The sequence below is a fragment of the Cajanus cajan genome, chromosome 6 (genome assembly GCF_000230855.2).
Source record: "Cajanus cajan strain Asha chromosome 6, NIPB_CcT2T_4, whole genome shotgun sequence".
In the NCBI taxonomy this organism is placed as follows: Eukaryota; Viridiplantae; Streptophyta; class Magnoliopsida; order Fabales; family Fabaceae; genus Cajanus; species Cajanus cajan.
The window spans coordinates 49,549,486-49,602,926 of NC_138522.1; the positions used below are offsets into that span (position 1 = coordinate 49,549,486).

General features: G+C 31.1%; 5 protein-coding genes across 6 annotated transcripts; 3 read left to right on the top strand and 2 right to left on the bottom strand.

Moving 5' to 3' along the window:
• Positions 1-8,865: 8,865 nt before the first annotated feature.
• Positions 8,866-14,845, top strand: LOC109816112 (F-box/LRR-repeat protein 15). The gene is made up of 17 exons (XM_020380983.3): positions 8,866-9,334; positions 9,514-9,745; positions 9,847-9,979; positions 10,117-10,213; positions 10,291-10,488; positions 10,571-10,841; positions 10,927-11,019; positions 11,106-11,194; positions 11,301-11,400; positions 11,488-11,655; positions 11,829-11,981; positions 12,286-12,446; positions 12,609-12,807; positions 13,069-13,535; positions 13,620-13,683; positions 14,296-14,382; positions 14,552-14,845. The coding sequence occupies exons 1-17, from the start codon at positions 9,219-9,221 to the stop codon at positions 14,636-14,638; spliced, it is 2,715 nt and encodes a 904-aa protein (XP_020236572.1). The 5' UTR covers positions 8,866-9,218; the 3' UTR covers positions 14,639-14,845.
• A 2,211-nt stretch (positions 14,846-17,056) lies between these two features.
• LOC109816113 (uncharacterized) lies at positions 17,057-20,168 on the bottom strand. 2 transcript variants are annotated; one of them, XM_029274929.2, is made up of 7 exons: positions 19,945-20,168; positions 19,833-19,863; positions 19,050-19,120; positions 18,799-18,893; positions 17,703-17,770; positions 17,454-17,564; positions 17,057-17,336 (listed from the first exon to the last, which is right to left on the bottom strand). In XM_029274929.2, the coding sequence occupies exons 1-7, from the start codon at positions 20,120-20,122 to the stop codon at positions 17,207-17,209; spliced, it is 684 nt and encodes a 227-aa protein (XP_029130762.1). In that variant the 5' UTR covers positions 20,123-20,168; the 3' UTR covers positions 17,057-17,206. The 2 variants fall into 2 exon arrangements, with proteins under 2 accessions (XP_029130762.1, XP_020236574.1); XM_020380985.3 differs by having other exon boundaries at positions 19,821-19,863; positions 19,945-20,166.
• A 2,531-nt stretch (positions 20,169-22,699) lies between these two features.
• Positions 22,700-25,484, top strand: LOC109816134 (uncharacterized). Its single transcript, XM_020381015.3, has 2 exons — positions 22,700-23,091; positions 24,684-25,484. Exons 1-2 carry the CDS (start codon positions 22,998-23,000, stop codon positions 25,286-25,288), a joined length of 699 nt encoding a protein of 232 aa, XP_020236604.2. The 5' UTR covers positions 22,700-22,997; the 3' UTR covers positions 25,289-25,484.
• A 4,578-nt stretch (positions 25,485-30,062) lies between these two features.
• On the bottom strand, positions 30,063-31,437 carry YLMG2 (YGGT family protein). The gene is made up of 3 exons (XM_020380986.3): positions 31,097-31,437; positions 30,820-31,013; positions 30,063-30,523 (listed from the first exon to the last, which is right to left on the bottom strand). The coding sequence occupies exons 1-3, from the start codon at positions 31,337-31,339 to the stop codon at positions 30,265-30,267; spliced, it is 696 nt and encodes a 231-aa protein (XP_020236575.1). The 5' UTR covers positions 31,340-31,437; the 3' UTR covers positions 30,063-30,264.
• A 2,269-nt stretch (positions 31,438-33,706) lies between these two features.
• On the top strand, positions 33,707-43,203 carry LOC109816108 (copper-transporting ATPase PAA2, chloroplastic). The gene is made up of 17 exons (XM_020380980.3): positions 33,707-34,523; positions 34,662-34,739; positions 34,886-34,983; positions 35,080-35,133; positions 35,987-36,073; positions 36,562-36,726; positions 37,083-37,193; positions 37,331-37,399; positions 37,717-37,826; positions 38,148-38,253; positions 38,940-39,006; positions 39,657-39,736; positions 40,273-40,724; positions 41,074-41,248; positions 41,651-41,782; positions 42,474-42,624; positions 42,824-43,203. Exons 1-17 carry the CDS (start codon positions 33,893-33,895, stop codon positions 42,910-42,912), a joined length of 2,655 nt encoding a protein of 884 aa, XP_020236569.2. The 5' UTR covers positions 33,707-33,892; the 3' UTR covers positions 42,913-43,203.
• Positions 43,204-53,441: the final 10,238 nt, after the last annotated feature.

Here is a 53,441-nt window from a genome sequence, read left to right on the forward strand (position 1 = left end):
TAAATATTTTAATTTTTTTAAAAAAAATATGTTGACCTGATTGAACCAACCCAATCTAACTCGTTCGTGATTGGTTTGGGTTGAGTTGGATTTAAACAAAAAATACACAAACTCAATCTAACATGTTAAATTTTAATCAAGTCGAGTAATAGATTCATCTAAATTCGATCAAACTCAACTTAGTTATATCTCCTTAACATCTTCTAGTAGCTTCTTACCCAACACTTCATTAGAAATAGGGGAGGTGGAAGACTCATCAGTTCCCAGGGCAACCCCCTTTCTTTTTCTTAGTTTAATTTTGATATAGTAATTAGTGAAAATAAAAATTAACCAATTGTGTAAAGTATAATCTATTTACTTTTACAATAATTGTTCACTCTTAAAATATTTAGAAAATTGTATAATATATAATTATTAAGGAGATGAGCGTGAACATGTAGAAAAGACTTGTATTTGAGGAAGAGTGTTGGAGTTTGTTGTGAAATGAGTTCCACATCGGTTAAATATAGACATGTTGAGTAGTATATAACAAGCGATCAAGATCCACTTACTTAACACCTTAATTTTTTTGGTTGATATATGTAATATCAAGTTTACTTATGTTGTTTACTCATTATCCATTGTATGGAGGCTTCCCAGTGTAAACTATTTGACCCAATAGTGGTATCAAAGTTGATGGTTTCAACCAGGTGACTAACTTAGAGTCTCGGATAAATATTTGACAATGGGAGATGATGGATTCAAGTGCAGAATCCTTTGTGTCAAAATTCTTCCTGACAGTGTGGAAGTCAGATAGCATGTCCCTCGATGTCAGCTAACAACGATGTAAGTATCCAAAGTTTGAAAGGTGTGACTAAAGCTCTAAGAACTCCCATTGAATACTCGTAGATGAAAAAAAAAGGTTTTTGTTGAAGGAAAATTAAACCATGACCCTTTGTTTGAAAGGATTTGTTGGGATACAAACAAAATCCTACATTATTGGATCATGGGGAAAAATAAAGGTTTATAAAACACATTGGTATGAAGCCTTTTAGGAGTTGACCAAAAGCAAAATAATGAGAGTTTAAGCCAAAAATTTACAATATCATACCAATGTATTTTCTAATATATACCAATATTATATATGTATATGTATATATATATATATATAATTAAGTATTTTCTCCTTTTCACTATAATGGGTGACAATGAATTGAACCAACTTAAAAATAGTTTGAAACTTGATTAGACAAGTAGTTCATTGAATTTGTTTCATAAATTAAATGAGTTGAACTTGAGTAAAAAATTGTGCTCGATAAATAAATAAGTCAAACTTGAATTGCATATAATTCAAATTGTTTGGTTCATAAATTAACTAAACATATGAATATATAATTTATATAATTAACTTTCTATTGATTAAATTTTGAAAGAACTTCCAAAACTTAGTTATAAGTTAATAATAATAATAGAAGTGAACAATTTAAAATTTCATGATTATAAATTAGTTTTTTATTTATTATTTTATGCAAGATAAAATAGCTTTTATTTATACAGAATTTGGTTGCAATTATATTTCTTTGGACCTTATAACCTTGCAAAGGTAATAAAATAAGTTATATTTTGTTTAAAAAATATTAAACAAATATTTTACTTAAAATCTATTATTAAATTAAAATTTTAAAATATATAAAATTAAAAAAAATGACTCTTCATTTATATTAAACTCAAATAGAACTTTGAATTAAATCATTATTGAACCATATCAAATTGAATCGAACTCGACTTAGTTTGACTTATTTTTAACCCTAATTACATCATATCAATATTAAAATAATTAATGCAGCATTCCTAAAATAATTATTAACAAATACAATAGTTCAAAACTACCTGTCCTTGAGAGAGAGGGAAAAAAATATTCTAGCTTGTTACAAATCAAATTATCACATATAAAAGATAAATTTTGCTTATCTCCTATTCGTTGTCATTTTCGGTGGCAATTGTATAGTGAAAGAATGATGTTGAAAAAAGAGGAAAAAAAAAAGCAAATTTACCCCATAATCAATTCACAAAATTTGGTCGTCAAACTTGAACCTTGATATTTCCAAAAGCAATAATACTAATTAAAGGGCATGCTATATATTGCAATAACATCAGAGGTAGAATTTCGATTTGATTGGCTTAAAATTGCTTTGATAACCACTCTGCATATGCTTCAGGAGACATATTGCTTTGTTAGTTCCAAACTAGTTATGAAAGAACTCAGTAACAGATAAATAGACGTGACTCACGGGATTAATATCTCAAGATTTTTGGCGGAGATTATTTGATTCTATTGGTAGTTTTGATCATACTTTGGGAGACATAATTGGAATTCACTATATATATAACAGTTCAAAATTTTCTGTCTCCAATTTCTGTCCCTCCAATCATAAATTACCACGTCATTATATTTAATTTTTATTTTTATTTTTAAAAAATATAACAAATTTGTTACAGCAACTGCTCTCACCAGCAACACCTTCCTCGCTAAAAACAACCCAAACGTCACCGCGGGGTTTATGTGACCTCTTGCGTCGTCACAGCCACATCCATTATGAATTAAGTGAGAGAGTTTCTTCCTCCTCCACCGCTGCCACCGCGCTCCCTCCGCCGCCGCCCATGACAAGGCCTCCGGATTGGACAGCCTCCGCCTCTTCCCGCCCTCCGGAGCGGGGGTTTCCTTTCGACGGCGTCGGAGGGCGGGAAGAGGCGGAGGCTGTCCGATCCGGAGGCCTTGTCGTGGGCGGCGGCGGAGGGAGCGCGGTGGAGGAGGAAGAAGGCTACATATGCTTTTTTCTTCTCTTTGGTAAAGAAAAAACTGTAACAAATTAGTTACATTTTTTAAAAATAAAAATAAAAATAAATATAATGACGTGGCAATTTATGATTGGGGAGACAGGATTTGGAGACAGAAGATTTTGATCCATATATAACTCCCCGGCTCAACCAATCTTGTAATTTAGAAAAGAAATTAAAATAGAAGTGAGAAAAATGTTAAATAAGTTATAAATCAGAGGAGTCCTCATCTGCTATGCAATTAAGTCCTCAACTAACATGCAATTCCATTGTATCGAAAGAATATAAAGGAATGACTTGTTTTGTACCTTACTAGACTACTACACGAGCATTTTCTGATGTTCAAGACAACCAGCTAAGGAAAGAAACACCATTTCCCTTCTCAGATTTTTGCATTCAAATGTTAATGACACAAATTACGTACAATAACTATTTCTTTAAGAACAGTGTGTGAAGCAGTACATGGCCTTATAATTGACATGAATATATAGTCAACTGAAATTAAGACAAATTAATATCTATTAAAACGGGAAAATATAAGCAGTGCATGATCATCAATTTGCATTTTCAAGATAGCGTTGCTTTAGGTTGGAAAATAATTAAGCAACTATTTTTATACATACTATATATGATTGGATGCCAACATCAAAATTAATGCACATGACAAAAAGAGAGACACATACTATGAGATCGACAATACAATGCATACCACCCTGTTTTGAATTCATTTCTTGAACCACTTTTGGTATTCCATATTTCCATTTCAGCTTATGCAACTTCAGGGAGAAAAGGACTTGTTGACGAGATTGCTACAAGAAATCCATCTTTAACACATTAAATAAAAGTTTGACGATAATAGATACAGCAACAAACCAAACAGTACCTATTTCTTACAGTTAATTTGATTGCTATGTTGTTCATCAACTGAGGCAAATTGAATTTTTTATCGGCTGCAACTCTGCATAATTAGATTCGTTACTGAAATTATCTGTTTTAACTGTCTCATGATTAAGTTACGATTTTTTTGCAGAATTCCAAGTTCCAGTTGTTTGAGAATTGTAGCTTGAATCTCATACAATCTGTCGTTTAAGACATTCAACTAGAGATCATTTTTTTTCATAATTAAGAGTCAGTTATTTTGAAAAGGCAACATTCATCAATAGCTGCTCCAGTGATTCAGTAATCCAAGTTTCAAAACAATATGCCCAATGTTTCCTAAAAGGAAATTAAGTGAATATTTTGAAAACTATTATATTTTCCTACTCATCTCATATGCATACTAATCGAAGAAAATATTAAATTAAATATTGAATAACACTAGTGTAAAATCGATATTGAAAGACTTCTGCACAATAGTGTATACTTAGTATTTAGAAAACATAAAAAAAAATTAATATTTACTCTGTTTATTATTTGATATTCAATTGGATTTATAAGAGCAACAAGTAGAAAGATATATAATTATTCTTCCACATTTAGTTAATGAGACATGCTTTATGCCACTCTTCCAATCACTTCTCAATGTTCTCACAATAATTTAATGGGCCTGGGCCGGTTGCTAGTAATTGGACATTCACCGCATATTTAATGAGCAGGATATATGGGATTTCCCTTTGTTAGTGGAATCAGAAAATAGTTTTTATAATAAAATATTTTAAATGAAGTTTATATGTAAAAGTAAATGTAAATAAAATAATTAAATACATTGATATTATAATTAATTTTATATTATATATGATCAATTTGTTTTCTTTAATAATTTTAAGGCAGACATATATTCAGAGTAACTTTAATTGGTTGAAAATATAAAAAATCTTTATACTAACAATATCAAAGTTAAACTCAATATAAATTTCATGTGATTTTTTTAATATCAAATTATTTTTAATTAAAAATATCATATGAAACTTATACTTAAATACAAAATATAATTCATTAATTTTTATATAATGATTTTTTAATGTTATAATTAAATAACAGTTCATTAAATGTGATCAATAATATTTTTTAGTATAGATGATCAATAAAAAATAAAGATACTAAACTGTATATAAATTTAAAATGTAATTAAATATAAAATATACAGGCACACAAATAATAAAATATGTGCTTAAAAACAAAAAAAAAATGCATAAAATATTTTCTATAAACATATCTTAATTCCTAACAATGATTTTATGGACAAATGCGTCTATCTGTAAATTCTTCCATTGATCGGTTTGGTGGAGCCTATCTGTCATCATCTGAGGAATCCTCTGGTCATTTCTTAATTTGAGTGGTTTTCTTGCATGCAAATTATCATGCATCATTCTTTTCATTGTTTTCATTGTTGGGGATTAATTGGCAAGTATTTCATGAAGCACCACTTTTCATTATTGTTTTATTTATTTATTAAAAGACAAGTATTTTCTTATAATCCTATATTAATGTACACCTTTTTTTTGAAATTTATTAATGTACACCTCAAAATATATTATTATGTATATATAATAGATTGTTTGGATACAAATTTAAAAGTATTTTTAATTTTTAAAATTTTTTTATTTTGAATAAAAAATTTAAAATACTTCTAATTTATATTCAAACAACCTTATGTTATTAAAACAAGCTATAAATTATTTATATACAATTTTGATTCAACAATCCAACATTGAAATATAAATATTGATATCAATTTTGGTAACATTGAAATAATGTAATCATTTATTAATTAATGTAATTAAAACACATTTAATTAATTATATTGCTTAAGAATAATTTTAAAAGCTTTTATTTGATTAGAGGATTTTTATCGGTTTTTGAATTATATATTTAATTTAGTTTTTATTTATTATAATTATTTATAAAATAATTTTAATATTTAAAAAATCAATTATCTTGTATCATAATATGAAATTATTTATCATAAATCTTTAATATATTTTAAAAAATTAATTCAAAATTTAAATATATATATATATATATATATATATATATTCTAACATAATGTTTTTTATATACATTATTTATTTACATTTTAGATATATATGATAAATATTTAATATAAATACTATATAGATTAAAATACTAATATAATACAAATTAATATTAATAATACAAGATAAGTAAAGTCCTACATCAATTTAAACATCGTTAAGTTCCGATTAATCACAAAGTAAATAATGATATTTGATATGAAAATCTTATTTATATTATCAGATAATAGGAGAAATACTCATATAAAATCTTGAAACATTAAATATATAGCTTTTCATTTTTTAAAATATGAGATTTCATATTATAAAATATTAAATGTTTTTTTATTTATTTTCTTAACACTTTCAAAAATATTATTTTTTATATAAATAATTAAACAATCATTTATATATTTTTTATTTTTATTTTTACTTTTTAAAAAAATAGTATAATATAAGTTTGAGTCAATGATTACCCTTTTTAACACAACTCCACAATGATAGAAATCTAAAACAAAATTTGTGAGAGATTTTTATACTTGAAATAAAAGAGCTACACACTTGAGATATTTATTAATATATGTAACCTTTTTTCTTTACAAAAACTCAATAATATATATTTTTTAGTTGATGGACGTAGAACTTAAATTTTAGTAGTCTTATTATTGTTTATTAACTTTACATTGCATTATTAATATTATATATACCATAAAAAATATTTTAAAAAATCAATATATTAACTTTGACTTTTTTACAAAAATAAAAATAAGAAGAGCAACAAGGATCTTTAATTTTTAATATTTCTTTGTTACACATGATTTTTAACATAATAAGTAACAACACATTATTATATTATATATAAAATTAAAAATAAAAAACCACACACCAAAAAGTTAGTGGAAACATCTATCCCACATTTATCAAATAAATTCATACCCCTTTCTATATATAAAAAATATATAAAAATATGTTTCACGAAGTATTCTTAGATATAATTGAAATTGGATAGTGGAAGATTTTTTTTTTTTACTAATGCAAAAGTATAAATTTTTTTAGTCAATGGAATAGAGAGAAAAAGAATACTTTATTCGTCTCTTAATAACTGTCATATTAAGAAAAATAAATTTAAAATTTATATTAGATTTTTAATGTAGCATCGATTATAAGTATTGAAAATTGAATTAATCTAAATCAAAAATAAAAAATTGATAATAAAAAAATAAAAAATTGATGTAAAGTCATTATTAGTAGTTCAGTTTGATTTTTATTTTCCAAAACAAACTATTTACATATTTTCTTAAACTCTAAATCCTAAATTTTAAAATTATAAAACTGTTTTAAATCAAATCAAATAACTCTTACTTTTATATATATATATATATATATATATATATATATATATATATATATATAAATGTTCAATACATGTATATAAAATTCGCATATAACATAAAATGTGTTTTATAAAATTATAACTTACAAAACTAAACTTTAAAATAAAAGATTATAAATTATTTATATTATTATTTTTTTTAAATGACAAATTATATATATATATATATAATATTTATCATGATAACTTGTATTAAAGAAATATTTTTACTAAAATAATAAAATAGAAATTGGTGTTAAATATATCTAGTGATTGAAATATTTTGATATTTTTTATATTTTATATTTTATTTTTTACATATAATTTTTAACAAATAATATAATATTACATATTTTTTTAGTAGATTTTAAAATAACAATTTTTTAAAAACTGCAAAATCAAACAAAATTGAAAAAATTATTTGGTTTGATTTGAATTTTATACTTCATTCAAGTCAAATTGAGTTGTACTTAATTTTTTTTGTTTGATTCGAAAAACTTTTAAGATAAAAATTGAATTAAATTGCATTGTAAATATTCTTAGTATTAATTAATTTTTTTCTTTATTTACACTCTTAATAATATTATATAAAAAAGTCAATTTTATGTTTTATCATTTTTAATAAAAAAGAATAATATTACCTAAAAGAAAGAGTTTGGTGTTCCACCATCATTAAGAACGAAGATAATCATAAGAGATTTTTTTTTCTTATATTTATTAATTTTCTCACATATATAAATAGCCTAAAATAATACTTAATACAGGACGAAGAGGGTGATAATAATACATATACAATAAATAAAACAATACTTAAACAAAATATTACATGTGAAATTTTGTAATATAAAAATTTAATAATATATGTCATAAACAAAATGATGAAAAGATAAATATAAATTTTATGTAATTATTATTTTTTTAATATATATATATATATATATATATTTATATATCCTTTGAAATATATGTTTATATGAATGACATGTTAGATAATATATAATATTTTTTTATCATCATTTAATTATACTTAACTATATAGACTTTAAGAATACAAAAGAAACTATTTTGGAAATCAAAATAATAAAAATAATTATATAGAATTAAAAAACAAAATATTTAAAATATAAGAATTAAAAGATCTTTAAATATAAATTAAATCATAAATCAAGTTAATATCATGTTTATATATATATATATATATATATATATATATATATATATATATATATATATATATATATATATATAATTTAAAGAGAAGAAAAGAATTGCAACATTGAGTCGAGTACCTTTAAATCATTAATATTAATGCACTCTTTCTTTATTGTCTTCAAAATTGAAATCAGAAATGAAAATGCTCATTTCATCTAGACAAGACATCATCCTTTGGTTGGTTCCCATTACCGGCACTTTTGTAGACGGAAAAAGAGACAGCAACCACTAAGCACCAATTTTCAAACTCAACACGCCCAACTCCATTTAAAAAAAAAAAAAAAAATCTCTTCTTTCCATAATAAATATTATTGTCTTTAACTATTTTATAAAAATAAAAATTTACTAAAAACAATATAACATAAGAATTTAATTTTAAAGAATATTGTAAAAAAAAAAAATCAATATTATATTAAAAAAATAGCAAATATTGAATTTTGTTGGAATGTCATACATATACAAGCGAGAGAAAGTAATAAATAAAGAAACAAACAATAAATATCAGGTAATAAAACGCCGTCGTGTCCGAATGGTAGAATCTCTGAATAGCTTAACTAGCTTTCCGCAAAGAAGAGACTTGAGAGGAACCATAAATCTCCACAAAGTAGTTCCCAAGATCCGATCCGATCCATTTTCACTCTCTCGCGTCCTGTTTTCACATTTTGTGCATGAAACGAAGAAACTCTCTCTCTCTTTGAACCGCTTTTGCCCTAGGGTTTCTCCATAAATGTGTGCGATCGAGACCTAGGGTTTGTCAGGTCTTCCACTTTTGGTTCTGCAGCGTATGTTTCAGGCGTCGTCCTTCCGATTCCGTGCGCAAGGAAGCCATTTTCGTCAACGCCAATTTCAATGAGGAGCGGTTGATGTCGTTTCACGAAATGGAGAGGGATTCGTCTAACCGGCGTCGTTCCAATGGAGAGAGCAGTTCAGCTTCGCCCGAGGACACTCGTCGGAAGCGTGCGAAGAATTTTTGCTTAAAGTGAGTTTAATTGCATGTCATAGGCATTGGGCATTCGTTACCTCTTAAGATGCGGTGTTCTTGGCTAGGGTTCTGTCACAATTGATGTTCATTTTTGAATTGTGATAATGGTGAACTGTGTGCCCGATTAGGGTGTTCTCGAGAAATGTGATATACTGATGTTTCATTTTGTTTGGCAGAGACTCTCATTCTGTAATTGGGAATTCCTCGAATACTGGGGAATCCAGTGCTTCAGTTGAATGCGGGGATTATGATGGTTTTCAAGGATCGTCTCTGCCATCGAATGGTGACGTTCCTAAGTTGATGTCTGCTGGTGAGGAGAGTAACTTCGATGAAGGATATGACAGTGACATTTCAAAAGTGGATGATCTAGAGGTCAAGATGGATCTTACGGATGATTTATTGCATATGGTATGACTATGCTTCGGGAAAGGAATTGTTTTGGTGCTATTTGTTGTTGTTTTAATGATTTGAAATTGTCTTCTTACCTCTACCGTACCTTTGTAATTTAGGTTTTCTCGTTTCTGGATCATCCCAATCTCTGCAAAGCTGCCAGGGTTTGTAAGCAGTGGCGAACTGCTAGTGCTCATGAAGACTTCTGGAAGAGTTTAAATTTTGAAGATCGGAACATATCTGTAGAGCAATGTGAGACTGAGTACATATGTCATCATAATTTGTTATTTGTAGATATTTTGTGCCTTATAGCATTGGGTATTGGAAATAGCGCCATGCATTCCTTGTAAACCTGTAAATGTGCTGATATAAGTCTTGTGTATTTATAGTTGAGGACATCTGTAGGCGTTATCCTAATATCACAGCAATCCGGATGTCAGGTCCTTCCACTTACCAGCTTGTCATGAAGGCCATCTCTTCGTTAAGGTAGGTAGTTTCTGCTGTATTTGGGTTGTCAATCAAGTTATCTGTGATTCTTGCTGATTCTTTATAATTGTTTTCAGAAATCTTGAGGCTTTAACATTGGGAAGAGGACATATAATGGACAATTTTTTCCATGCTTTAGCCGATTGTTCTATGTTGAGAAGACTGAGCATCAATGATGCTATACTTGGCAGTGGCATCCAGGAGATATCAGTTAATCATGATAGGTTGTGCCATCTCCAGTTGACTAAATGCCGTGTGATGCGTATAGCAGTCAGGTGAACAAGTTTTGGTGCTTAGCTAACATTTAGCTGTCTCTTTACCAATGAACTAAAATGTGATTGCTTATTCTTTTTTCAGGTGCCCACAGCTTGAAACTATGTCATTGAAGCGCAGTAACATGGCACAAACTGTGCTCAGTTGCCCTCTTTTACAAGAGCTTGATATTGCTTCTTGCCACAAACTTCCTGATTCTGCTATTCGTTCAGCTGTTACATCATGCCCACAATTAGTTTCTTTGGACATGTCTAATTGTTCGAGTGTTAGTGATGAGACATTGCGGGAAATATCCCAGAATTGTGCCAACCTTAGTTTTCTTGATGCATCGTACTGCCCAAATGTATCCTTGGAGGTATATTTTAGAGTCTATAATTACTTTTTGCCTATATAGATTCAATCTGCCTTGTTTTGACATTTGTTTTTCTTCCTCTTTGAAGAATGTTAGACTGCCAATGTTAACAGTTCTGAAGCTTCATAGTTGTGATGGCATCGCCTCAGTGGCTGCAATAGCTTATAGTTCTATGTTGGAGGTTTGCAATTTGTCCATGATGTGATATTAATGTCTTAATTCCTGGCAATACTTGCTAGATGAAAAATGATGTTACTGCTTTTGCAGGTTTTGGAGCTTGATAATTGTAGCCTATTGACATCAGTGTCTTTAGATCTTCCCCGCTTGCAGAATATTAGATTGGTTCATTGTCGCAAGTATGGTTCCCTCTGCTTCTTGTTGTGCGTTTCTTTAATGCTTCAATTCACTGTATTGCTGAGTATTTTCTTTTCTAATTATGTATTAAATTGTTTTCCTTGTCAGATTTGCTGATTTGAACTTGATGACTCCAATGCTTTCTTCTATTTTGGTGTCCAATTGCCCTGTGCTCGAGAAGATCAACATCACTTCAAATTCACTTCAAGTATGTTATAATTATGTCTGTCATTTTTTGTTCACATACTTTTGTATACATATTATAGGCTAAAGGACAAAATTTGTGGCAATGCAGAAATTAACAATACCAAAGCAGGACAACTTAATCACATTAGCTCTGAAATGCCAATCTTTACAAGAAGTGGATCTCTCGGAGTGTGAATCTTTGACTAACAACGTATGCAATGTTTTTAATGGTGGAGGATGCCCAATGTTAAAATCATTAGTTCTTGATAATTGTGAGGTATGTGATTAACTAATGAATGTCATGAATTATACCTGTTTTTCTAGTCATCTTATCCACTTATTGTTGATAACCTGATATTTCGAATTTGGTCAATGGCCTATGAACTTGTTACCCATACTTTTGTTAATCATTTTTTAAAACCCTAACCTATGGTGTTTTGATAAATTCAGGGTTTGACATCAGTTCAATTCATCAGTACCTCTTTAATCAGTCTTTCGCTTGGTGGTTGCCGGGCAATAACTAATCTTGATCTCAATTGCCCTAAGCTAGAGAAAGTAATTTTGGATGGTTGTGATCATTTGGAAAGTGCATCATTTTGTCCAGTAAGTGCTATTGATTCACTTTATGTTTTGTATTTATGAGATGAAACTTGTTAATTCTTTATGCTTTTTGATCTGAACATTTGGCATGCTACTAAATCAATAACTAAGCTACTGAATAATGGTATGAACTATGAAATACTAAGTTTTCTGGCTCTGTTTCCTTACTGTAAAAGTTTATACTTTACAATGCAAGACATCTGGGTTTCTTCCCTCCTTTAATCGCTAACTCAAGGACTTGAACTTGTATTGTTACTATTTACATTAGCTAGAGACTAAGTATTTTTTTCGTTGACTTGCTTCTCAGGTCGGTCTTTCATCTCTCAATTTAGGAATATGTCCGAAATTGAACACACTCCGCATTATAGCACCAATTATGATTTCTCTTGAGCTGAAAGGATGTGGAGTACTATCTAAAGCATCCATTGATTGTAAACTCTTAACATCTCTTGATGCTTCCTTTTGCAGGTTATTTTGTACATTATTTTCCTATGTATCCTCCTTTCTAAAGCATTCACTAATTGTCTCTCTGAGCATATCTAGAATTTTCCTTTTGCAAATTATATTGTACATTATTTTCGTATGTATCTTCCTTGAATGCCAACTGACTTTTTCTGTTTGGAATTACAGTCGACTAACGGATGACTGCTTGTCCGCAACAGCTCTCTCATGCCCACTGATTGAATCATTGATATTAATGTCATGCCCGTCAATCGGTGAACGTGGTCTTCGATCTCTATGTTGTCTTAAAAATTTGACTGTTCTCGACTTATCATACACTTTCTTGGTGAACTTGCAGCCCGTTTTTGATTCTTGTTTGCAACTAAAGGTTAGATTTACCATAGATTGGTTTCTCATACTTTTTTTTTATTTTTTATTTTTTTTAATCATGAGCAGTGCTAATGAGCTGGGTTTTAACTAGTTGTACCATTCTAGTACTAGACTTTGAATAACAGTACTTTGGTTAATGATTAGTATTGTGTATTCATCCTTGTAATTTCCTCACTCTTTTCTCTTTCCACCTTATTCTGGAGATAATTTGACATTTCATATAATTATTATCTTCATTTTTTTCTCCTGTTTCATGAAGGTGTTAAAGCTTCAGGCATGCAAATATCTCACTGACACATCGCTTGAACCTCTTTACAAAGGAGGTGCTTTACCAGCGCTACAGGAGTTGGACTTGTCTTATGGAACTCTCTGTCAGTCAGCCATAGATGAGCTTCTTGCTTGCTGCACAAACCTCACTCATGTGAGCTTGAATGGCTGTGTGAATATGCATGATTTTAATTGGGGATGCAGTCCTGGGCAGATTGACAATATCCCTGCTGTAAACACCCCATATGAAGAAAGATCTAATGAGAACATCCCTGAATCAAGTGAGCAATCCACTCGCTTACTGCAAAACCTCAACTGTGTTGGATGTCCAAATATCAGGAAGGTTGTCATTCCATTGAAGGCAAATTGTTGTCATTTGTTATTTTTAAGCCTTTCGCTCTCTGCAAATTTGAAAGAGGTTGATGTTACTTGTCCCAACCTATGCTTTCTTAATTTAAGGTATGGTTGGCTCTCTAATAAATGTGGGTTGGTTTCTATCCATCTTATATCAGATATGACAATGTTTTAAATTCTGTGTTTCAGCAATTGTTCCTCTCTAGAAATTTTGAAGCTAGAGTGTCCAAGATTGACCAGTCTATTCCTTCAGGTCTTTAGTCTTTCTTTCATGCTAATTTAAATCTATTGATGCATTTGTTAGTTTTGAAATTGATGCTTTTCTGTTGTCTTATCTTGTTATTTTAGATATACTTTATAATATATTATGCCATACGTAGGTTTATTCACCAAAAAAGTGTAGTAAGTTATCTTTTCTGCATTACAGCTGATATCAGCCATCATTTACCCGGTGAAATTTATTGAAATGTTTTAAACACTCCTCTTCTTTGTATCTTTGATTTTATTTATTACATATTTACTTCATTCTCTTGGCTTGGGCTGTCGAGTTCCTTTCAAACTCTTGTATAATCGGGTATTTTCCTGTCTAAAGGTTTCTTGTGAACTCTCGGGGGTTGCATTAGTCTTTTATAAAATCATATCTGAGGTTTTGTTGTAGCGTGATTGAAATGGTATTGGTTGGGATAGTGCTAGGATCCAATTGAACATAATGACTAGCTTTTGTAGTGTGGTTCTCCCAAGGTTCTTGTTATATATTGTCTATCAGTTTTACAATCAAAATCTTGCAACTCACCCTTCACCAATTTGTGTGAAACCTCTTATTTTTCAATAATTTTTTTTGGTGTTTGGTAATTTGGGTTTTCAGTCTTGCAATATTGACGAGGAAGCTGTTGAAGCTGCTATATCAAAATGCACTATGCTGGAAAATCTTGATGTTCGTTGTTGTCCAAAGGTGAGAGCAAAGTTTTGTGATATTCATCAGTATCAGTTTGCATGTTGTCCGAGGCTTTTGGAAAATTTAGCTAATTAACCTTTTCATACATAATGATGGATTAATGCTTGACTATTGTTTTTGGTTATGATCTTCAACTATTTATTGTATATTTTATGGTGCTTCATAGATAAGCTCAATGAGCATGGGAAGATTGCGCGCAGTTTGTCCTAGTTTGAAGCGTACATTCAGCAGTCCGTCAACTTTGTTACCTTGAACAAGAATATCAAAATTTTTCCTAGTGCTTTTGTTCACTTGGATTGAAGGCGCGGCTTGGGAATAAATCTGGTTATTTCTCCGTGTATTGTAAATGGCTAAATTTTAAATTTGTTGTGTTTGTTTGGCATGTGGAAATCAGGTCTATATTTGCAATAATTTATCTGTTTTACTTGTCTACATTTCAAATTTAATCTTTTTTTTTTAATTGTTTTATTTTATACTAAAGCAGTCTAACGAATCCGTCTAGATTAAAGGCATCTTTCATTATATTTTTACCCTTTGTTTTAAAAACTGTTTTCTATAACTATTTCACATTACTCTGCAATTAATTTCTCATCAACAAATTTTTCTTTTAAAATTATTTCCGAAACTAAAAGTTTTGAAGATAAAAATCACCTCTGGAAATAATTTCAACATTTTGTTTTCTTAGTGTTTTAAGAGAATTTTTTTAAAAAATATAAATGTGTTCAGGGGACAAATACTGAGTTCAAGAAACACATTTTAGAACACGATTATGTTAAAAAATTAAACAAGGTCTAAATTTTTTAATCTCCTCGTAGTGTGACCTTGCAATGGTAAATTATTTCATCTCTCGGAACATTAGTAATACCTGGATATCAGTGGTAGAATTTTAACATGCTCTCCTATTATGATTTTGAACATTCATTTTTCCAAATTTTGACTTCTTAGGTAAGTTTTATGATTTATAATCGTAAGGTGGGTTTTTATTAGTTTTAGTGGTTAAACTTGCTCGCAATTTTTTCACTGTAATATTTAGGCCCAATGTCGTCTTCCTCCGCTCAGTTCATTGAAAATAATAAAATATAGGAATGTCCATTTTTCTCGTAATTTGGTTCAAAATTTTCGTTTTGTACTTTAGCAATAGAGAAGATTGCATTGAAAAAGTATCAATTTCGGAAATTACACTTTCTATTCGCGTTTCAAAGTTTTAGATCAATGAGGTTATAGCTTAAACGGAATCATTGTTCTCTTCGGCTAACTAGGTTTATTGTAATTTTCAGAGTAAAATAACATTTTACTTTTAAATTTGACTTCATTTGATTTTGGCCCTTGCCTTTTTTTTTTTTTTTTTTTTTTTTTATGGCTGGATTTAGTTTTTGCAAGTTTTAAAATTTTGAAACTATTATTAATTTATTTGAGTTTATCTTATCTGAGAAGTTAGTGATTATTTATTACAAAAAATCTTGAAAAAAAAAGTAATTTATTTTTGCAGGGCAAAATTTTTAAAAAAATATTTTAATTTAGCAAGTTTTTTTAATGCTTTTTTTTAATAGTTTACACTTAAAAAAAAAAATCTTGTCATGATATCTTAGTCCTCTGAGAAAGAGATTAACTCTGTTTATAATATATTGTTCTTATAACGTATGAGCATAGTCGTTGGTTCAATGAATTTTTACTCACAATGAAAATGAGTTTTTTCATTAAATGAATCATTTCCAGCCTAATAAGGAGTTTATTATTGCACTCTCCTCTTCGAATTTCTTTTCATCCCAAAATGCTATATGTGATTATTCATTGACTTTCAAATTTGAATGTTTGACTGACTTTTTCAAATAAATTTTAGTTTAAAAAGAGTTTTAAAACAAAACAAACAATTAACTTATGTTTTCAAAGTAACTTTTAAACTAAAAATAAGCTCACGCAAACATATCCTTAATAGTGATATGATATGTTTTAAATTATTTCAAGTCATACTACCTGAAAATAGTTGGGTGAAGCGCAAGTGGAACATGCTAAATCGGCAGAATCTCATCAATTGTAGGAATTTTGATTTTGTTGCATTTCCACTTACCACGGTCTGAAAGAAATAGGATGATGGGGTCAGTAGTTTAGATTGGATATGGCTGAATTCTTGTCGATGTTCTCGAGGCAAGACCCTTTGGTGGCCTCGTTCTTTCCCTTCTCCATTGGAAGAACCAAAGCGGATACCGTAGTCCTTAAATATCATTTCTTCAGAAATAAGATATTTATGTAGTATGAATGGTTTTTTATATGAAAGCTTTTGGATAGCATGAGTTGTATTTGGTGGAACCTAATCGTCCATCTACAAAAAAGAATAATTCAAATGTAACCTGAGATCAATTCAACAACCAATGTGATGCCATCGTTTATAAGGAGTAACTGATGGGAGTAAAAGAAATTAAAAAATAAAAAATAAATAAAGTTACATCCGCATCACAGGTTTTCTTGGTTTTTATTCCCATTCTAGGGATGGGACTTAAATGTTCGTTTGGACCATTTTGCTTACAAATTCAACCACCTTACTGATAACATAACTTTTCATATATCTCAACATTTTCAGCATTAAGAGTCTACTTTAACATATAACAAGGAAGCTACACCTTGGTAAGGTTACTGGTTTTACTTGCTGTTAATCACAGAAGATAAAAGAAGCTTTAATAAACAGATCGATTATTCAAAACCTTTTATATTTTGATACAAATAATGTTATTTGTGTTTTAAGGTTCTGCCGTTGGAATTTAGGTTCCACAATCTTAACTATGCTGGCTAATACTCAAAAAAGGCAAACACGCCAGTTAGGTATTCATAGTATTGATTCTAGTTGCTTTAATTCAGGGTCCAAACTCCCTGTTTCCACGTCTTCCGGTTCCCTGTATGAATCGGCTATAACCTTTCCTTTACTTAGCACATCTGAAGGAACTGTTTGTAAGAGGCTGAAACACAAAGCTTAGTAAGAATCGCATATTTTTGTCATGTGTGCAAGTTGGGATGAAACTTGAGGCAAAAGGGACATTATGGGAAAGAAAAACAACAAAAACTACACAAATCACCTGTCCAGAGCGTTAAGGGCAGAATTGATTTTTGCCTTCATTGATTTGACTGAGGCTTCAGGATCATTTCTTGATGCATGAAGAAGCAAAGAATCAAGTTCTTCCAGTGACCTTCACAAACATAATTCTTTCAGTTGGGGTTTTTTCATATTGACACAATTTATTTCCACAGAGCATATAGCTCAATGGCTAATTGTGACAGTTAATTCATGCATTTTCTTTTTGTGTGCAGGAAATTGATTATAATACCTCAGACAGTCATCAACATCATTGAATGCAGTTTTACCATTGCCACTGTCAGATGCATACTGCGCCACCTATACAAAGATTGCAACTCTAATTAACTTTCATACACATCAATATACCATGAAGTGAATGGCGTAGCTGATAGATAGACATGGAGAAGAAGAAATAGATTATCCAAAGATTGATGTCAGCAATGGCGTGAGCTTTGAACAATAATCATTGAAGCTGTTGGTTGTTCTGCATTGTTTAGGAGTGTTTTGAAATTTGCTTGATAAGGAAGGCACGTATGGCTGTATCAAGCAGTTTACAATGTTATCTCTTTATTTTTCCCCTCCTGAATGGAGATTGTTAGAGTTCAAGTGTGAAATAAAGTCCTACATAGGTTAGAATCGGGCATGTTGAGTATATAAGTGAGAAAGACTCACCTACTTAATGTTTTAAGGTTTTATATTATGTTGTGGTGTCAAACTCACTTGTATAACTTAATACTCATTATGTGGAGTGTTCCTTGCTGTAAAAACTCCTAAACAGTAGTATCAAAGCCGATGGTTTAACCAAGTAAGTGGTGACCGGCTTGGTAATGGATGGATCCAACAGAAGGATCCTGAATGGAATTGGCAGGAGATCCAAGAGAAGCAACGATAGTGCAAGTAAGGCTACTATTGAATAACGAAAGAAAGGGCAGAGTGTAAGTTCACACTTGAGGGGGAGTGTTGGAGTTCAAGTGTGAAATGAGTGTAAGTTCACACTTGAGGGAGAGTGTTGGAGTTCAAGTGTGAAATGAAAACCTAAAATTGATTTGTAAGATGAGGATTATCTAAAATTTAAAAGTGAGTGTAGTTTAAGTAAGCAAATAGAACCAGGCATCATACCTAAAAATTTTGAACTTAGGCCTAACTCAACCCCTTAAAATGATTTGTAAGATGAAGATTATCTAAAATTTATAAGCTTTATTTAAGCCATATTTCTAGTCGGTATAAAACTAAACACAACTAAGGCAGATTAGATGTGACTGCAATTAAGACAACTTTTCAATATATTGGAAAAACAAAATCTTTTTAGATCCAAAAGAACTAAGTAGAAGGAAGCCTTTACTTACAGCTCTAATATTTACACGAAGTGATGCTGCAGGCCCAGAACGAAGTAGAGACCGGCAGAGGCCAAATTGGGGCTCATCACCCTCTAATGTTTTTTCTGCAGCAAAGAAACAGAAGCCTTAGTAAATTTTTTACCTTCAAATTATGATTCTTACAACAGGATTAGCAAGTATGAAATAAATAAACAACTTAAGAATGTCGGAATCACATAGATTTTCTAATATCCAGATATGTAGCAAGACAAAGACATTACCCAAGTCCTTGATCTGAAACTCTGTAAGTATCACAGCCGGTACATAAGCCTCCAGAGGATCAAGCTTTTTTCTAGAGCATTTTAGATCATATTAGATTTAAAATCATCATTCTCCACATGCACAAAAACATTTATTTAACCATAAATTATAAACATAGCAAATCCTAAACCAAGCAATAAATCAAACATACGCTCCCCGTAAGAAGAAACAAATCAAATAGTAGTTAGTCTAATATAATTTATCTAATACATGTATTATTAAACAATCTCAAAGCTAGCCAATAGCATAGATATAAAATCATGAATGCTTATACATGTAAAAATAATAAAAAACCTGCAAAAATTAACTTGTAAACGCTAACTAAACTATTTATAAGTTGAGATTGAACTTTATACCAAAAGCTAATTATATAAATCATTTTGTTTATTATTGAAATCTATTACACACCCTCTCTACACCGTAAAAGAACACAAGTAGTCTGATTTCTGATTTCTATCATTGATGTGAGACAACCTCTTGTAAAAAGAAAAAAGAAAATGACATTTACGAAACTAAATATATGATGATCCAATAACAATTAGTCCACAACAACAATACATTAATTTTTCTTATTATTAGTCATGTGTTATTTGCAACAAAACTAATAACGGCTAAGTAAAGTAACTAATTAAAATATAGAAACACTAATAGTAATACGACTAAAAAAGAAAAAAGAAAAAAGAAAAAGAGAAATTGAATGAGATGGTGATGATCGATGAATTCATAGATACCTCTTAACATACTTATCTAAAAGACTAGCTTGGGCAGCATCACCTGCAAGTGCCACGTGTAAAGAATGAACGATAGAAGCAAAGCAAGATAGGGAATAAGAGGGTGCAACGGTTAAACACGTACAGTTAGGAACTAGAAGGAAGTGGGAGAGAAGGAGCGAAAACGACACCGTACGCCGGCCTTCACGCCATGCCGGGGGTGACACTGCGCACCGCACAAGCTTGGCCTTGGAAGTGGAACAATGCAAGGGCTTCTTGTTGCTAACATGCGCAGGGGTGCCAAGTGACGCCATCAATATCATACTCTCTCTCGCCGCCTACACTTGAATCTTGATTGCTGATAACGTAACCGATTCGCTGGGTCCCACTCTTATCTTCTTACTTCTTACTTCGTCTTTCACTAACCACTTCTTCTAATTTCCAGATATACCCTTACTATTATTACTCATAATTCTTTTCCTTTCATTTTCCGCGTTAACTTGTCTTCGTTTCGTTGTACAGCAACAAAAGTCAAATATTATTTACTAATATTTTATCTTTTAAATATTAAATTCATGTCATGAATTATCAATATTATTTAAATTAAATTATATTTTTATCTCTTTATTTTTGTCAATTCCTAATTTTGATCATTCTATTTTAAAATAAAAATATTTAATCTTTCAATTTTTAAGATATATAATTTTGATTTTACTATTAATTTTATATTCATTAATTTTTAAAATTTTAATATTATCATCACTTAACTGATTTGATATTTAATAACATGAAATCTATATTATTAAATTTTACAAATATAAATAAATATTAAAATTTAATAATTAATAAATGTTAATTTGATAAAAAAAAAAGCTAAATTTTATATTTTTTAAATTAAAAAGACTAACTATTTCTATTTTAAATATAAGAATCAAAACTACAGATGAACAAAAATAAATAATTTTTTCTCACTTATAAATTCTTTATTTGCTTTATTTTTAGTTAATATAAGATTTAGATTTTTTTTAATATATTTTCTTACGTTTAAAATTACTAAGTAAGTAAATGGTGGGTGACTCATCTTAATATATATATATTTATATATATATATAATATATATAAATATAAAAAATAGAATTCAAAATAATTTAAAAGTTAAATAATAGTGAGTGAAAAAATTACAATAGGTAAAATAGTATTAATAAAGTGGAGATTAAAAAGAAGGTATACAAACATTATTATCTATATATGTAATATATATATATATATATATATATATATATATATATATATATATATAATGTTGATGTATATATAGTATAGATTTTATATACTATAGGTACATCCGTACATGTAAAAATAATATAAAAAATAGATAATGTTATCCTGCCATTTTTTTTATGAAATATAGAAAAAAATTAACTTTTTATGAATGAAATTGCTCTGTTTTTTTTTTTTTTTTTTGATAATATTGTGATATAATTTTCATTTTCATTCTAAAAAAATTGATTATTATTATTATTTTGCAAGTATTTGAAGGCTGAATTTGTGTGTTTGCACTCTCAAGTAAGCATAACATTTGCTTAAAAAAAAAAAGTAAGCATAACATATTCTTTGAACGATAAAGATAAGATTAAATTTGTGTGTTTGCACTCTCAAGTAAGCATAACATTTGCTTAAAAAAAAAAAGTAAGCATAACATATTCTTTGAACGATAAAGATAAGATTAAATATCATGTAAGATTAAACAAACAAAATTTTACTTAACATATGGATGGGAAGACTTTTGAAAAGCAAAGAATCTAAAACAACATAATCTACGTTTTGGAGTTTCTTAAGATGACGAAATAAAGATGATTATTGTTGTTATTGAAAATAACATGTGAATTTTATGGAACGATTTTCATTTCTGTTATGAGACATGATAAATATTAACTTTTTTGTTTATATAGCAAGAAGCGGTTTATATTTAATAATTATGATTTGTTTTTATTATTTGATTGTTATATATAATTAAATTTAAAATTTATATTATTTTAAACTACACTATATTATCCATGTATGTAAATATAGATATATTGAAGCACATAAAAAAATACACTCATCCACATTTAGTACTATTAGATTTAATATAAATGGTAGCTAACATATTTAAATGATATAAGATAAATAAAATTTTAAATTTCTTTGATATATTCTCGCATTAAACTTGATAAGTATATTAATAGTATATGACCATCTTTTTATAATAAATTCATAATAATTTTAATATCATTTTAGAATAATAAATTTGAACTTAAATTAATTCATAAAATTAATTTATAATTATTTTTATTTATAAACTTTTTACTTACATTGTGAATGTGAATTAAGACTTTATTTTTTTTCCGGTAAGTTGCAAAATAAATTCTTTTGATTTTAAAACAAATGAACATGGACACCTTTAGTAAAATACTTACAAACAAACCATTAAAATGACTTGCAGCTGTTAAATTTTTATTACAAGTAAATCAAATTTAAGATCTAGTATCGTATGCAATTTTTATAAAATCGAAGAAAATACTCATCTTTCAACCATGTCTAATGATATATCTTCTTGCAAATTTTCTAAAAAAATTATTAAATATTAAATATATTTAATATGTTATAAAAACACAATGTAGTCATTTAATTACTATGTAAAGAATGTAGGAAGATTAGTAAGAAAATATAATAGAAAGATTGAAAGTTATTCCCCAACAATATACCAAAAAAAAATGAAATTGCGTTCACTGAATTGCAATTACAACTAAAATCATCGACTCATCATAACTTGCCAAAAAAAAAAGGAATAAAAAAGACAGCTATGATACTTTGCATTATTTAACATATTTTAAACAATAGCGTATGCTAATAATTTCCTCAAGACTCTCATCCTTATTTTCGATTTTGAACAACTAAATGTAACCTCACCGACAGAAAATGAGCTAATTTGATTGGCAATACCAACTTCAATTTATTTTTTTAATGGAAATTTATTTGCTTTAATCATATAAAATTTCCAGAATCGTTGAGAACTGAGAAGGTACCATTAAAGGGAAGAAAAAAAAAGTTGGATAGGGCCACTCGTTTGGTGGAATTTCTTGCAGTTTATTTGGAAGTTTGAACCAGAAGGCAAAAGTTTGAGGCAGACATAACACAGATCTGTCTTGAACTTCTATGTGTTCTGAAGCAACAATGGCAAAAACCATGACCCTGTGGTATCTTTTGCTCACTCTTTCCTTCGTTTATGCTGCCACTGCTAATACTCAAAGTAAGTTAAAAAAAATAAGTCTTTTTTTTTGTTCTATCTATGGTTTTGGTTTCAGATTTGAAATGTAACTCTTAGTGTCTGGGGTACCCTTTGTTTGATCTGCCTTACAATTACTTAAAATTGTAATTTTTTTAATATATTCTTTAATGTAAGTTTTTCTGATGCGTCACAATGTAGCTGCTGAGTCTTGATGCATTTTCGACATTTTAAATGAAACTAGTCTCTGTCTGCAATGCCAGTGTTTGATGACAGTGAAGCTATCAGCTGTTCTATGAGTAGATCTCAATTGATTAGAACTTTCGAGTATGTTTACTCTCTCAGGAGATTGTTTAAGTTTTTGTGTTATTTGCTGGTGTTGGATCTTGGACTATGATGGTGGAATGGAAAAGGGACATACGGAAAATATGTTAAGAATGTCTGATGATTCTTGATTTAAAACTTGTTAAACTTTGTGTTTCACTTTCCTATTCGTGCAGTATTCAATTCAAAGATGTGCATCTTTTGTGTATGATAGCAATAACCATTTGAGGCTTACTGTTTTGGAGCTAGTTCAGTCATTTGCCCTAGATTGATTTTGTTGAAATGTAACTTTTGCTCGGTCTTTGACGGTTCTAGTCCTAGGAATGAAATGGAAGATAGGATTTGGGATTTTGAGAATTGGTGCTGGTTAGGAGAATAAGTTTGGGCAAATGAATCTCTAGCATTCATAATGGCCGCTGTAAATCAATAGTTACCAAAGACGAATTGGTTGTTTAAGCCGTAGTTTAGTTATCCAATAAAATATCAAGAGTTGGGAATGAAGTGTCTTAAGAAGGATTATTTTCCAACCAAAAATAAGGATTATTTTTCACTTGTATACATTATATTAATGTTATTGTTAATTTGCGTGAGAACTCTAACAAAGTGAAAGAAAGAAAAAGAAAACATTGGCTGTTGCTTTTAATAATAAAAAATAAAACCTGATTGATATTTCCCTCAGCGTTGTAGCAATTAGTGGCAACCTTCATTATATTTGTCTTAAACGTGCGTTTGGCAAGTTCTTCTGTGGGGAATATCTCAATTTTAGACTGTGCATAATTTACTGATTGAAGTTTTCTAGTTCTTTTCTTCTTTGGAGTTGTCACATGTCGAATGCGTTTGATATACTAGTAAAAAGTTTCACTACTTGTTTTTGTTTGTGACAAACACAGTTCAGAAAACTTAGTTTATGCGCCTTGCCTTGCTCTGTTATCCTTTTCTTGAGACTACATATTTTGACATTTTCATTGATTGTACATATATGATTTCTTTCCTCGATGCAAAGCCTCTAAGGCTTAATGAAAATTTGCCTTGCTTTCTTATCCTTAGCTTGAAGTTACATATTTTGACATTTTCATTGATTTTATGCCTACGATGCAACTACTTCCCTTAAAACATAGCCTCCTTATGGATTAATGCAAGGTTCCCAAGTACCAACCCATCAACGATTCTGCATCCTGACTTCATAGTTCTATTCATTTCCTTGCAGTATGATTTGATTACTTTAAATCCATCTTCTCCATTTATGTGTTCTTTAAATTCCCATTTGTGACATAATGAACAAAATTTTGCAGTCAAAATTACTAATAATCCTGCGGACAAGTTGGTAGCTGCGATTAACGAAAACAGAACTGCTCACAAAGTATCAACTTTAACCGACAACCCAGGGCTTGCATGTATTGCTCTACAATACATCAAGGCATACCAAGGTGATTGTGATGCTGTGGGTGGCCCTGATGGCAAGAAACCTCCAGAATCTCAATTTGCTGAAGTTTTTGCCCCAAACTGTGGTGTTGAGGCCACAACTCTTGCTCCTATAACTGGTCGTTTCCTGGGGTGCCAGTCTGATTATGTCCATGCACCTCAGGCATTTTCTGAAATCCTCATAAGGAACCAAAAGAGCTTAGACATACTCTACAGTAAGAACCACACTCAGCTTGGTGCTGCTGTCACAGGTACTGATGGAGGGTCACCTTATTTCTGGTGTGTGTTGTTTAGCAGTGGTAAGCCTAACAAAACTTTTACTTTTGAGAGTGGTGTGGCTAAGATAACAAAACCTGGTTGCTTTAGTGGGGCAAATGATGAGTGCAGTGGTGCTAGTGATTGGTCACCACTCAGTGGAATATGGCTATTTGCCACTTCGGTTCTGATTGCAATGGGGCTTGCTTTATCATTATGATCATAAACAGATAAATTGTATGATCTCCACTTGATTTGGAGCCTTTGTAGTCTTTGTTGTATATGAAAGGCTTGGCCTCAGCTATTCTTTTTTCCCACTTTGTGTGACATTGTAATTTGTTAAGAGATTCATGTTAATTGTTTTCCCAACTTTGTTATACTTTCCATATAAATTTTGTTGTATTGGCTCTTGCAAATTCTAGTGTGGGACTACATTCTACAAGTTTTCTCTCTTTCCTTTTTTTAATGAGAGAGAGAGAAAGAGAAAGAGAATAAGCTAGCTACATGAAATAAGATTTCTGTCCATTAATAGGGATTTGGATATTCGAGAATCTATCCTAACCCTTAAAAGAAAAATGATTGAATGGGATTATTGCATATAATTTTTTAAGAAAAATAATATATGATGTTTCTCTCTGACGTATTTATTTTTAGTAGTTTCTTTCTCTCTATCATTATCATATACTTCCTGATTACACCTCACTTGAATAATACAAGACTGTTTAATTTTTCTTAAAATAGAATTATTTAGAGAATGACTTGGCATGTTTTGTCACCCTTGGATTTGGTGTACCTGTTAACCCTTGGATGATTTAATAATTGCAAGTACTTTATTTTATTTAAAGTGTGTTGAAAATATAATTGAGTAATTTATAAACTGTTCAATTAATTATTTGATTAAAAATAAATTATTAGTGGTACTTTGTTAGGAAATTTGTTGGAAAGAAGTTATTGCATTAAAGTGGTCTCATATTTGAATACTTGGAATAAAAAAACGTTGGTTGAAAAAAGAGATATTTCTGAAAACTAACTAAATTATTAAGCAGAGATTAATTATTAATAAATATTATTAAAAATTAACTAAATTATTAAATAGAGATTAGTTATTGATAAATGCAATAAATATTATCACGGTTAAAACAACGGCCTCAATGTCTCCTTTTTATATATGGCCAAATTCTATCAAAATTTGAAATGATCTCAAATTAAGATCATATTCTTACATCTTACATGGGAGAAGAATGGGAAATTCTTAGCACAAAAGCAAGGAAAAATAGATTCTTACATGTTTTTCAACAGTACAACACAACCTGAGCATCACATGACCTCCACCACGGACGATTTGCATTTCAAAATAAGGAAAGAACAGTTATAGTAAGTAGAACTAGTGTATGACTTATATGTTGGGAGTTCTATAATATTTTTTTTTCCAAATTTGCCTTATTAATTTCATGAAATATTTTTTTTTCTCTTTTCCTAATTAATAGCATTATTTTCAATAAATAATATGTATATATTTAATTATTTTACGTATACACATAGAAAAATATGCCCTTTTACATTATTTTATATATTAGATAATTAATCAATATTATCAAATTTAAGGAGAAGTTATCCAAACATTATTTATATGTACCAATTATCAAATTAGATAATTTATATGTATGCGCACAACACAAACAAAAATGTCTTAATATGTTTTCAGTGACTTGCCTGCTTTCAATTTTATGCTTCACTGACTTTTGAGTTAACTTAAAAAGTAACTTTTAAGCAATTCTATCAGTTAAGTTACCTGATTTAGTTTTATGCGTTCATTGACTTTTGAATTATCAAGTATTTTTTTAGCTAATCAACCAAATAAGCCTTAATAATCACCTTTATATTTAGCCAAAGTCTACGAAAATTTGAGATGACCTTTTATTCTCTCATATTAGGATCATAAAACGAGGGATAAAGAGCATGACAAAGACAGAAATCAAGTGCAAGTATAATAGCTAATATGATTTGATAGGAAAAGAAAGATAGAGAGAATAAAAAAGTTGAATCATTACCTACAAGGGGTATTGAGTAGTCCTGCACAAGAGCATTGCAAGAGAAATTCTGAACATATTTTTGAACATGTTACAATACAACTTGAGCATCTCATGCCCTCCAAATCGAATCATCAGAGAGAGGATTTAAATTTCAAGATAAGAAAAAGAAGAGTAAGAATGGCAAGAATACCGGCAGAAGAACCAATAACTCTATGAATCCAGTAACGGTCAAAGCCGGCAAAGCTCTTGTCCAGGAAAGCTGACATAGCAATGCTGAAAATCAATAGAAAGAGAAGAAAAGGCAACCAAAGATCAACGATGATGGGTTGCTCCTCATCTTCCAACTCACACTCGGCTTTCCTGTCTATGTAGAGAGGAGATGCCACAGCTAGAATCAACAACCCTATAGCAGCCAATCTCTCATATGATGAAAATCTGCTTCTTCTTCTGCAACCTCCAACTTCCATTCACTAGATTTTCTCTCTTGCTCTTTCTATGGGATGGGACTAACTAGAGTAGGGGAAACACCACCCATATCTCAATGTTAACATTAACATTTAAAAGCTTCACCTACACTCACCCAAAGTATCCTTATGAACGTGACTAACCATGGTTGGCTCATGCAAATACTAGTATAGTGTTAATTTGGGGAAGAAAAAGTAAAGATAAATGATGACATTTTTAGAAAGAATTCGAGCCTCATAGTTGACATGAATATTGTCATGGGTTAATTGTTTTATAAATTTAATGTTATTGTCTTGGATACTGTTGGAAAAAATGCTACATTTTTTCTATGCAAAAAAAGGATGATCAAGATAAAAAAGTGCTGGCGTAGAAAAATCGTATGTTAATGTTAGCTGATAAAGCTCCGCTTGTTATTACATTTTATATAGATACGAATAGGATTCTCCATTAACAAAGTTCAATATTCGTTGCTCTGCCTAAATTTTATTTGGAATCTGATGCCGTTTCTACTGTGGATGACTGTGCAAGATAAATGGTAAAGAAATGCAGAAGCTTCAAGAACAATACGTCACAAATTCGAACCAATTCATGTTGAGATGAAAGAATCCTTGGGGCAAAGAAATATTTAGTTTGGATGAAGAAAGGATCGAGCTAGATAAAAGTTCCAGAGAAAAAGTCGGTGGATTTTGACTGTGAATTTAGTAAGAAAAGTATTGATGTGATTCTACATTGCTTTACATTTTTTTATGAACCTTTATCCTATATGCAATTCTCAAGGTGAGTATTTGATTTAAAAAAAAATAACAATATTTTAATTTTAGTTCTAATTTTGTCTATATTTTTATTATTATTATTGTTTTTTTTTTTTTACATTTTCCCATACCCCATTTTGTTTTTTTTTTATTATTATATCACTTATCACATATTTTTTCCTTTATGTTTCTCTTTTTTAATTAGATGTGACATGATTATATTTCATTTTAAATTTAATCTAATGTCCTTAAGTTGCTAATTCTGAAAAAAAAATTTACTTAATCGTAATTTTTACTTTAAAAAGTTAGACTTGAATCCTTTATTCTTCATTTATCAACAAAGAAAATAGTGAATAAGAAAATGATGACGCCAATAAAGAATTAAATAGAAGTGAAAATAGACTTGGATCCTTTATCCTTCATTTGGTCACTTGTAGATTTCTAACTTCATCCTTCGTTTTACTTAAAGAACTTTGCAATTTACACTTGAAAAAAAAATAAATTAACAACTCTTTTAAGTATATATATTTCATCCAAGAGGAAGATGTGATAAGTAATAGGAGTGAAAGTAAAAGTGTAATGAAATGTAAAAGAATGTACCCAAAAAAAATGCAAAAGAAGATATAAATGGTGTGAGGGTTTATAAATTAACAAATGTTGTTAAAAAATATAAAAGGTGTAAAAACTCAATTGTTTGCATGTGAGGATTTATAATTTGACAGAAGGAATAAAAAAAAAAACTAAATAAGTAGAGTTTTAACAGAGTTTTTTATTTATTTATAAGAATGTGAGTTTGAAACATAATTCAACAAAATCAACATGAAAGTTACTTCTTTTATATACTTTTTAGTTATCTTATCTTTAATCATAATGATTTGATTTTTTTTAATACACCATTTCCCATATTACACCATTGAACTTCGATACATAGATAAAATGGTAGATGACTCATTTTAATGATTTAGGATGGCCAGAAACTTTGATTTTTTCCAATAATTTTGAAGTCGGACAAAATTGATTTTGAACCATTAGACATTTTATTTTGACAGCGCCATTAAACATCATTAGATACATGTCTAATATGATTCATAGATTTTATATTAGAACGTATATATCACAGAAGGACCTGATTCTTACTATAAAACAAATAGGACCCAGGGTCATTTCAGCAAAAGAACATTGTGTACACTGACTAAAAGAATTCCGTTAATCAGTTAATCTCATCCTTTAAATTTTATAAAATGATAAATTTATCCTTTAAAATTAAATTCAATCCCTTTAATAGTCAGTTTTATAACTAGTAGTGCATAGCCAGCAGTTTATTTAGAAACTGCTGAGAATTCGATTCCCATTTCAGCAAAGATCCTCGTAGAGGTTAGTTTATTTTCGACATAATAAGCATTTCCTTAATATTTGTGAAAACTAAAAGTGCTATCTGGATGCGGCATAAAGTCAGTGGAGACAAGAGGCAATGAATTGGGATCATGCCATTCGATATTCAAATCCGATCTCAATAAAATACTACTATAACCTTTTCATAATTTCAGTCCTCAAGGTCCTATTTTTTTAACTAAAAATATGCAGAAGTTCTCATATGTGATGTAGTTAGACTTTTTTTTTTTTTTTTTTTTAAATAGAGACCAAAAATTACATAGTATGATCACTCGGTAATCTAATTGATGGACTATAATCCAGTCCCATGTTTTAAGGACCTTAGGATTAAAAGAAAACAATGGGATGTGTGTACTGCAAAAAACAAATTGTGAGTGTGGTAGCTTCAGCCTTCAGCTTGAGCATTCCACAGCAAACTTGATAACTCTAGAATTTCTGGAATCACAAGCTCTAAAACTGTGTTGCCTGGAACTATAATAATTGGGATGGAACAACAGCAACCTAATTAATAAACAGACAAAGGTGCACACAGCACACATAAAGTTTAGCATGTTCTATTTAGCATCACCGGATATCTTAGACCTGTTCCCTAGAAGGCGTCTCATCCATTTCATCTGCGAAGTAGTAGAGTGTAACGGTGCTGAAAGAGGTTGTTGGAATTGTTCTGTGGGTGGAAGCTCAGCAGAGAGTGCAGCAGCACTGCTAGTGAATGCATTTAGGACCAAGAATGCTAGGATGGGAGAGAGATCCAACGTTCCTCCCAGAGGGGGAATAATTCCTCGGAATATGTTCAGATATGGATCACATATGGTGCTGAATCAAACAATAATCATTTTTATTCATTCGTTAAACATGTTGCTGTGAAATGTCCAATAACCCCCAGAAACAAAATAGGAAATCATGAGTGAGCCTAGGCCTCTATACAAAAAAATGTTCTCAATTCAATCCTTAATTCCTTATTATCATCATGTATAAAGATCAAAATTTAGTAGCTAGCAGGAATAATGTATGATGTCAAAAGAAAACAATATACGATGCGTAACAGAATGAAACATTTAAGTGCAGAAAATACGTATCTTGGGAAGAATGGATTAAAAAAGGTTACTGACCTGAAGGGACTAACGATGGAAGGAGGAGTGTTGGGAAACCACGTCAAAACGAGCCTAACGATGAGCAAGGTGTTGTAAATTTGCAAGAAATTCTGAACCCCATTAGCCACCACCACCCCCGCCACCGAATCCCCGGGTAAAACGGCAGCGAAATTATGACTAGACAGCGACGTCACGTTTCTGTGCTTCCGAATCTGAACATGAATAATACTCAGCAATTAGCACAAGGCTCGCGGCTGATTGATTATAAATATAAGCATGAAGAAAGCGAAAGAACCTGGAGGCATAGGGCGTGAAATTGGGAGGGGAGAGAGAGGAGAGGGTTTTGAGAAGCGAGGGAGGCTACAAATGTGAATAAATTGTCTGCAGCAGTGGCGATGGTGGTGTGGAGTTGGTGAGGTGTGGTGAAGCTCAAGTTGGGGGGTGTCAGAAATGGAAGTGCAAAGGGCATTTGAGCATTTCCCCAACATTTTGAAACCTTCTCGGTTGAGCTCTCATTAGTGTTACTGTTCACACCCATTTCTGACACGCTCTTTCTTTCTGTTGTCCTGAGAGGATAACGCTACCTATAAGGATTCACGAAAAACATAAATATCCACTTCTCTCTCACCCCCTTATCTTCCCCTTCTCTCTCTAATAAAATACTTCTAATAATTCACATGTAATTGTGGCCATTAAATGATTTCGTGTTCTTCTTTTTATTAATTTCTTAGAAACTGAAGTTGATCTAAGAAGCTAAACCAACTTATACAAACTACCTAAAAATATATATAATAAACCAAGATCTTCTTGTGAGAAGGCAATTAGGCTTAATCACAACAATCGTGTGGCTTGAGATTGCAAGATTATTCAATATGTATTATTGCAATGTCCCTTCCTACAATTAGAGCGACATGTTATATGGAGAAGTGAAAAATAAGGATAAATGAAATGAACAAATCAAAGAAATTAAATTTGGAAGTGTATTCTCTTCAAGAATCCTTCGCTAGAAAAAAAAAAAAAATCATTTCTTTTATGAGGTCGTTTTTAAGTAACATCTCTTAGTGGACCAATAGGAGTTCGTGGACCAATAAGTAACATCTCTTATTTTTATGATATGTTTGGTCGGGGGTTAAAAAAATAGAAAAGAGAAAAATTATAGATGACGATGTATTTTCTTTTATTTAGTTGAAGAAAAAATAGAAAGAAAAAATGAATTTTATAAAGATAAAATTTTCCTTCCATATATTTTTCTTTCATTCAAATTTCAAATTTTTTCTCTCCTATTGTCTTTTTTTTCTATAAATATGATTCACGCAATATTATAAAGTTGATGATCAAAAATTAATATAAATTTATAGGACATAACTTACACTGATCAAATATTATTTTAACATAAATAAAAATTGAATATGTGACACTTAATTAATCATTGAGATCCAAAGTAAGCCTTACAACTATTGTTACTAATAAGCTTAGTTCTCCTCTTCCTACTTTATTTTCCCTTAATCAAATGGATAGTTTATTATTAATTTTTATATAAGACTTGAATTTAAGATGATGGTGTTTGATTCTATTAAGTGTGTTTAGAATCAAGTTTAGGATGTGAACCATCATTTATGACTCTATAGAATTGATTAATATGATTTTATTTAATATTATGTTTGTTTTGATCAAAATAATGCAGAGAAAAAGAGGAAATATTTCAATTGAAATATATTTAATCATTTATTGAATACAAATTTGATCAAATTTTTTTTCAAACATGATAGTATTAAGAAAGAAAAAGAGAAAATATTTCAACTGAAATATTTTTAGTCATTTATTTAATGAGTTCAATCAAACAAAAAATTTATAGATGTAGATTTCATATCTGTAAATTTTTTCTTAAAATCAAGTGGAAATGGCAAAGAGAAAGGTGAATTCTTTTTATTTTTTTATTTTTTTTACACTCTTATCTCTTGAAAACTCTCGCATAAGACCATGAAAGAAATCTTGGGTCACATTGTATTTGAATAAGGGATGAACTAGTTATTTTATTTGATTGTAATTCATTTTATTCAAATATTATTTATTTTATTCAAATGAGTCAAATAGTTGCATCCTTCATGTTTTATTCAAATTGGTTCCATTTTATTAGAATGGTTGTTTATTCAAATAAATAATCATTCAAGTGATATATTTATTTTGTTATATTCAAATAACATAATTATCTTTATTTGATTGTATTTGAATAAATATATATATATATATATATATATATAATATTAAAATGTAAAATTAGATTTTTTGTTCAATTATATTTTTTTCTTTTCATATATTCCAATTAACATAGTTTTATAATATTATCTATTTTTTATTTCTTACTTATTTTTTTCAAATTAAATATTTTTATTTTTATTTTTCTTTATCTATTTTTAAGTTACTTATACTTCTTATATTTTTCTCCATCGTATTTTTCAGTATTTATTTCTTAGAACGTGTTTGAATTGAAATCACATGAAAAATCACGTTTAATTAAAAAGAAAATAATAGCTTCTACATGAATTGATATTTGAACGTGAGAGAAAATAAAATTAGGTTTGAAAATGAAAAACACGCGGATAGTACTAGATGTAATTGTGTATACTAGAAGTCAATCCAAACATTATCTATCATTTACCTTAAGTTTATAAAATAGGAAAATGTTGTATCCTATCAAATGAAGACCGAAATTTCGTCCGAATTTTTAAAAAATAATTATTTTATAATAAATATATTAAAAAATAATTATTTTATAATAAAATTTTAAAAAATAATAATTTATAAAAAATTCTGACGAAATTTGGGCCTTTGTTTCGCACGCCGTAGCAATGTTCTATAAAATATTGCAACTGTAGATGGTGTTCTATGCCAAAATAGAGGCGAGAGAGAGGTAATAATGGAAGGTGTACATTTTCCTGGGCAGCCGCCAGTTGGTTGCAGTAGGAGACACGTGTCGTATTTTGATTGGAGGCGTTTGAAATATTCAACGAACGCCTCTACCGTGTTGAGAAATTAGCAATAGCAGGTAACATGAAAAATTCGTGGTTCACATCTCCTCGTGTCTTTGATCATGGCTACTCATCTTCTCAGGCTTTCTCTCTCCTCCCAACCCAAACTCTGCTTCAATTACACGCCCAATCATGTCCTCCACTTCATTTCTCCACTCCCGCCAAAACGACGTCGCAGCCGCTACCGCCATCTCCCTCCAAATTCCCGCCCACTTTTCGCCGTATCAAACTCCTTCGGGGCCGAGATTGGCTCGCCAGAATCAGCTCTTCTCCAAGGCCGCGGAGAGAGAAGAGACTCGCCGGTTCTACTCGACGTCACCGGAATGATGTGCGGCGCGTGCGTCTCCCGAGTCAAAAACATCTTGTCCGCCGATAACCGAGTCGACTCGGCCGTGGTCAACATGTTGACCGAGACCGCCGCCGTCAAGCTTCGACGGACAGACGAGGAGCCGGCGAGCGTCGCGGAGAGCCTTGCTCGGAGGCTGAGTGATTGCGGATTTCCGACGAAGATGAGAGCGTCGAGTTCGGGAGTGACGGAAAACGTGAGGAAGTGGAAGGAGTTAGTGAAGAAGAAAGAGGAATTGGTCGCTAAGAGTCGAAACCGCGTCGCTTTCGCTTGGACGCTGGTCGCATTGTGCTGTGGATCTCACGCTTCGCATATTTTCCACTCCTTGGGGATTCACATTGCTCACGGTAATGCTTGAATCGAACATGCAAAGTTCGTTATTCTCTATTCAGCTGCAAATTCGCTTAAACGCAAGTAAACCAAGCTAGAAGCGCAATTTGTAAAACTTTCAAGCAGTCAAACCTAACTCGGTTTTCTATTTATAGGACCGCTTATGGAAATTCTTCATAGTTCGTACGTGAAAGGTGGTTTAGCTTTGGGTGCTCTATTGGGACCAGGACGAGGTTAGTTCCTCTCTCGTTTCCCTTATTGATGTACACAACAACTTCTTTTGGAGAACCATGTCTTGAAGAGTTGAAGGATTTAAGAGAATTATGCATTCGTAGTTTTACAATTTTCTTACCGTGTTAGATTCATAAAAATGTCGCAGAGCTACTCTTTGATGGCCTAAACGCATTTAAGAAGGGGTCGCCTAATATGAACTCTCTGGTGGGATTTGGTTCTATAGCTGCTTTCGTCATTAGTTCGGTGAGATTCTATCTGGGATTTGAGTGTTCCATTATGTTACAGATAAACTCTGTTTTCGTTTAGTGTGATGTTAATTCGAACTTGTCTTTGCTGTAGATCTCACTACTTAACCCCGGCCTGGCATGGGATGCATCATTCTTTGATGAACCGGTGACTTTCTTTACTTTCATTGGTCCTGATATTTGTCATTTGAGAATTTGTCACCTCAAGCCAAGCTAGAACATACTACTACTCATCTTGGCTTGGGTTCTTGTCTGTTTAGATTTAAGGTTTAATACATCATGTCCCTAAACTTTTTGCAAAATTTTAATTACGTCCCTAAACTAAAAAAATTGTCATTGGGTCCTTGTTTGTTTACACTTTTTGTTATTATTTCCTGGAGTTAATTTATAGCAATTTAAAACTGCCATAAAAATAACAAATTGTTGCAGTTTTACTAATTTCAGGGACCCAATTACTAAAATTATAGAAGATTCAGGGCTCAATTATAATTTTTTAAGGGGCCTAATTAATATTTCTCAAAACAGTTCAGGATTCTACATATGTATTAAATGTAGAATTAATGTATTTTTTTTTTGGAAAAGGCAAAGAGCAATTTATTAATATGAGACTACTAATGAGAACATCACAAGATGTGATTCCTAGTAGCAGCAGAAACAAAACAAAATGTTTAGATCCATAAAGATCTCTTCCTAAAACCCAAAAATGCAACATCAAAACTATATAGGCTGAAAAAGTTAGAACTATCCAAGCCTAAGACAGGTTGTTTATTCCACTAATAGAACAAGAAATTGGCTCTTGTAGCTTTTGCTCTTATTAGCCAGTCCCAAGATCTTTGTTTCACATCCTCAAACACCTTCTCAATACAAGAACTTGTACTTTTAAAGACACGTTGATTTCTCAATATGTAGAATTAATATGTTATTTATCGTCTTATTGAGACTTCTTACATTCATGTTGAGTATAAGCTCCTCATGTAAGTATTGAATCTTTTAGCATGCAGGTCATGCTTCTTGGTTTTGTGCTATTGGGACGTTCTCTGGAGGAAAAGGCTAGGATTCAGGCATCTAGCGATATGAATGAACTGCTTGTAAGTTGCAATGTTGTGCACCTTTTTCATCTGATAATATTCCAGCAAAATAGGATTTCTATAACCTTGTTATTGGCTATCTTGAATCAATTTTATGTTTGCAAGAACAAATTGTTACACATTTTGTAGGGTCCTGTTGATAATACATATTAACAGGGATTGATGAGACTTAAATATTTGGAAGCCTAACTGCTCCAACATTGTTGGGACAGACATTTGATTAAAGAATATGCTCCTTTTGATGAATAAATAGCCTTTGCAGGTTACTGCTTACATGAGACAATATATTGGTTTTCTTTTCCCCTTAAAAATTCTATCTTATTTCAACTTTCACTTTCTTCCATTTTCTGATCAATTATTATTTCTTAAAAAAATGAAAAATCCAAGAACTGGAACTTTAGTTATAAGAAAAAGTGTCTTATATGAACATTAAGCATCCAATTATAATTCTGTCTTACATGATTACACTGCGGTGAATTTTTTGCCAGTCACTGATATCTACTCAGTCAAGACTTGTGATTACTTCAACAGAAGGTTCACCTTCTACTGACACTGTGCTTTCCTCTGATGCAATTTGTGTTGAAGTCCCAACTGATGATATTCGACTAGGCGATTCAGTGTTGGTGTTGCCTGGAGAAACTATTCCTATAGATGTAAGCCTTTCTGATTGTTAGTAAAATTCTGTTTATCTTAATTGAAAACAAAGCTTTAAAGTTCTATTTGTGGTACCTGAATTTAAGGTTCGAGTTGAGGGCATCTGAAGTGCCTATGTTGACTGTGCACGCATATCATTGCATTAAGTTTGTGGTTCCTGGGAACAAATGCTCGATTAATAGTATACTCCTAATATGCAATCAATAGAGTATAATAATAACATCATTATAGAAATTAGTCATTCAAATATTGATGCTTAAAATTGGAGGCCTCCCTCCGTGATTTAAGATGGAATGTATTTAGACACTTGTTGGTTCATATGGTATTGCTTGCTAACCAGAAAAATCGTGAGCAGGGAAGGGTCATTTCAGGAAGAAGTGTTGTAGATGAATCCATGCTTACAGGGGAATCACTTCCTGTATTTAAGGAGAAAGGCCTCACAGTTTCAGCAGGAACTATAAATTGGGTAAGAGTTGAACTTAATCCTTAATTTTATGCTGTCTCACTTAAGTCACATGTGGAGTACATGTCTCAATTTGTCTACCTTGAATTGGGAGAGAAATTATTGATCTATTTCTTTGGTCAAACAAATTTCTATTTCAGGATGGTCCTTTAAGGATTGAAGCTACTTCAACTGGCTCCAACACTATGATATCCAAGATTGTGCGCATGGTTAGTATCCCATATTCTGTAATGGTTTGGCAGTTGGATGCTGTATAATGTAGATGATCATGTTTTTCTGAGTTAAGAATGCAATTTCATGCATCCCCTAATTGTTATAGTTTTATAGAACAATGTGGTGCTGAACATATTGTATAATTGCTTTGCTTCATTTAAGTCTTAGAATCATGCATCAAGGGATGATAATAAATATTTCTTGGGACATTTTGAGCTTGCATTGCTGACAAGTCCATTGATCTGCGATATGTGGAAATGAAACAATTGTATAGAATTTCTGCAATATTACAGCTTTATCTTGTGAAATTTAGGTTGAGGATGCTCAGTCACGTGAAGCACCTGTACAAAGGCTTGCAGATTCCATAGCAGGGCCATTTGTATACAGTGTAATGACTCTGTCAGCAGCAACATTTGCGTTTTGGTAAGTACTTATATTTCCATAAAAAAAAATTTGTTGATATGGTTATGATTTGCTGGACTGATCCCAAATGGTAGTGGGGTTTGTCATGACTTATTAATGTACTATAACATATTGATCTTATTGTTATCCAACATATGTGGCCCTCTCTTACACTTCAAAAGAATTAAAGTTATGTTCCATCTGAACATCTGTCTATGCTTCTTAGAATCTTGCTATAAGATTTATGATTGTCATGCACATTTAACTTTCCCAAGTACAAGATTTTAATGTATAGTTCAACTTATCCCTTATATTCGACAAACTTGTTGCATTTATCCCCAGGTATTTTGTTGGATCGAACATATTTCCTGATGTTTTGCTCAATGATATTGCGGGCCCTGAGGGAGATCCTTTGCTATTGAGTTTAAAACTATCTGTAGATGTTTTGGTGAGTGATTTCAAACTTTGGGTCGCCTTGTAGTTTGTGCTTTAGGTTTGCTACTAAAATTACTTGGATGTCCCTAATAACTTTTTTTTTCCTTTATCTCCTGAGGATGAAACACTCCTTTTCCATTTTTACTGGCTTCCAGCTTCTGTTGTTGATTAGGATGTGCTTGAAAAAACCTTGCATGTCCTTTATCTGAAAAGTCTTCAGCCATAGCAATTTCAAACAGCCTTCAGTTTGGACTCTTAATGTTAGTCAAATCTAAGACATGAAGCATGTTTGGATAAACCTCTCTTAAAGCACTTGTAGGAGGAGAAAATAAGAAGAAAAAAATGAAATAAGTTTCTCCAAAGGTTAAAATTAGCTGAAGTTGTAAAAGCTCTCTCATTAGTTTCTCCAAAATATATTTTTTAAATATATGTTAAAAAAGTTACTTTTACTTTATGGAGAAGCTTATTTCATATGGAGAAATTTATTCAAACAGTGGTGCTATAAGCTAGTATTTGTGATGTTATCTATTTGAAACTGATTGCAACAGTGTGAATAAAAAAGGAAAAGAAAAGTAGGGTCATAAATCACAGAAAGAGTGTATGTGAATGAAAATTTCAGGCAGGACAGAAATGAATGTTGGTGTTTGTGATTTACTTATGAGTTGATTTTTTACATGTAGTCTTTGGTCCACTTTGTAGGTTGTTTCTTGTCCTTGTGCACTGGGTCTTGCTACGCCCACAGCAATCCTGGTTGGCACCTCACTTGGTACGATGCTTATGCTTTCTTTATTTAGTAAAACTTAGATAACTGTTACTTAAAGTTACCTGAACAGTACTCAAAATACAAATATATTATTCACATTGCTCTCATAGTTTACTCTAACATACCATTTGATATTCATATTAGACCCGCTAAATGAGGTTGTTCCTACTTAATGGGTCCCATACGAATTTTAACCAATAATAAAGACTTCGTTAAAAAGAGTGTAAAAGGGGGTGTTTGCTAGCATTCTTTATTGCTCAAACATTGATTTATGTTTTTTAATTTTCCCTTCCTTGACAATTGGTTGGCACTAAGTAATATTTTCTTATCTTGTTTGCTACTTTTCCTTTCTTTAATACTATTTCTTTCATAATTTTTCTGTTCTTCCTTTTTATTATTTGTCATTCTTGGTCAACCGTGATTCTGTAAATACATATTGACGAAAAAAGAATAATAACTATTGCATTACCTAGTACGCATGTCTTATTCAGGGATGAGGTATCTTCTCTAGTTCTCTTTATACACTTGAATTTGTGAACTTTTACTGTGTAAAAGTAAAACACACTGCATGGCAAACTGATTAGGTTTTTTTAGTATCTTTAGCCTTTATTTTACTAATTCTCACAATAGGCACACGCGTTGACAATGACCAGGGGCAAGAAAGGGACTTCTTATTAGAGGAGGGGATGTGCTGGAACGCTTGGCTGGCATAAATTATATTGCTCTAGACAAGGTAAATTCAAGTTCATGGACTATCTGTCTTTCCTCCCCCTCATATGGAATATAAAAACATATATATGCTAACATGTATATACTACGATGCACATATATGATATGTCTAATGGATACGATGGTATCTGATATAGCAATACAATTATTCTAGAAAATTTTGAATAAGTTTTTAGTCCTATAAGATGAACTAGTTTTGATTTTTGTTCCTATAACTTATAAGTAAATCAAATTATGTGAGTGAGTGACTATCCCTTATGTTCGGTTTTGTTGATACTATGTAAATGGGAACCTATAGTACAAATGTACTATGTTGCACAAAAATATAGTATAAATAATTAATGAACAAAATTGATTATTTTGAAGAAAAAAAAACTATTTGCTGCTCATAGTGGTCTTCTAGAATCGAGCAAAATTGTCTCCAATAAAACATGCATATGGTCTATAAAAAATAAAAAATAAAAAATAAAAAAGGCAAACATTACTATTGTAAAAAAAGAAGAAAAAAAGGAAGAAAATTGACTAACACTTTGCTTTCAGACAGGAACCCTCACCAAAGGAAAACCAGTTGTGTCTGCCATAGGCTCTATCCATTATGGGGAGTCTGAAATTCTTCGGGTTGCTGCTGCAGTGGAGAAAACTGCATCTCACCCAATAGCAAAGGCTATTGTCAATAAAGCTGAGTCATTAGAGTTGGTCCTTCCGGTCACAAAAGGGCAGTTAGTTGAACCAGGTTTTGGAACCTTAGCAGAAATAGATGGGCATTTGATTGCAGTTGGGTCTCTAGAATGGGTCAATGAGCGCTTCCAGACAAGAGCAAATCCATCTGATTTGACAAATCTGGAACATAGTTTGATGAATCATTCATCAAATACAACATCTTCAAAGTATTCGAAAACTGTTGTCTTTGTTGGACGTGAAGGAGAAGGCATCATTGGTGCTATTGCTATATCTGACGTAGTGCGTGAAGATGCTGAATCTACTGTAATGAGGTATGCTTATTTTGTTGTATGTGTGTCCTCAGAATACTACCCACTCATTTTTGGCAAATATCACTGCTGCTTCTGATCAAATGTGAAGTTGGTTCACTTCACTAGTTCATTTTCTTCAGAAAGAGGGGCAGTTTTTTGGTTTTTTGTTCCCCTGAAGCTTAGCCTTCATTTCAAGCTCAAAACTAACACAGTGGTGCACCGTTTTCTTACCCATTGAAATGTCTGCTATATGCTGGATTTAATATATATCTCCTGCGTTTATTGGAAGTATTTTCCAAATTCAAATATGCTTTTTTTTTATTACCTCATGTTTGCATTTTCCGGCTGACTTTGTTGCCTTTATTGGAAGGCTCAAGCAGAAGGGGATTAAAATGGTCCTCTTGTCAGGAGACAGGGAAGAGGCAGTTGCAACAATAGCAGATACAGTTGGTATTGAAAGTGATTTTGTCAAAACATCTTTGTCTCCACAGCAGAAATCTGGATTTATTTCATCTCTGACAGCTGCGGGACATCGTGTTGCAATGGTATGATGAGTGATTACAGCTATACTTATTCGAGTGCTCTCCCCCTCCCACCTGCTCTCTGTTTGTAATTTTCTTTATCTTGGGTCTTGGCCTTGGCTCAATAGCGACTCATAATGCGATACTGAATCTGATCTTAAACATAGCACGTAATAGTATTAGTAGCTATTAAGAATCAGATTGTTTTATTTTTATTTGTGAAGCTTTTGAGAATTTGAGATATTTATGCTTGCTGTTAATTGAATGTCGACTTTGGAACAGCTCCACACTAAAATGCTTTTGCAATATGTATCAGACTTTGGATTTGTCACTTGACTATTGCATTGGCATCTATGAAATCCATACATCTATCAATGAACAGAAAAATGGCATTTTACTAAGACGTTTTTTTTTCCCTTCTCTAAGGTAGGTGATGGGATAAATGACGCACCCTCTTTGGCTGTCGCTGATGTTGGGATTGCTCTGCAGAATGAGGCTCAAGAAAATGCTGCCTCGGATGCAGCATCTATTATACTTCTGGGGAACAAAATTTCTCAAGTATGTCTTTTCTGATGTCCCAAATTTATTAATTCACCTTTATGCATCCCAAGATATATTTTTTTCTTTGGAGGGGGGAAGAATCCAAATAGGCGGCAGATGGTGGAATTTTGAATACTAAAAGCTTTTGTCACTTGTGGCAATTCTAAATGTTTTCTCATTGTTTTCCCAAAAGGTACAGCAAGAGGAGGGTTGCAAATAAATAAATACATAAAATAAAATAAACTGTCGAGTAACTACTCTTATTTATTATCCTAACTGATGCAAGTGAGCTGTTTAAACAATCATCTGTTTGATACAACACTACAACAATGATGTGATGTATAGTTTTTTTTTTTTATGAATGGGATATTTATATTTTCATTTTTTGCTTGTTAACTTTCATTGCTGGATAGAGAACGGATTCTGGTGTGTGTGGGGGAAGAAAAGAAAGCTCTCATCACTTGTATTCTTTTGGAATATATGCAAATAGGCCATGCTACAACCCCGTAAAATACCATACTTGAGTATGGAGTATGGTGTTGTAAAATATGTTTGGTGGGGATGGTTTAAAAATTTTAAAATTGACTTTAAAAGACAATTTAAAGAATATCCTTTTTCTTCGATCCAAAGTTCAAAAATAAATAAAAAACGTGCATTCATTTTCTCTCCATTCAAACAAGGTTTAGTTTATTAACTTTCTATTTGACAGGTTGTCGATGCGCTAGACCTAGCACAGGCAACAATGGCAAAAGTGTACCAAAATTTGTCTTGGGCGGTCGCCTATAATGTTGTTGCAATTCCCATTGCTGCTGGTGCGTTACTTCCCCAGTTTGACTTTGCTATGACACCATCACTTTCAGGTGAGCAGCGTTGTACCACTCCATTATTCTCGTATAGTGACGCCAATACCAAACAAGACCATATTTTATGTTGTACATTGTACTTGCTATTTACCTTTGTATATTTTCTGCATATGGTGTTTTGAATGTATATTCTGTGTCAGCGAAACAATGGTTCTTTTCTCAGTTTCTGTTTGTCACCCTTAATATTTAATCGCAGGAGGACTAATGGCTCTCAGCTCCATCTTCGTGGTTGGCAATTCACTGCTTCTACAGCTTCATGGGTCTCAGATCTCTAGAAAGGCCTAACTAGTCACATAATAAACATATCTTCCCATGCATTTAAACACGGATATGTTTAATAGTATAAAATATGCATCAGAGGTGGTGAGCCTAATCATGACAGTAGGAATACTAGTTCGTTATTTATCAAATAATTCTGATTCAGAATGTAAACATCAAGCTCCCCTTTTGTTTAAAAATTGTATATTGTATATATAGTTGTATTGTACACCTCAGGTGCTCAACTTTGCGAATGCTCGTGAAGTGCGGTAATGAAATTATGACCTAATGCAAAATACAAACTGCTGGTTTGTGTCATCGCCTGCAGACATGTCTGGGTTCTGGCTTATTCATTACAAAAATATTTTTTAATTTACATATAAGACAGGAGCACCCAAACAACACCCTTAAAAAGTTATTTTCTCTTTCCTCCATTGTTCTTTGTTAGAAGATTGAGGGAAAAAAAATAATTAGAGATAAAAAAGAAGAAGAAAATGTTGAGGTGTTGTTTGGGTGAATTGAGATCCTCTCAATTTCTTTTTCTTCATTTTTTAAAAATCAATTTTCTATAATTTTGAATGTATAAATGATATTAAATGTCATTATCAAAAATCATAAAAATAGACTAAAAAATGAGAGAAAGAAATGGAGAGGATCGAAACTCTGGGTGTTTTTTTGTGAAAATTTGGTGTCAAAAAACAGAACTCTATTCATCAATATGGTGTGTTTTAACTTTTAATGTTTCTTGACATTTTGTAAAAAAAAAATATTTATTTTTATGGTGAAGCTTAAGACTTTTTTTTAAGTCGGGGTTTGTAGGAGGCGTTTTTATGTTTTCTTTTTTTATGCTATCATTTTTTCATAGTTTTTTGGAGGAGGCATTTTGATCTTGTGTTACCATTGTAAAAGAAATTAATCATTCCATGAAGCGTGAAACAGATTCTTTTGTTTTTTTTATTTTGTTCGGCGAAAGCATGCTGTTATCATAATAGTATTGACCAACTTGGTCTCTTTATTTTTTAATTTATTGTTTAAAAATAGAAATATTTAATTTCTTTGTAATATGAAATTTTGTTCTCACTCTTAATTTGAAATTTTTCCATTGTTAAATTTCGAAGTTGATTATCATATTAAATGAATTTCACTTAATTGTTAAATTAAAAATATATATTTATCAAAATATTTTTGTAAAATAAAAACTTATTATAGATTATATAGAGAGAGATAAGCGCGCCTTTAACCTCCAGTTATTGTAAAAAAAAATATTGATAATTATGGGACCCATAAAACTTAAATATATTATTTAATGGTCACGTGATTTTGGACAATTGTAAGATGATCTTCATGCTATAACGTTTTGCATGTGATTGTTGGGCCACGGCGACAGACAGCCACGGCCCTTAACTTTCTTTTTACTTTCTCGGCTAAGTAAGGGAAATTTTAAAGACAGAGAAACAAAACAGTCCACAAACAATCAACCCTAAACCCAAACACTACACTTCTGTTCTATTGTCTCTGTGTACAACCGATAACATACAAAATCATTAAGACTCGTAAATTAGAGTAAATTATACCTATATTTCCTAAGGTTCTATAAAATTTTACAGAACTCTTTTATTTTTTTTAACATTTACAGCAATTTATTAATGAGAAGGTTGAGTATAATACTTTTCAAATAATTAATATAATATTTAAAGAGTGCTAATATAATATTTATAAACAATTAATGAGATTATTATAAAGATAGTAAAAAAGTTGGGTTATAACTTATATGTACAATTTCATGATGTGCAATTTATTGTTTATTATTGTTACATGACATGCATTCAATTCAAATAAGAGTTAATCACCTATACATTGTTAGAGTAAAATTTTTTACACTGACAATCAATCAAATATGTTAATAGTGCATTTTTATTTTAATTTAATTAAATGAGCAAATAACATAATACTATTAACAAATCTGATTGGTTGCCAGTGTAAAAAAAATTTACATTAATAGTATATAGGTGATTAACTCTTCAAATAATGGATTCATCATTAAATGAAAAGTGTGTCGAATAAAAAAATTAATGAAGACTTTGTGGTCACCTCTTTGAATATGTTCAAATCACGTACACTTATTCTCTGATTTTCAAAAATTATTCATTGAATATTATCACGTATAGTTATTCTCTGATTTTCAAGAGAAAGAAGAAACAAATCAATTCATATTTTATTAATTTTATATAAGTTTATTTTTTTCTAAATTATGTATAATATTTTGTTTTTTTATATAAATATTTTAATCATTCTTCAATTTTAAAAATAATAATTTATTAGTATATTCTTTGAAATTGTTCATTTAAGTTAATATATTTTTTAAATCACAATTGGTAATATATTTATAATATAATTTGTAAGTTAAAATTAACTAATACATAATCAAATCTCTTGAGCTAGTAGTTATAAAGTCTATCTTAAATATAGAAGTCAATTTAATGTTTTCAAATTTGATATTTATCTGTGTTAAAAAATATTTGATCAAAAAATATATATTTCGTGAAGATTGCTTAGTTCTTAGTTGTCAAATCAAAAAAAAATATTGACTAAAAACTCAAATTTTATTTAATTATTAATACTTCATTAATAATTTATTCTCTCTTAATAATATATAAATAATATTATTTTATATAAAAGATTGTATGTGTCTGTTAGGTAAATAAATAAGTAAGATTAGTATTTACTTAAAAATAAATAAAAATATTTATCATTTAAAAATATCTCAGGAAGATGAGTAAAATTTTCTCTGAGGAGAGGGAATATTATTGTTACCTTTCCAATGAGAGTTTTATGTCTGGCCTTAGAAGGCCAACCACCTCAAAAGAAGTTTGTTTGTGTGTGACAGAGTGAGAGAGTGTCCTTAACTTGTTGTTTGTGTCTTATGGCCTAAGAGGAGGAGCCTCATACATACAGGAACTGGCCCTAAATCAGTGATGATAAATGGAAATCGGAGAGGTTTGTTCCTAAATCAGGAGCATCACTTAATATGGGAAATAGTACGTAGTACACATTTAAAGACAATGCTAGCCAATTTAAGATTAACATCAATAATAATAATAATACAACATTTTTGTTGGTTTTTTCTTTATACATTTATTATATCTTTAATTTTGTTTTTTTATTAGATGCTTTTTATTCGATAGATCTTTAAAAGAGTAGTCTGAGTTGTTTTATGTTTACTTTAATCTTTGTGTTAGCGTGATTCTTATTTCATGGTTTGTTTTATTCAAGTTCTTATAATCTTATATAATAATAAAAATTTATGTTATATGCGTTTAAAATTTAATAAATTGTTATATTTAAATATAATTGTTAACAAATATTTATATAATTTTAAAGTATTTGAATATATCATTATTTAAGTACTTAAAAGATATTGACTCATTTTACAAATTAAAAGATTATAAATTAAATTTTAATCAAAAATAAAATAAAATTATAAAAGTAATAAAGTAAATTTTAAAAATGATATTATATATTGCAATAATATTAAAAATGGTACCCAAAAAAAAGTTACTCACCATTCACCTAATTTTAGTTTAAAAAATAAAAAATTAGCAATAAAATATAATAAATCAATTATATATATAATTATGATTAAAAATTGAGAGTCATAAATTTTAAAAATTAAAAATCAATTTTATGTATTTTATAAAATAGTGATTTAAAAAATATTGTATAAATATTGATAACAAAAATATTTTAGATGTGCTATTTTAAAAAAATAAATAAATAAAGTTGCCATTTTTTTTATAATTGGAGAATGTAGATTTTGGAGAAAGAGAGAGAAAAAAAATTGGAGGAGAAAAGAAAAATAAATAAAAAGATAAACTTGTAGAGAGAGTGATAATTGTCACATATGCATAAATATTTTATATAATTTAGGCAATTATTCATATATATTATGCTTTAAAATTTTAATTTTTGTCATAAAATACTTAGCTAAGAGATAATTTTAATTTCAGTTTAATTACTTAAATATTAGATATGTTGTATGTTTTTCTTTGTTGAAATATCACAAAGAGAAAAAAATTTGGAAAGTTATAAAGTCTCAACATAAAATGGTTGCTTTATACTAAAGAAATTCGCTTAAAGCAATCAACAATTCACTTTGAACCAATTAAGTTAAAAAGTATCCTTAAAGTCACTCATAACAAGTTACATGGATGTTCTGAGCGAGTGAAGTCAAAATAAAACTTTTGGAGCACAAACTTGCTCGCTTAGAGCGAGTTTAGTGAGCACTTTGAATGAGTGAACATCACAAACTCAATTGGAAAAAAATCATTTGGAAACTTATAAAATTAAGGTTTGAAGATAATTGAAAGATACTCCATATATTGTAATGTTTAATATTAGATAGCAAAGGGAGTTATTGTTGGGGATTGACATAGCAAGCCAACTCCATATAATTCTTCCTTTTTTTATTTAGTTAATCATTTTATTCTTATGATTAATGACTATTATGACCTAATCAACCTTTTCATGATGTTATAATTTGTAATCAAGTTCGAAAAATTCTTTTAAAAATTATTACGATTTAGATAAAATGTTGATAACCTTTATTATCAACAAAGTTGTGATAAATTTTATCAGTTGACTTTTAGACCTCCGATCTTAATGCGAGTTGCTTCACAAACTTTCTGAGAGAATTGAGATTTTTCTTAAACAACCTATAATTTATCACTTAAGGAATTAGGGTTGAAATATTTTTTTTTGATTGTTGAATTAACTTAATAATAACTAAAATTGAATAATAACTGTGAAGGGTATATATGAGGAAAATTAGTGAAATCAATCATTGACATCTTTTTATTTTAAAATTTTAACTATCTTTCAATATTTTTATATGTTCTTTATCTTTATTATGTTCTTTATATAATTTTATCTTTTTCTTTTATCTGGTTATAATCAAAATAGATTAATTAATCATAACGTAGGTCTTCAAGATTTCAATACTTGGACTTTTGTCCTTTTTATTATTACATCAATTGCTATACTTATCAAAATACGTATTAAAGACAAATAAAAGATTTTGAAAGGAGTGATAAAAAAATATAAAACTAGATTTTAATAAAAGAATGAAAAATAAAAATAAAAATTATCTGCATCAACCATAAGATTCAAACAAATATTTTTCAATAAGTTATGACATAAGTCAAGTAATAAACTCTATTGGAAAACTTATCCAAATAAGCTCAAAACGTCTTACTAATTACTCATAAGGTATTCTATAATTTTTGTCAAATACTCTCATAAGCACTAATAATATAAGATAAGTACAGATAAATTATCCATAAAACTCTTATAAATGGGACCTTAACACAATTGAGTTGTAGTGGAAGTGAATTAGGTATACATGAAAATTTCTTAAACACTCAAGTCATCAAAAGAAGGAAAAAAAATGGTTGAATAACAACACGATCTTGTTTGGATATAAATTTAGAAGTGTGTTTAAGAATTCATTTACTAAAAAATACTCTTTATTTTTTGTAACAATCTAACAAGTCACCATACTTATTATAGTTCAACTACTATGTAGCAAAAAGATAAATCAAACATCAACTATCCTAGAGTTATCATGCAATTTGATATAACTAAGTCTCCTGTGTTTGGCGTGGCAAAACGCATGCTCAATTTTAATCAGGCAGAGAGTTTCTCCCTAACTCATGCTTAACACCACTTAACATGTGTTTGATGTCACTTAGGTAGTGATCCATTGGTTTGATTATGTTGGACACCACACCTTGGGGCTCAACATCACCAAATCGATGAATTATTGAGTTCTCACGTCTGATGCCACTCATTCCATGTTCGACATGACCAAGCTGGAGGACTCCCCACTGATCCATGTTCGCTGCTACCAATTTCACATTCGATGTGATCAGGATAGAAAACCCCCTAATTTGAGCCACGTCCAACACAATGAAGGCATACTTAGCACGATGCTCATTTTTACATTTATCATAACCACCAAATGGCTCAAAACTTTCAATCCAACCAACCAAAACAACATACAACATACATACATCATAAACAACACAAAACCAACTTAAGATACAACATGAAACCATCCAACACCAAATCCACCAATCTACAAAAGAAACTTCATTTTCAATAACACCTTTCAACAACACTTAAATTCTCAATCTTCACCAATTCAATAAAGAAAGCAACAAATTTCAACAACAACAATAAGCATTCAATATAGCAAATTAAATCACAAAGTTTCCCTTAACTAAACTCAAAGCATAAGAGAAAGACGAAGAAAAGGATAAACTTTGGGTCGCCTACGACTCCCATTGACTAAGATTCTTAGCTACGGGTTTTGAATCTTCAACTTAGCTTAAGTGTATCAACTATAGTTAGGAAGAAGGAAATGACTTTGAGTGGAAAAAAGAGAGAAGAGAAACTCGAGTTTCAAAGAATTTTTCTCTAATTTTGCTATAAATTTTCTTTAAAATTAAATATATAAAGTTTTTATCTTAAAAAAATCTCATATATTCTTGTTAGAATTGAACCAACTTAACTTTATATAAAATTATTTCATAAATAACTTAACTCTTCAAAACCCCTGACTCCTGAGCTTTAAAATAACTAAACAACATTTAGTTACATGTTACATATAATTAAATTATAACATCTAAAACATATAATATTATATTTTTTAATAAAAAAACCTATATTTACTATTTAGAAGAACTTTATGTAATAAAATACGTACTCGGGACCGCTTATGGGACTGCCTATTTCCGAAATGGGTTGACCGTAGATGAAGGTGCGTTCTCTTGTTCCACGGATCATCAAAATTAGTGTTTTAAAAACCGAACCGGTCATTGAACCGGTAAGAGTACTGGGTCAATGGATCACTGGTTAGACCGGTGGGTCACCTATTAAACCGCATGACCCGGTTTCTATTAAAAAAAATTAAAAAAATATTTGTTATACATATTTCATACCTATAAATTTCAAAAAAAAAAAATCACATCATACCTTAAAATAAACTCCACAAAAATTATAAACACATTTTAACATAATTTTATAATGTCATTCATGAGTTTTAAGCAAATAAAACAAGTTCTAAATATGAGTTTCAAACAAGTAAAAAACACACATAAGTTCCAAGCTAACTTGTAAGTTCAAACATATAACAAGTCACATAACAAAGCTACAAATAACATTTAAACATAATTGAACTACAAGATTTAAACAAATCTATATAAACTATTTATGTCCAAGGAGTAAAAGTTGTAGCAAACAGTGTTTTAAACAAATCTATATCATTTTCTTTTTCTTTTCAATTCCTTTATCGGCTCTTTTAATGTACCAAACAGTGTTTTATTTAAATAAAAATTATGATTCAAAATATTAATAAATTTAAATAATGTACCAGATTAATCGGGTAAAATTGTAAAGCAAAGCCTACATATCCCGGCAACCGAGCTGGTGCGGCGCACCAAGAGACTACTAAAACATTTTCTCGATTATAAATTTTGATGTAAAAATTCTGGACTTGAGCCACTCGGCTGATATAGGGAGATGGTGTTGTGCTGTTTTCAACGATTTGAGAAGGAAAGGAGCAATAGGTACAAGGCACTGCTTTCACCTACGCAATCCCTTGTAAAATCAAAAAATGGTACCAATATCTTAAACAATCAAAAAATCGCACAACTTATAACCTGAAGCAACGCGCGGTGGTGCGACGAGGTGGTGTAACGACCCGGCTGGTCACTACACTCACAACCATAGCACACCGAAAACACTAGACAGAATAGAACGAGTATATAAATATAGGATCTAGAATATAATTATATACAATGTTCCAATCCGACTAGAGTTAGAGTGTACAAACGAAATACAACCAAAGTAGCCAGATAATGGCCTAACAAACAAACATCCTCCAAACAAGACTCCTCCTTTTTCCAGCTGCAGACTTGCCACTATCACCAGTCTAACCCTGCTCTGCTCCCATACATAGTATGATCATCGCAGTCCAAATCACATGGAAACAACTAAGGGTAAGCTAGTGAAAAGAAATAACATACATATATATATATATATATATATATATATATATATATATATATATATATATATATATGAATAGTAAATAGCTACCCCTTATAAACACATCAAATCAACACATCAATCAGCTTTAACAAAATCAATTTAAAATACCACAACATTTAGCAATAACAACACACATCTCACATCATCAGCATATAGCATAACAACAATAAAACATACAGTGCGTCGTCACGCATATAAGTTAGTATTGGTCGCTTGTAATCGGTATAGGTCGACTTGGCCCCTATACCGTGGTCGCTTTGTACACGTGTGCCTCGACCTTGCCCACACACGGGACCACTAAGACTTAGAGGAGAACAGCAAGTTACCACTCCAAGGGTCAGCTTTCCAGGGAGGGTTTTCAACAAATTGGGCTCCAAGAGCACCACAACCACTCAATCCACACAATGGGATGAGGAATTTCGAAAACAACTCCTCTAGTCTTAGTGATCAACAACTCAACCTTTCGGCCTACATCACCTCAGCCTTTCGGCCTACAACACCTTAGCCTTTCGGCCTACAACACCTCAGCCTTGCGGCCTACAATCACCTCAGCCTTGCGACCTACAATCACCTCAGCCTTTCGGCCTACAACACCTCAGCCTTTCGGCCTACAACACCTCAGCCTTACGGCCTACAACACACAATATCAACACACAGTACAACACAATTGTACAACTCAACATATCAACTCACAACAGTATACAACTGATACAACTCAACATATCAATTCACAACAACATACAACTGATATAGCTCAACATATCAATTCACAACAGTATACAACTGATACAACTCAACATATCAACTCACAATAACATACAACTGATACAACTCAACATATCAACTCACAACAACATACAACTGATACAGCTCAACATATCAACTCACTAAATGTGAAAATGACAACCTTCTCAGAAGACAGAGCATCAGGAGTTATACTACTCCTACCATACTCATCCTTATCTCATATGAAAGATAAGAAGATTTCCTACAACTCTCAAGAAGACACCAAGTCCTAATTCCTTCATATACCTTGTTAAAACTGATGAAAACCGCAACAGCTATAAGTAAAGCTGGCAGCTTGACCCCTCTTCACTTAAACAGTCATATCTGGAGTTCTAAAACTCTTTTTTGGGTGATTCCAGTGCCATTGGGAAGCTAAGATCCAAGGCTACAACTTTTATGAAGACTACAAAGTCCAATTCTGAAAGCACAAAGGCGCTCAGCGCCTACAAAGCGCTCAACGCTTTACCTCCAGGGATTCTCCTCTTGCTCTCTGCCTCAAAGGCGCTAGCGCCTTAAAATGGCTCAACTATTTGGTTCCAGGTGGCTCTCTGCCCCCAAAGCGCTCAGCGCCTTAAAACGGCTCAGCCGTTTGGTTCCAGAAACCCTCCCCTGCCACGAAACCCCCAAAGGGCTCAGCCGTTCAAAACGGCTCAGCCGTTTGTGACAGCAAACAATCCCTCCTCCATTTTTGAACAACAACCTGCAACAATCCAACAGCCCAAACACATGCAAACCCTCCAAAGAACTACATTTTCGTCAATTAACACAAAAACCCCTTTTTTTTCAACATGCAACCAAAAATCATCAAAACCCCAAAATTTCACCCCAAAACCCCAAAAACCCGAAAATAAAAATTTCATCAAAACAGCTCGTCAATCATCCAAAATCAAACAACTTAAGAGTTTTTCAACTCATTCTCAACCCAAACCAGCAAAACCTAGCTTCCCTTACCTCAGTGCGAAGGTTCCAAGTTCTAGGAAGAAAAGGACGAAGAACGAAGGAGAAAGGAGAGAATTCAGCACCCAGCTAGCTCCACTTCAAGATTGTGAGAAAGGACCTCCAAGATCACTCACGGCTCCAGCTAAAGGAAACAAAATCAACCACAAGGAATTTAGAGAAAGGAAGAAGAATAAGAGTGAGTGAGAGAGAAAAAAAAAAGGGGGAGGGGGTCACGGACCTCACAGGTGGCAGTGTAGCGATGCGGTAGTGCGACGGTGGTGCGACTATCGTGGTGCAGCGATGCAGCTGTGGCAGTGCGGTGGTGCGTGCAGAGAAGCAACGATGCAACGAGCAGGATTTGTTTCTCAAAATCACACTGAAAAAAATAACCTTAGGGTTTCTGAAGGAAGAAGCTTATGCGTGCAACGAGTAGAGGCATTTAACAAAACGACGTCGTTTAATTTTTTTGGGTCATGAGACCCGCAAGTCGCTGGTTCAACCGGGTTTTTAACCGGGTCAAACCGAGTCATACCGAGTTAGATGCATATCCGATCTGAGGACTAGTTCGGCTCGGTCTAACCACCGGTTTCCGGTTCGACCGGTTCGACCGGCCGGGTCGAGCCGAGTTTTACAACACTGATCAAAATTACTCTGCAACTAGGTCGCTTATAGTAAACTTAAGTTAAGTATCTTAGAACCACATTGTTTAATTTTCAATCAAT

Excerpts from the sequence above, each read along its gene's own strand:
- LOC109816108 (XM_020380980.3), top strand. The coding sequence starts at position 33,893 with ATGGCTACTCATCTTCTCAGGCTTTCTCTCTCCTCCCAACCCAAACTC. Across the intron at positions 34,524-34,661 it reads GGGGATTCACATTGCTCACG|GACCGCTTATGGAAATTCTT; the intron begins GTAATGCTTGAA and ends TTCTATTTATAG. Across the intron at positions 37,194-37,330 it reads CAGCAGGAACTATAAATTGG|GATGGTCCTTTAAGGATTGA; the intron begins GTAAGAGTTGAA and ends TTTCTATTTCAG.
- LOC109816112 (XM_020380983.3), top strand. The coding sequence starts at position 9,219 with ATGTCGTTTCACGAAATGGAGAGGGATTCGTCTAACCGGCGTCGTTCC. Across the intron at positions 9,746-9,846 it reads CGGATGATTTATTGCATATG|GTTTTCTCGTTTCTGGATCA; the intron begins GTATGACTATGC and ends TTTGTAATTTAG. Across the intron at positions 10,489-10,570 it reads GTGATGCGTATAGCAGTCAG|GTGCCCACAGCTTGAAACTA; the intron begins GTGAACAAGTTT and ends TTCTTTTTTCAG.
- LOC109816113 (XM_020380985.3), bottom strand. The coding sequence starts at position 20,122 with ATGATATTGATGGCGTCACTTGGCACCCCTGCGCATGTTAGCAACAAG. Across the intron at positions 18,894-19,049 it reads GTTTCAGATCAAGGACTTGG|AAAAAACATTAGAGGGTGAT; the intron begins GTAATGTCTTTG and ends TCTTTGCTGCAG. Across the intron at positions 17,771-18,798 it reads TTCGTGTAAATATTAGAGCT|GTGGCGCAGTATGCATCTGA; the intron begins GTAAGTAAAGGC and ends ATCTTTGTATAG.
- LOC109816134 (XM_020381015.3), top strand. The coding sequence starts at position 22,998 with ATGTGTTCTGAAGCAACAATGGCAAAAACCATGACCCTGTGGTATCTT. Across the intron at positions 23,092-24,683 it reads TGCCACTGCTAATACTCAAA|TCAAAATTACTAATAATCCT; the intron begins GTAAGTTAAAAA and ends AAAATTTTGCAG.
- YLMG2 (XM_020380986.3), bottom strand. The coding sequence starts at position 31,339 with ATGGGTGTGAACAGTAACACTAATGAGAGCTCAACCGAGAAGGTTTCA. Across the intron at positions 31,014-31,096 it reads TTCACGCCCTATGCCTCCAG|ATTCGGAAGCACAGAAACGT; the intron begins GTTCTTTCGCTT and ends ATTCATGTTCAG. Across the intron at positions 30,524-30,819 it reads TCCATCGTTAGTCCCTTCAG|CACCATATGTGATCCATATC; the intron begins GTCAGTAACCTT and ends TGTTTGATTCAG.